The following is a 69,948-nucleotide window of genomic DNA, read 5'->3' on the forward strand; positions in this document are numbered from 1 at the left end:
CATGTTTTTCATATTGCAGTCAGCTGAAAACCAGTTGTGCAGTAATACCACCTTTATTCAAGCCTCGCGACGAATAGTTCTCCGGCGCGCGTTCCCCACTTTTGGTATGACCCCCTGACTGTGCCAGCAACACGTAACAGCTCTACCACTGAGGAAGCTGCAGTGGGCCTGCCCCCTTTAGCAATCGGATGTTTACTTGCTTTGTCAGCTGTGTCCTCGCAGCCTAGCCTACTATAGTCTACCTCCGAATTGATCACAACCTCGGACTTGAACCCAGAACACCAATATATCAGACCGCCAAGGTTCCTTGTCACTCATTTCCCCTTCTCTGCTACAATAGGACCTTGAACAAGGGCGCATTACGTTCACTTTTGTTTTTTTTGCTAACCAGTAAAGATGACATTAAAATCCAATAAAAACGAACCCGCTGTCATACTTGAGCGGGTCAACAGTGCTCGAACAGCCCTCTCCGACCTGTACCTGGAGCAGCTGCTTCAAAACAAACCAAAGCCAGAAAAGGTAAGCGGTTTACAATACATTCATACGATTGCCATAACATTAAAATGATAGAAAATATGTCTTAATCAGATACGCAGTAGGCCTATATGTCTGTCCGGTAGGCACATTCCTTGGTGATGTCGTAAAAGCTATACAGATGTGTCAGTTAACTTCATTGCAGGAGTTCAAGACGCAGGGGATATTAATGCGCTGGTCAGCGCTGGTAAAATCCGGTTTAAGACGATCATCTTGGTGTTCATGTGCTTTTTGTGTTTTTCATATATAGCCTACATTATTAAACATATTATTATTAGTATATAGATATATATATTATTCATATATACTTGATTAAATATAGGGTTTTCCTATTTGTAAATAGTTTAACATGATGACCACACAGCCTATTATGTCATATAGGCTATCATGTTCAGAGCTTCAGTCTAGGTCACTCCAAGACGTTACTGCATGCGGTGAGTTCAGTGCTTGTCAAATCCTATCTTAGTTTGTTCCAGACAGGTAATAAGCAAGATTCAGTTCTGCAATTTCTCTCACAAGGAACAGAAACCACACACCAGGCACAAGGGCTGCGTTTAGACAGGCAGCCCAATTCTGATATTTCTTTCACTAATGGGTCTTTTGACGAACCAGATCCGCTCTCAGAAAGACCAGATGCGAAAAGATGTGCTGTGAATGGTCAAAATACCAAGGAGTGGAAAAAAATATCAGAATTGGGATACCTGCTAAATATGTGTATGTGACCAACAAAATTTGATTTGATTAGTTTAAACACAGCTTAGCAGAATCAGGCCATTTCTCAGCAATAGGGGGAAGTAGGCCAACATGTAATGTCTACATAACGGATTAATGTATTTTTCAGAAGAGGTGACTGACATTGGTACTAATGGCCAGCATAGGCCTACTATGCCTACTGTAGTTTTTAACACTACTTTTACCTCATGACTTTTGTTTAGACATGTCCATATGGTGATCATGTACAGCATCGGGATTCAACAATGTGTTATGCTCCAGTTATAAGCTTCAACTATGTCGTTTCTAGGCATAAGTGACATAACGTGACATAACAGACACTAGCGGGCTCCAGGAAGTCTCAACTTACTATTAGTTAGGATAGTAGAATACACAACTGGCACATTTCCATTGAGGATTTACCCCAGTGTTTTACCCAAAATACTTTTCTGTTTCCATCTATGCGGGCCGGCACCCGTGTCTCACTTGGCCAGGGCTCTGGCGGACCTGCTCTAACTTGGAGCCAAGGCAATGCCGTGGCTCATTTACATAACAATGGATAACTGTCAACTTTAAAGTAACTGTCCAGTATTTCCAGATTTCTTTGAAATATGACCTATAATTAATTACAGTAAGAGTGAAATAGTTTTCCTTCCAACAAAATAGTAATAAGTATGTAGGATCTGCCCCTTTTTTTAAATTCTCGCCTAAAATGACATACCCAAATCTAACTGCCTGTAGCTCAGGCCCTGAAGAAAGGTACCATTTGAAAGGAAACACTTTGAAGTTTGTGGAAATGTGAAAGGAATGTAGGAGAATATAACACAATAGATCTGGTAAAAGATAATACAAAGAAAAAACTTGGACATTATAAAGGCCATATTTTAATAAAACAATGGGAAGTTTGGGTCGCAGTTGCACGTTTTTTTTTGTTAAAACAAGTAGTCTATGTGTAACTAGCTAACATATTGTTTTTTTCAGTGGCTACAGCTAGAGATGCAAGTGTAATTTTGTTAGCTAGCAAGAAATGTGAATCTCTTTGCCAGCTAGCTATGCTGAACTTGAAGAACTGTTATCCACAGTTAGCATATCTCTTATTTGTCAATCAAATGTATTTGGCATGTGTGGGCAGGCAGGCAAGTTCCCATTGAGTTGTCAAAATGTGGGTTGGGACCAGCATGCATTCGCAGGCAAGCTGCTAGTGATGGGTTGTTCGCGAACGAGTCGGCTCTAAGAGCCGGCTCTTGTAGGGGAACGTTGGGAGCCGGCTCGCATATCAGAAGAGCCGAATCTATTTATAAAAATATTAAAAAATTAAGATATGAATAATCAAAAGATTTAAATGAATAGAATGAACTAATTCAAAGAACGAAAAAATAAATCAAATAATATAATATAGGTATAAATGCTCAAGCTCACACACATTCGTTCTGACTGTCTGATCAGACTAACAGCCTCACCTGTTGTTCCTGTCAATCAGACACGCAGTGTCAACCAATGAACCAAAGATGTGTGAGGAAGGGCCGAGCCAACTCACTCACAGTCACACACTTAGCCACCGAGGAAAATAGAGGAAGGACAGCTGTGAAAACAATATCTGGAAATTGAGTCGGAAGCACAGTAGCATTTGGATGCATTTTAATAATGTAGACAATGTTAGAGCACGGTGTAGAATTTACCAAAACAAAATCTCATATAAAGCCGGTTCTACGCACAACCTACACTGGCATATGCAAACTTTGCACCCAACTGTGAAGCTAGCTGTAGCGGAGCTTCGAGAAACTAGCGGGCCTGCTAGTGATAGTGGTGGAGCCAGCACCTCCACACGTGGAGATGCATCCACTCAGTCAAGTAGGCCTACTCCGCGACCCACAGCAATGCAGTCTTCTATGGACCAGTTTATGCCAAAGTCTATGTCTGTAGAAAAACAAGGCCAAATTGATATTGCATTGGCTAAAATGATTGCCACCGATTTACAGCCATTTTCAATCGTGGAGGACAGAGGTTTTAGAAATTATAGCAATAGTCTAAATCCAATGTACACAATTCCAAGCAGGAAAACCCTTTCAAAATCACTAATTCCACAACTGTATGAGAGCACACAGGCGTCAGTGCGGGAAAGAGTCCAAAAAGCACTGCAGTTTGTCTTACCACTGACTGCTAGACATCAAGGGTAGCCACTTCTTACATGTCGGTTACATGTCACTTCATTGAAGATTTTTTGATGTCTAGCTGTCTTCTGGACTGCTTTGAGTTCAGCGACAGACACACCTCAGAGAACTTGGCAGAGGAACTGTTGAGAGTGGCCAGAGAATAGCAAGTAGATGGAAAAGTGGTCTGTTGTGTAAGCGACAATGCAGCTAACATAACCAAAGCCATGAACATTTTAAAATGGACCCATCATCCATGTCTTGCCCACAAAATCAACCTGATTGTAAGAGATGCTCTGAAGGTGATGAAGCCCACTGTGGACAAAGTGAAAGCAGCTGTGGAATACTTCCACAGGAGCACAGTAGGTGCTGAAAAACTAAAGTCTACACAATGCCAGATGGGGATGCCTGAGCTGAGACCTAAACAAGACTGCACTACAAGGTAGAATTCAACATTTTATATGTTGAAGCGGTTTCTTGAGTCAAAGGATGCAGCGAATCACAGCTAGCCGCCAGAGAGAAGCAAATGTAACCAAAGGACATGTGACAGAGTTGATGGACACCCTATGTTCATCAATGGACAGAAAGTTCCACAGAATGGAATATAATCACGCGCTATCAGAAACCACTGCACTTGACCCTAGGTTTAAGAAGTTAGCCTTCAGTGATGCCAGAGCGATTGATGAGGCTCATCAAAGAATAACCTCAGCAGCAGGGAGGGACAGCCCCAGCATTCAGCTGGCTCAGGCACCAGGGCAACAGGAAGAAGAGGGATCAGATGGAGCAGAAGCACCAGCAGTAGTGCCACAAAAGTCTGCTGTTTGGATGCTGTTTGATGAGAGAGCAACTGGGGATGCAGCACGAAGGAATCCCTCAGCAGATGCCATAATGGAGGTCCGATCCTATTTGGAGGAGCCCCACCTCCAAAGATCTGCAGATCCTCTGAGCTGGTGGAAGAACAAGGCGTCTGTCTTCCCACGGCTTACTAAAGTCATAACAGGGAGACTCTGCATAGTGGCCACATCCGTTCCCTCTGAGAGGGTCTTCTCGAAAACAGGACAAATTATTACTGAGAGAAGAAACTGCATCAGCCCCTCGAAAGTGAGGCAGCTTGTATTTCTGAATGCAAATCTCTCATAAAAGCAAAATATGGTCAGCATTGCTGTGTGCTGCTGGTTATAACATGGCAATAAAGAAGAGAGAGAAAAGAGGGACCAGTTTAATGTTTTAAGTGGGATGCTGCAGTTTTGCTAATTGTTATTTATTTTTCTTTGATATGGTGCAATATTCTATAATGCTGTTCAGATTGTATTTGTTTTGAATTGTTACATTTATATGCACTTTGTTTATATACATTAAAAAGTTATACTTTAAATGCAAATGTTTAATAGCATTCTTTTTCATAACAAACCAATGCATTTTTAAATACATTGTGGTTAAGGTAGAGTATGATTTCATTTAATAATTTAATTATAATTGTTTTAACACCAATCATAGTCAAACTATCGCAAACTGTTTGACTTGAAAAAATACAAAACACATTTTTTTAAAGAGCCGTTTGGGAGCCAAAAGAGCCGGCTCTTTTTGGTGAGCTGAGCCGAACGAGTCGGCTCACTGAAAAGAGCCAGAATGCCCATCACTACAAGCTGCAGAAGGACGAGCAGGCTACAATTCCCCATCGTTTATCAGTGCAATTTTGATGGTCAACCAGCTGAAAAAGTTTGAGAGACTTTATCTAATGTTCCCTCATTAGATTTTTGCTCATCTTGCTCTGGCTAGCATTACTTGTTGATCTTGTTGTTGTTGATGTGCATAGGCAACTTAGGGAGAGAGAGCCTACCTTTTCATGGTTGTTTGATCACTAGGACTGTGAAGTCCCCAAATTTAAGAGGACTCCCATGGTATTTACTGTACATATTTGCATTTTAATGCGTTCTAATGATCTAAAGTCGCATTGTTGCTACTGCCTGTAAACACACAGTCCAGTTCAAAGTGAATGATACCAGGCCGTATAGTCCTGCTGTAGCTCTGATTGGCTATGGTGCAACAGTCTGCATAGACTCCGGTGCTGGACAAGACAGATGTTTTTATTAGGTTTTATTTACTGCAGTGCCTATTAAATGCACGGCCGCTTTCCCACATTTTATTGCTATAGAATTTCCACAAATATCTTACTTTATGTCCTTCCCAAACATTCTATGAATTTATGAAAATGTGAAAATGGCCATATCTAAGTGCTCGAATGTCTGAAAATTAACAAAAAAGGTGTCATATTCTTCCTGGGGGTGTAGAGGAACAGATTTGAATAAGATTCCATGTTGATAACATGCTGTCAGTTCCACTTCAAGTGTCACACTACTGATGGAAACGCAACAAGTCTAGAGCTTAACACACGTTAACTTAAAACATTGGCCTTCCACTGGTCTGGGGGTAAATCTCAATGGAAAAGCACCAAATGTGTATGTTTTCCTCTTGTTATGTCAGTCACCGACAGTCACTCAATCAGCCCATGTCAGCTAACATTTTATAGATTGCTAGGTAAGTTAGTCTAGCTAGCTATCTTAACCTTGTAGTAATTATGGCCAAATTACTGACCAGGCACCTTGTGTGCCTAAGGGCTTTGACCTCCAGGGGGCCCCCATTGGTTTTTCTCACTCAGATATCATATGAACATGGCATGAGTCATGGAAAAATGTGTAGAATTGCAGGACATTTCCTTTAAAACGGCAAAATGTTTCTCTCAACCCCATGGGAAAATGAATAGAATCTCATGAAATGTATTTAAAAACTGCTAAATTTTCTCTCCTCCGCCCCCAACCAAATCTTTCTTAGGGTCCCCAAAATGCTAGAAACGTCCCTGAGCGTCAATAACATCAAGGGATGCAGGCAGCTGCTCTGGATGTTTTAATATGGATTTTCGTCTGTCTTCTTAATTATTTGTGAAAGACTTCCGTATGTCAAGTAAGGGTCTTACAGTAGTAGTATGCTCCCATTCCAACCACACATTTCACCATGGACCTTTGACCCCACAGGTGAGGAGGGCTTAATGCTATCAACGTCTTGATGAGGCATAGCTATAGTAGACCGTTAATCCTCTCAGTCCCATTGGTCCCCTAGATCAGGATGACATTCCCATGTCCTTGTCTTTGTTTGCTTGCTTGGGAAAAATGCCGAGCCAGGTGTACCTATTAGATGCAAGCAGGAGATTGTCCTTTGTCTGTCTCAAGGGGGGATTTTTTGGTATGTGATGATTGTACAATAGGCCTCGCCAGTTTCAGGGGATTAAGGCTAAAGTGCACAGCAGGGCCTTTACTGCCTGGAGTTTGAGGGGATTTACTTGATGAATGGGTCACCCATAGAATTATGAATTAGAATACTAGAATGGACATGAACCTTCTTATGATGGTCTAAAAGGTCAGCCATTTTGGTCAGGGAGTTAGACAACCATGATTTGCTTTTGCTGTGATAAGATATTGTGCAAAACAATGAATTTGAAGATAATCTGCTCTGAATGTTTGTTAGCTAGCTATAGCCAAACGGTTTTAGAGGAATGATTCAAATTAACTGCCAAAATGCAAACATTCCATTTTAAAAAAATGGAGTCAATCGCAGCCCTACATGGCTGAAATCGGTTGATGATAGGATTTAGACAACTTGTAAATACATCAAGTACTGACATTGTAACATTCACAGCATTCCAAGAAAACAAACATTTTGACGTTTATGGTCTGTTTGCATATATATTTTAGAGGCTATTTATACAGATAATTTGTATAAAGCCCGTATGAACTTTATTTCTAATTATACAACAATATTTTGGGGTGACACTATTTTCTATGACACAATTTCTGTTATAGCACATGCCTCTAGTAATTGAGTAGGATCTCTGTGGTGTCACCCCTCTATTGAAGTGGAAGGACGGGTTAAAATACTCTGCTTGATCAGGGAAGAAGGAGCTAATGAGTGATACAGTAAGCCAGGCAATCAAGTTCGAAAGAAGCCATGACACTTCCAACAAGGACTTTGAAGTAGCAACTTTAACACGGAGAGGGGAAGCCTTGCATGGAGACTTTTCCCTGACATCAGCAACGGGTGTAATAACCTGGTGCAGCAGTACCTCAGGGAGAAACTGAAATGTGAAATCATCATCTATTGTGAGATCTGGACTGTCGCCAAGTCAGGATCACATCTGCTTTGAGGAGGCAAACGAATATCTTATCTTAAGAATATTGTAGAGATGAGTGCTGGTGTCTCATTCTTTGTGTGTGTGTGTTGCTTGTGTCTGAATCAGGCTTCCTGTATGTGCTAGCTGCCTGGAGTGTGCAGACTACATCAGCTGAGTCATGTTTCACTGGACACTAGCCTAATCTTCCAGGCTAAAGAACTGCAGCTTTCTATAAATAGACACACAGCAATGTCTGCCTAATGCACGGTGTCTCCCATCCTAAACCCTTGTCTCATCGGTGCAGTTAAAACAGGGACAGACAGACACTAGAACATTGCGGATGTGCTTGCGTTATGTTCCGTGCTCTCATCCTCTCATTGAACCAAAAAACATGTCCTCATGAATAACGTTGCTCAGCTTTTTATATCAAGCTTACTTGAAATGATGGTACCTGCTTGCGGGTTGTGTAATTACAAAATGATTATGCATTACATTTGTTAACTGTGTATTCTACATAATAAGTACCTTGTAACAATGAGTACCAACGACACTACTTTACACTGTACCTGTAGTTGTAATTACAATATAAATACATACTGTATGTTTTAGCAACACTTATTGTGAAGAAGGGACTCATCCAACATGAACTTGACTAAACAAAATGCCTACAGCAATATGTGAGTGTAGGCAGACGCTTGTCTGATATTTTCTTCTATATTTTGAATGCCATTTATTGTAGCATTTATGTTAAGATATAGGGAGGGGCTCACAGATATGTACTGCCTTGGTTTGCGTTTACACAGGCAGCCCAATTCTGATCCTTTGCCCAATTATTGGCCAAAGAGCTGATCTGATTGGTCAAAAGACCAATTAGTGGCAAAAGATCCGAATTGTGCTGCCTGTGTAAACGCAGCCTTATCGCTGTGGCCCTGCAAGGTCTTGTGGATTAATAGTTCTTAGTCTATTGGTTAGGAATCTACCCTAACCTAGCCCTGGTATGTTTGGGAGGGTTTGATTATAGAGACATTAGATCCAGTTTGTACCTTGAACTATTTGTCTAGCAATTTTGTGTTGTTGCTGTTTCACTGGAACACTTTGTCCTTCAAGTTGCATATTCACAGCACCCGGTGTAATTCCTCCTGTTCATTTCTTATCTAAATGAATACAAAAATATCCTACATTTCAACATAACAGATGAATGTTATCATCACTGGATTAGGTGATGGGAACCACAGATGAATGAAAGAGCACACAACATGTAGCCCTATAGCTGTGTTGTAATGTTGATTCAAAACATGGCCCTTACATTTATACATTTTAGTCATTTAGCAGACGCTCTTATCCAGAGCGACTTACAGTAGTGAATGCATACATTTTATTTCGTACATTTTTTTTTTTGTACTGGCCCCCCGTGGGAATCAAACCCACAACCCTGGTGTTGCACACACCATGCTGGCGTTGCAAACACCATGCTCTACCAACTGAGCCCTTAGTCTCTGTTGTTTTTGACACTACTCCCCTCCGCACTTCAATTGTATTTATTTATTTAACATTTATTTTATCAGGGAGTCATAAATAGTCATCAATAACCAAGCTTCCATCACTGGTGGATGACTACAACTCCCAGAGGCCTGGTGTTCACACATTCAGGTCAGGGGTCAAAACCAATGACAACTAGGAAATCACATGTACAAAAGACCCGAAGGCTTCAAGACCAGATTGTTTTTCTTTGACTTTGAGACCCTCCCCCAGCCCACCTCGTAATCTGACACTGCTCAGTGCAGTGGAACTAGGAAGCCACAGAAGAACATAATGTTTTTCTTCTGGGAGACTGGGAGGACCTCCACAGTTGAATCCACCCTGGCACTTTGGAGCCTGAAGTTGTTTTTTTACATAGGGTATAATTCGGTATTTCTGAGTCCTGTTGACTAGTTCAGCATTATGAGATACAGAAGATTATTGAGAATGCTTACTCTGCTAAAACGACATTGGGAGGGATTATACCATGAGCGGCTGTAAACTTTGAATAATGCTATAGTTAAACTGTGTTACCTGTTGAAGAGGATTACCCTCTTTGTTTACTGTCAAACTGATAATATCTACAGTGGGTGCTTGCCTAATTTGACTCTTAACAGCATAAGGAGTTTTGTATTTCACATGACATAGTAACAGGACTCTTTTGGAATTGTATTTACTTAACCTTTATTTAACTAGGCAAGTCAGTTAAGAAGAAATTCTTATTTTACAATGACGGCCTACCAAACCCTCCCCCTAACCCGGACGACCCTGGGCCAATTAGCTCTAACTGGACTGTTGTTAACTCACTTGGTAAACTAACTTTCAAACTGTATTGGGTATTAAAAGGCTGTCAGCTCTACCTTTTCTGTCTCACTTTAGACCAGGGGTGTCAAACTCATTTTACCCTGGGGGCCGCATTCGGTCTTCAACGAGGTCCGGAGGGCCGCACTGAAAATCAGCAAGATAGACATTTTAAAGTATACTGAGTTATATATAACATATATATACTTTTTTAAAACTCAAACCACCTGCGGGTTGTATGTTTGACAGCCAAACTTTAGACCCACACCTTTTTCATTCTTGGCTGTAACTATAGAAAAGGGATCTTGTTAAAAACCCTTGGTTCCCCCTTTTGGAGAAGTTCCAAAAAAAGCTTCAGGAAAACTAGTGCTCATCAATTATACAAAGCTGACCTTGAAATCATGGCCCAGTAGGCAGACAGTTCATCAAGGTCGGCTTGTAATAGTGGGAACCAAGTATGCCCGAGTCATCATTAAAACAAAAATGGAACGTTTTCTAACTTTGTAGTAAGCTTGCATGTGCATGTGCTGTGTGTTCTTCAGCTGACCTCGGCTGTTTTCTGCTATTAAAGATATTCATTATCCAGATGACACCAGTTACCCTTTAGACCAAAGTCTGGCAGTTTCCTTTGGACATGTGACTTCCTTCTCATTCCAACCAGGGTCAGCACTTTGTAGGGATTTATTGAAGACTGGGTGAGCCAGTCTTTTTATGACTTAGTCCTGTGTGCTGAACAATATGATTAACTAACTTCAACCTTTTTGCCTGTATGATGATGAAACTATTGTGATATGTCCCTTACCAGTTTCTTTCAAAACAGGCCAGGACAGGTCCGTCTCGGTAAACATGCAGCATACTGCACACTATGGCCCTATGGGGATGTCATTTCATCAGTGTTTACCTTGGATCCAGTCTGAAGAGTGTTCCACTACAATGATGTGTTGATGTGTTATGACAGACACTATTTCTACACTCCTGGTACTGGTCTCCTGTAATATCAGTATTATGTTGCAGAGTAAACAACTTGTTTACTCACATTGACCACAAGACCCCTCTAGGCTTTTACTGGAACACTGCAGACTAGTCCACATGGTGTTGAAGCCTAGTGTGTGTGTGTGTGTGTGTGTGTGTGACCTTGCTGCGTTTCCGGGAATGTATCCCCCCGTAGACAGAGGCTACTGCAGCTGCACCAAACAGGGCACAGAATCTTAACATCTGTCATTTCTGTTTTCATTGCTGTTTTAACGTTCAAGTCTATTCAAATGTCGGAAAGAATCCACAGCCTACTGGGGTTTGTGTTGAAAGAAAAATGGGCCTCTGTCAAGCTTTGACAGTATTCTTTTGTCATTCTGTCAGGGAAGGTATGGTCAGGATCAGGGTTAATATTCCCTACCTCAGCATTTTTCTCAAGGCTCCCCACGACCAGTTTGGTTGAGCCTGGGCGTGTCCATAGTGAGATAGTGTACAGAGTGTACACAGCTCCTCCTTAAATGGGGAAAACAGACAAAACTCAAACTGGTTGTTCTTTGGCTAATGGCCTGACTACAATGCATTTTTAGACCCAGTCAAAGTGGTTGGGTGAAGGTTCAGGCTATAAGTAACAGCGGTAACAAGTTTGACAGTTTGCTTTCCCTTTGTTCAAAATCCATCTGTCCTCGTGGTTCCTCCGAGGCAGACAACTTTAGGAGTTTTTTTTAGGGGTTGGTGAGCATAGAAATAGACATAATAGACCTTGTCCTAAAACCTCCACATGATTTTTCAATAATATAATATGCCATTGTTGCACATAAAACACACACTCTAGTGATAACCCACTCGGTTACAAGGGACAAGGAGAGGCTAAAACCGATAAGATAAAGGAAAATTGCTTTGGGAAAATATGATGCCATTGGAGTTGTTAGTCATTTTTTATGGCCTTGTTGTTTTCCCTCAAAGACATCACTGCCATCATCCGTTCTTTAGTCAGTGGATCTGACTACACTAGACAAGACTACTGGCGTATTGATTCCTATTCGTATACAGAACTATGACAGATTACCCCCTTCTTATAGGCCTAATTCTTTTTGGGTGAGCGGATAATTGTGGAAAGACAAAGCTATCAGAGTCATTGCGAATTAACTTGTGTCAGTGTGATGTGGTCAAGCACATTGAACAAATGATTAGCTAATCTAAAAAGAGAAGTTGTTTACGTGGTTAACAAAGGCACCATTCTCTGAACTAGTATTATTACGTTCCATGTCCCCCATAGAGCTTAAGATTGTTAACATTGAAGGGACACTTGCCGTTATCTGTTAAAAGATACTTAAACGTATCTACGTTAGATAACGTCTCTCAAGCCACAGAGCTGGCACCGCTGGGGCTGGCAGCATGTTCCATCAGGGAGTGTAGGAGGCTTCATTCCATTACTGCACCTTACAGGTGGTAAGTAACCTTTGTCACCCAGGGGTCCATGTACAGAACAGTCAGGGGCTAGATTAGTCTGATGGCTGTCGACCTGAGTGGTTTTACTCATCCCTGGCAGGGCTAGCAATGTGATAATGCCCATGGGGCTGGGGGTGAGAGCAGGAAAAGTGAATTAGGTAGTGTGATAAAAGCTTGTGCCGCACTGTGTGTAATGGAGGGACATCCACACAACAGAGCAGGCCAAATCCCACGGGAGGTCCCACCTGGACCGGTCTTCCATTATCCTCTCCATGTGTGGAGTTAAGGAAAGGAAAGGCTCCACAATCTGCTTTAAATAATTTCACGGTCTACTTTTGGATCCCTGTTTTGAATTAGCTGCTGCGGTATTTCAAGGTCATAGAAAGGTCATTCACATAGAGCACTTTGGTGTACTTAAGCATTTGGCATTTGTACTTGTATTCAATCAAACCTGGTTTGCACATTGCTGAAATGGAACGGGTGGAGTGGAGGTGAGGGATCATCAGCAAAGGCCACATTCCTTTGAGTTACATTACACACAGCTCAGTGTTCTCGCAGCCAGACAGTGGTCAAGTGGCCAGGGTTGCTATGTGTCGCTGTAATGGATGTCATAATCTTTACGAGGGATTTGTTTGTTCATATCAATACTTTTCTTCGAAACACGATCTCACTCAGGCGTAGCCATGGCAATCTTTTAGCAGGTGAACCAGAGCAGCGGATATGGGTTGTCCCTGCCTAATGAGCTGGTGAAAATGTGGAGTTAATTTTCAACCCTGAACAGATGCTGAAACTGCGAATTAAACATGGCTCTTGGGACACAGCCGAAAAAGGCTTTTAATAATGCCACTAGAAATGCCAATGTTCAAATAATCTGACATCAGATGATCAGAATGCTAAACTCGTTGTATTTACAATGTATTTATGTATTCCTAGTAAACAAAAATGTAACTAATTGTAGCTGTATTGCTGCAATGCTTTCAAGTTGTTTGGGTGCTTTGCATGAGATTGTCAAAAGGCTTTTCCATGATTGCATTGTTCCACAATTTCTAAAACAAATAGGGCCAACCATTGACACCTAGTAACCCTGCAAACGTGGATGTTTTGGACGGATTATGACATTTTGTCAAGATGATAATCCAAAATTGCATGTCGTATAGGAGCACACTGAGGTTGTGTTCACAGTGAGTTTTTCACCCCAGTATCCTATTGCCTGTGCCTGTTGATGTTGAGTCTTGATATGTTTTCCCATAGGGGGTTATGCCAGCCTATGAGACAAAAGGAGCAGAAGTATACACTAACGGCAGCGCTGGTCACATGAACGGAACTGAGCCAACTAGGATGCGTGAGGTGGCGTTTGAAAAAAATCCCTCAGAGCCCATGGTAAATCATTCAGATGCCAATTCCTCTCTTTTTATGTCTCGCTTACTCCCTTTCTGTCTTTCTCTCCCCTTTCGCTTCCCCGTCTCTCCTCTATCTCTCTGACTCACTCTGTCATTTTGAGGACAGGTTGATGTGTGCTGTTTTCATGTTTTTTTTGCCTTTAGGGGGTGACTCTGAAATTTAATGGAAAACAGAAGTGCACTGTGGCCAGAATATTACATGGGGGAATGATACATAGACAAGGTACAGAACTCAACCACATCGACGAACATACTGAAGTGATTGGAATGAATTTGTATTAGAACAGCAACATTATCCCCATACTTGTATGGAAAATAGAGATTGGTTATTTGCCTGATAACTCTCTCTGGCCATACTGGTTATTCTGTGCTGATGCTGATTATTTCCTGTCCTTCTCCAGGTTCCCTTCATGAAGGGGATGAAATAGCAGAGATCAATGGAACGAGTGTGGCCAACCAATCTGTTGACCAGCTACAAAAGATTCTGGCGAGTCCCTACTGTCTCTATTTTAACAAAGAAAAATATGCTGAAGCGCATTCTGCCCCTGAGAGAATGGGTGACATGTTGCAAACTCACAATCCTAGTTTTGATAGTGTGGAGTGTAAGTAAAATGGTTGCCATCCTCCATTACAGAAAGATACCAACGGAGTAGTCACAATGAAAATCATCCCCAACCAGCCAAGGTGCTCTCTTGTGTGTGAGGTAAACCAATAAATGACCCAATGAATGTGCACACTTCCCCTTTCTGAATGGACTTGGCTATAATCACTATCTGGACTGAATTATTATAATTTTTTTGCACCCTTAAGTCAAATTTCAGTTGCATGCATAATCAAAGAAATGGTTACTATTCAAGCAGTGTTATGCTCATTGTTAGACTTGTTCTGCCATGATATCCCAAATGATTTCATCAGAGAATTACTGCAGGTACAGTTGAAGTCGGAAGTTTACATACACTTAGGTTGGAGTCATTAAAACTCATTTTTCAAACACCACAAATTTCTTGTTAACAAACTATAGTTTTGGCAAGTCGGTTAGGACATCTACTTTGTGCATGACACAAGTAATTTTTCCAACAATTGTTTACAGACAGATTATTTCACTTATAATTCACTGTATCACAATTCCAATGGGTCAGAAGTTTACATACACTAAGTTGACTGTGCCTTTAAACAGCTTGGAAAATTCCAGAAAATGATGTCATGGCTTTAGAAACTTCTGATAGGCTAATTGACATCATTTGAGTCAATTGGATGTGTGTCTGTGGATGTATTTCAAGGCCTACCTTCAAACTCAATGCCTCTTTGCTTGACATCATGGTAAAATCAAAGGACATCAGCCAAGACCTCAGAAATAAAATCGTAGACCTCCACAAGTCTGGTTCATCCTTGGGAGCAATTTCCAAATGCCTGAAGGTACTACGTTCATCTGTACAAACAATAGTACGCAAGTATAAACACCATGGGACCACGCAGCCGTCATACCGCTCAGGAAGGAGACGCGTTCTGTCTCCTAGAGATGAACGTACATTGGTGCAAAAAGTGCAAATTAATCCCAGAACAACAGCAAAGGACCTTGTGAAGATTCTGGAGGAAACAGGTACAAAAGTATCTATATCCATAGTAAAACGAGTCCTATATGGACATAACCTGAAAGGCCGCTCAGCAAGGAAGAAGCCACTGCTCCAAAACCGCCATAAAAAAGCCAGTTTGCAACTGCACATGGGGACAAAGATCGTACTTTTTAGAGAAATGTCCTCTGGTCTGATGAAACAAAAATAGAACTGTTTGGCCATAATGACCATCGTTGTGTTTGGAGGAAAAATGGGGAGGCTTGCAAGCCGAAGAACATCATCCCAACCGTGAAGCACGGGGGTGGCAGCATCATGTTGTGGGGGTGCTTTGGTGCAGGAGGGACTGGTGCACTTCACAAAATAGATGGCATCATGAGGAAGGAAAATGATGTGGATAGATTGAAGCAACATCTCAGGACATCAGTCAGGAAGTTAAAGCTTGGTAACAAATGGGTCTTCCAAATGGACAATGACCCCAAGCATACTTCCAAAGTTGTGGCAAAATGGCTCAAGGACAAGAAAGTCAAGGTATTGGAGTGGCCATCACAAAGCCCTGACCTCAATCCCATAGAAAATTTGTGAGCAGAACTGAAAAAGCGTGTGCGAGCAAGGAGGCCTGACTCAGTTCCACCAGCTCTGTCAGGAGGAATGCGCCAAAATTCACCCAACTTATTGTGGGAAGCTTGTGGAAGGCTACCCAAAAGGTTTGACCCAAGTTAAACAATTTAAAGGCAATGCTACCAAATACTAATTGAGTGTATGTAAACTTCTAACCCACTGGGAATGTGATGAAAGAAATAAAAGCTGAAATAAATCATTCTCTCTACTATTATTCTGACATTTCACATTCTTAAAATAAAGTGGTGATCCTAACTGACAGGGAATTTTTACTAGGATTAAATGCCAGGAATTGTGAAAAACTGAGTTTAAATGTATTTGGCTAAGGTGTATGTAAATGTCCGACTTCAACTGTATATTTTATATATATATAGTACATCCTTTAGTTTGCAAGAGTTTGACAGTCATTACAGAGGGCCTCAGTCACCTATTGGTGCCATTGACTCATAACCTACTCTACTCACGTGCTATAACGTAATCTAAATACTGTTCCTATTATCTTTTGACCTTATCAGCAAATTGGTGAATTATTATTCACTACCACCATTGTAATAAGACAAACTGGGTTCCACAGTGTTAATGTTCTTTTTCTATGATACCATGCTTGAAACGTGACCACATCTTTGATAAGGTACCTTCTGTACCTCCAATGATATCTTCTCCCAAATCTTCTTTATTAAATAGAGTTTGTTCTTTGTCAGGCGAATCCTCCCCTTAAGCCAATGAAAGACACAGGTGACTATACAATCATTAGATTCCACTAGTGGCCCGATATTCAGATCATCAGTCATGTTAGACTGGCGAACTGAACTGAAACACGTTGGTAGTGTTCAACTTGACATTCACTCTGCCATCTGCTGGTCACATTATGCCATCACATCTCCCCCAACTTATGGCAGTGGATAATGATTGTTCTGCCTTACAACCTAAAATTATGAAACATTTCGAGATATGAGATTCATTTTAAATGTGAACTAATTGAAAAACAGTTTTATACAACATAATGACAAACCCTTCAACCAAAGTCGTGTTTGTCAATTCCAGAATAAAAGAAGCATGTCCAGGCATTATGATAACTGCTCGAGTAGTGTGGTCAGTGATGGCAGTCTAATGTAAAGCTTTTTGCCCATTGATAGATACTAATCCAGCAAATCGTTTTCTATATAATTAGGATAGGCTACTAAGCCTATCCTAAACTATATGGTAATTATATAGAAAACGATTTTGGAGCCCAAATCCCTCCTGTGGATGGTACTATGACCTCTGTGTGTTGCGTCAGAGAGCATAATACCATGGGAAGCGTTTGTGAACCATTAACTGATAGATTACTAGCTAACTCTAACATCTAGGATGCTGTTGAAACAGGTAAGTTTCATCGAAGCCACAGCACTATCTCTTTATTTTAGAGTAATATACGATTCTACCATATGCTGGAAACTGCAGTGCTATAAAAGACGATATTAACCGCAATACACATATTCCAAAATGTTTTGCCCAATTCCCAGAAAGGAGATCATGTCCTGTCAGCCATCTCTGTGTGTGCAGCTGTTCTGTGTTACTCAACAGACGTACATGAGGGCTCAGTTTGACTACGACCCTGCCAAGGATGACCTCATCCCATGCAAAGAAGCAGGGCTGAAGTTCAAAACGGGCGACATCATTCAGATCATCAACAAGCATGATCCGAACTGGTGGCAAGGCAAGGTGGACATCTCTACCGCCGACTTTGCTGGAATCATCCCCTCCCCAGAACTTCAAGAATGGTATGATCCGCAAAGTAGAGTAGTCGATCCACTTCTGATTACTCATAAAAAAGCTTTTGCCTCAAAGTTGCTCTAAAGTCCTGGGATCCAAAGTACTGGAATCCCTAGGATCAGCTGGCATGATCTTAATCCGAACAAAAACATCAGACGCTGAAAAACACACTTTGCTCTAAACCAAAAAAGAAAGATAACTTTGCTCAAAAAATATAGCGGTAATGTGTTACAGTTAAAAACGTTGTATGGATTGTAGGTGAGAGTAGGTTTTCAGTGTGTGAGTAACCCCAAGTCTCTCCTCTGCTCCAGGCGGGTGGCAAGTAAAAGTAAGGCCACAGAGGGCACCCAATCCTGCAGCCCCTTTGGAAAGAAGAAGAAGTGCAAAGACAAGTATCTGGCCAAGCACAGCTCTAGTAAGACTTATTTGTTTATATCCAATACAGTCTGGAGAACTACCTATACTAACTACATGTATAATGTATTGTTTTAGATCCCTAAACCACCCATGTATTATTTTCTCCCTTTTGTTAGTCTTTGACCAGTTGGACGTGATTTCTTATGAAGAGGTTGTCCGGCTCCCTGCCTTCAGCAGAAAAACCTTGGTGCTTATTGGTAAGCTCCCTATGTGATCGTCATAATCAAGACCTGCCTGCCATAAAACGAATTGAAATCACAATAAAAGTGAGTATATTAACCTCCCTTGGCCTTCTGTAATCTCTCTTTGCAGGTGCACCAGGTGTAGGAAGGAGCCATATCAAAAGCTCGTTGCTGACCAAATACCCAGAGAAGTTTGCCTACCCAGCACCACGTGAGTATGACCTTTACTTCTAATGATCTTCTGTCTGGTTTTGCCAAATCCACCAACCTGCATTAACTGGGGCTCGATCCAAACAACAGACACCACCAGACCCCCACGTAAGGACGAGGAGAACGGGCAGGAGTACTACTTCATCTCCAACGACACCATGACCAAGTGCATCACTGGGAATGAGCTGCTGGAGTACGGCAGCTTCCAGGGGTTCATGTTTGGAACCAAAATGGAGACTATCCAGAAGATCCATGAGCAAGGAAAAATTGCCCTGCTGGATGTGGAGCCACAGGTAGGCATAAAACTTAATATACACTACACATGACCAAAAGTATGTGGACACCTACTCATTGAATATTTCATTCCAAAATCATGGGCATTAATATGGAGTTGGTCCCCCTTTGCTGCTATAACAGCCTCCACTCTTCTGGGAAGGCTTTCCACTAGATGTTGGAACATTGCTGTGGGGACTTGCTTCCATTCAGCCACAAAAGCATTTGAGATGTCGGGCACTGATGTTGGGCGATTAGGCCTGGCTCGCAGTCAGCATTCCAATTCATCCCAAAGGTGTTCGATGGGGTTGAGGTCAGGGCTCTGTGAAGGCCAGTCAAGTTCTTCCACACCGATCTCAACAAACCATTTCTGTATGGACCTCGCTTTGTGTTTGGGGGCATTGTCATGGTCAAACAGGAAAGGGCCTTCCCCAAACTGTTGCCACAAAGTTGGAAGCACAGAATCGTCTAGAATGTCATTGTATGCTGTAGCGTTAAGATTTCCCTTCACTGGAACTAAGGGGCCTAGCCCGAACCACGAAAAACAGCCCCAGACCATTATTCCTCCTTCACCAAACTTTACAGTTGACACTATGCATTGGGGCAGGTAGCTTTCTCCTGGCATCAGCCAAACCCAGATTAGTCCGTCGGACTGCCAGATGGTGAAGTGTGATTCATCACTCCAGAGAACACGTTTCCACTGCTCCAGAGTCCAATTGCAGCGAGTTTTACACCACTCCAGCCGACGCTTGGCATTGCGCATGGTGATCTTAGGCTTGTGTGCGGCTGATCGGCCATAGAAACCCATTTCATGAAGCTCCCGATGAATAGTTATTGTGCTGACATTGCTTCCAGAGGAAATGTGGAACTCGGTATTGAGTGTTGCTACCGAGAACAGACGACTTTTACGCGCTTCAACACTCGGTGGTCCCGTTCTGTGAGCTTGTGTGGCCTACCACTTCACGGCTGAGCTGTTGTTACTCCTAGACATTTCCACTTCACAATAACAGCACTTACAGTTGACCGGGGCAGCTCTAGCAGGACAGAAATGTGATAAACTGACTTGTTGGCATCCTATCTGACGGTGCCATGTTGAAAGTCACTGAGCTGTTCAGTAAGGCCATTCTACTGCCAATGTTTGTCTATGGAGAGTGCATGGCTGTGTGCTCGATTTTATACACCTGTCAGCAAAAGGTGTGGCTGAAATACTTGAATCCACTAATTTGAAGGGGTGTCCACACACTTTTGTATGTATAGTGTATTTAAAAACAAAAAAACTGTTGGTTAACATTGCAATTAATGTGTCAGATGAATAACATGGTGCTTATTTTTTCTTGTTATCAAGACATTGAAACTCTTGCGGACGGCAGACTTTGCGCCTCTAGTGGTTTTCATTGCACCTACCAACTCAGCTACCCAGGTACACTACTGCTCATTCGTTACATCCAGGAAGTTTTGCTATTTGTCAAGGACCTTTCAAAATGCACCTCTCCAACCATTTATACCATATCAACCTTTCTAATAAGTAATGAAGTCCTGAAACTCTCAGGAGTCTGACACATCTCTGTCTCTTGTCTTGTAGTCAGACGCTGTCCAGTCGATCCAGAAGGAGTCAGATGCCATCCACTCCACCTACAGACACTTCTTTGACGTGCTGCTGGTTAACAACGACGTTGATGAGAGTGTGAAAGGAGTGGAGGCAGCCATAGAGCAAGCCACTTCCACCCCACAATGGGTTCCGGTTTCCTGGGTCTACTGACCTGTGTACCCCTGAAGAACAGTCTAACAAAACTGTTTTAATATCACAAGACCTGACCACGCATTACTGATACGCCACAAGGTTTGGGTAGCAGCTAATCGCTATGGTTACGGTCATTAAGTTTTGCACAAGTGCATAAAAAAAAAAAAGCAATACAGAAGATACCATTTTATTTCATAACGTAGAATGAAACTCACCACAAAGGGATATTTTACATGTTTGTAAGATCTTAGTGCTTCTGGCTTTTCAGGTGCTGAATGATGGGTGCCATACGACTGCAGCTGATTATTAGCATGTTAATGCATAGAGGACCACTACTGTGAACGTAACACCGCTTTACCTGACAGGGTTTCATCATCAGTATCCTTATCTCGGGTTGAATTGTAAACAGGGTGTCATGAAATTTTACATAACTATATTGTCAATATGGTCATGTATTAAAATACAGGGAGAACGTGTGTTCTACATGAAATTGTCAAGGTTCCTCATTATATGGTCTCAGCTCAGAAAGGTATACCGCATGTAAGGCACTTTCAAACTGAATTCAATTTCCCTCCTACACCATATTACTTACTGGTCGTGTTTCAACGGCAGTTGGTGTGAAAAGTACTTCTGAATACGAAATTCAATTAATTATTCTACCTCTCCCCCTTGAAGTCATTATACTGCAGAAAATGGCCTCAGATCCTAGAAACTGGGTAGAAAGGACAAAGGCAGCATAACAAAAACCATTTCATTTCAAATGACAATTTATGATAACAGCTCATTTGTATTTACAGTACAATATAAAAGAAAAAACGCCAATGGCATTTCACACTGTTGAGGGTACGCCCAGAGAAAACTAATGTCCACATAGGGACAGTAGTTAAAACGTGTAAAAACTAAATTTGAGTACAAAAACAAGGTCATACAGGGATGGTTGAAATTAGGGCTCTGCTACCACGACATTATACGTCAGGTTAGGGCCTGTGTTTCCCCCCCATAAATTAACTAGGGTACGGTTATCACTAAATTGATCACTAACATTTAAGCTGGGCCACTTGCTCGTGCTCTGCTGCGCATTAGTCATATCAGACTAAAGTCATAACACGGTGTCAGTACTTCAACCGCAAATAAAGACCGAAGAGATTTATTTCACAGAAAATAAATGTTCCTCGAGTTGGAGTTTAGAGTGACAGAAGTACTTAACATGTCTCGGTCATTGAGCAGAGAAGCCTTCGTGGAGCTGCTGTTGTGGACATTCAGAGTGCAGGTAGAGACAGCTGCCTGTGCCCAGGGACTGAGTGACAGATAGAAGTAGCTAACGGATTTATTAACAGAGGAAGTTACTTCTGATTTCAGGTAGGGCCAGGTTTTACATTTGGAAGCAGCAATCAGGCCTGGGTAGGGTAAAGGCCTGAAAGTCCCAGGTATGTCGCAGGCATGGGTAGGGCCTGAATGGCTCTAGCTTAAAATTCATACCTGTGCAGGGCTCTAGTTGAGATGTCACAACCGTACGATCATAAGACTAGTCCCTTATGATTATCCATGTGTGGCCATTCTGGACAGATTAACAAAACAAAAAACATTATACTCGGTTCTTGCCCAGCCTGCTGCCTCTTCAGCACCTGTTGCATCTGTAGGATAAATATCTGCAGGCACTCATTCTGACCCTCATGTTCTATGGTCCTTTCATTGTCCATAAGCTCTTCACTCCGCTTCTGCATCCACTTCCTTCTTCTTCTTCTTCTTCTTTTTCTTCTTGGCACTCTCGCCCACCTGCGCATAAGGAGATTTGTTATTCTTTGGGTAAATGTTTAAAGCAATTCAAAGTTCTAAGTGAAAATGCTCTCTGCAGTTTAAGTGCATGTTGGCTGTAGCGACTTGCTAACAAAGTAGATGTGGAAGATGTAAGGAACCAACATGATCGGATGTTCACATGCTCGAAAGACTCACACCCCCAATAATGTAGCAGACTGACTCCCTCTGAAGCCACAGGCAGGTTGGAAAGGGATAACTGTCTGCACTGGTTGTGCACTAGCAGGCATGGCACATTAACTCACTGTACATTACCAATATAGTTACTGAGAAACTACTGCCGAAAAACACGAGGTCAGTATGTCCCTTGCTACGACCAGAATTGATCTATAGCCACAAGGTTATACAGCTGTCCAGTCTGGCCAGCAGCAGAAACCCACCTCTCCTTCTGTCTCTGCTGCTGGCTCCTCCTCTGCTGCTGGCTCCTCCTCTGCTGCTGGCTCCTCCTCTGCTGCTGGCTCCTCCTCTGCTGCTGGCTCCTCCTCTGCTGCTGGCTCCTCTAGTTTTTGCTTTTTCCCTTTCTTTTTCTTCTCCTTCTTCTTCTTGGGGTCGTCTGCCGATGGAGTGGAAGGTGCAGAGGCTGCCGCAGCATCACTATCGCTGTCTTCCCTCTTCCTCTGAAAGATTGAGAAATTGTCATTTGGTCCATCTCATGAGCTTAATTTTTGTGGAATAAACTGCTTATTTGGCATGTGCCAATACCACAGGAGGTTGGTGGCACCTTAATTGGCGAGAACGGGGTCGTGGTAATGACTGGAGCGGAATTAGTGGAAGGTATCAAACACATGGTTTCCATGTGTTTGATGCCATTCCATTGCTCCGTTCCAGACATTATTATGAGCCATTCTCCCCTCAGCAGCCTCCTGTGGCCATAAAAAAAAGATCTATCAATACCCGAGTAGAAACTTATGTTAGCATACCTTTGCGTCCCCATTGCCGGTTTCTTCAGCCTTGGGCTTGGACGCACTGAAAATGAGAAGGCAACATGTCACTCTGTATCAGACGCATTCCTTATTTAATTTACAAATGCACCTACATCCACAAACTAGTCATCAAGTTCCTCACAAGTTCACCCACATGGGTGGGAAATAATAGCTATGCATGTTCACACAGCTCAGCTGCCAGACATGCAGAATGGATGACCAGACGTCTGCTGAGCTATGAGAGTTGATGTTGCAGACTGACTCCCTCAGAGACCATGGGGAAGACCAGAAAGGGATAACTGTCTGCTGGCTAGAATCACAACATGCATGTAGGTTTCAACGTCACACTGCTCCATCAAGCTCCTATTAGACTGGCTTCACACCTGTAATCTACGTAGCCATCCTTCCAGTCTGATGGAGTGCTGTCGTTGGCTTTGCCGCGTTTGTCCAGCAGACCCTTCTGGATCATCATCTTCTTCTGGCTGGCCTGTTCATTACAAATCAGAATCTTACTAGTACGAAGAAGAACAACAATGTGCACTAAAAGCGTAAAGTTGTAAAACGGGAAGACTTCCAATAGCTTGCACAAGAGGCGTTACCTTGGGCCCCAAGCCCCACTTGCGGGGGTAGGTGTCGCGTTCCATGATGACCCTCTTGATCTTGGCCACGACACCGTGGTCACACGTGGAGATCACTGCAGTAGTCATGAGGGCAGTAGCTGAAAAATCAAAGGGGGAGACGTGAGACGCGAACATAAAACATGTATATGGAGAATATGTGGTTTTTCAAAGCCATCAGTCAAGGGTGATAGATAATAGGTCATCTTTGCACAAAGCGCTAATGCCGCCTATGAGATCATCATGTGGCCTTTTGGGAAAACCTTCCGATTGCTTTGCAGAACAGCATATTTCTATTGCTCACCTATACAAATGGCCTCTCCTTTGGTCGTTATCACCACAATATCTTGGTTCATCTCGATGCCATCCTCATATCGTAGGACACCAGGCAACATTATCTTCGCTCCATAGCAGATCGCATTGACCTGGGGAGAAAATAAACCACACAGTTTATTTAAAGACATGTTCAGTCCTCTAAACAAGGTCAGTTTGAAAATGACACCCAGACTATCAATTAAAAGGCCGAAATCAATAACTCACTGCACTGTCTTTCATGACCAAACGTTTGTGCGACACCAGAAGCTTCTCTAGCGGGTAGATGACTCTGCGCAGGTACGTCTCGTCCTTGTTGTGGTCATACTGCCACTGAGCATCCAGCACATCGTGCATGGTCACCAGGTTGTCCTGCAGAGAACAAGTTCCAACATTGAATGTTTCTAAAATACATGACACAGGCCTAAATATCATTTCCATAACATGTTGGCTAGAGTGGAATCAAGTGGCTGGGCATGTCTACTTCCTACTCAGAGCCACTATGCCATTTCTGTGCCAATGAATAATTACCGGGACTGGGGAGAGGCCCAGAGCCGAACTCAACACTTTGGACTTCAATTTAACCACTGACAAAACGCAGCCAAAGGATTGAGAAAGATGTGAGACTCACCCTCTCTCCCAGAACACCAGAGCGAACTCTCCTCAGCTCCTGCATCTGACCACCAACACCCAGGAGGAGCCCCAGGTGGACACACAGAGTCCTGATGTAGGTCCCAGCCTCGCAGCTCACCCAGAAAATACCTGTAACAAGCACGGTTAGGTTATTATCTCTATGCTAACAGCTTCTACTTTAATGATATTGAATTGTAATTTAATGTATTAAAGTACTGCATTCCCCCCCCCCGAGTATGAGAAAATAATGCATTCGATTCCTTACCCAATCTCCTCTCTGGGTCGTACTCGATGAGTTTGCTTTCATAAACGGTCCTAACTCTCAACTGGCGCTTAACGGCTGCGATGAGAGGTGGTCGCTGGAACAAAGCACCTGTGAGGGTTTCAATTCCCTAAATAAAAAATAAAAAAAGAAGTGTTGGATTAACCATGACCGCCCACAACACAGGTATATCACCCATTTCCTTTCTAATGTGTGATCAGGTGTGTCAACTCGTCTTTGTTATGGCAGGGCCCTCCAGTCCTGCCTCCGTCTCCACAACAAGCTGCCCCAGTAGAACACCGAGGTGGCAGAGTGGAGACGGGCACAGCAGACACTCATGGCTAAAACAGACATGAGCACCACAGAGACAGCAGGACCCTAGCAAGCACTCAGAGAATGGATAAACACATTCATCATCTCACATCCACGTCAAAAACCTTCATATGAAAAAGTACAATTTTACAGTTAAATTATAATGCTACGCCATGTTAGTTTGTCTTATCTTAGCAAGTTAACTTACCCTAGCAAGTGTGTGCTCATTCTCAATAGCATTGTGCAGCCGAACAATTCCCACATACTCTTTGCCTGAAACAGACGGCAGAAGAGTAGTAAGGAGTGGCCAATCTTAATGTGTTTACATAACCAGCAGGAGGTAAACAGTCAGAGCAGGAAGGGGTTGAGTTTACAAGGTGACTCACCTGCACTCTGCTGGGACTTGACCAGTCGTGTGGCTCGGTCCACACACACAATGAGGCAGCCTGTCACCTTGGGGTCCAGGGTGCCACTGTGGCCAGTCTTCTCCACTCGCAGGATACGTCGGATCCAGGCCACCACCTCATGAGAGGAGGGATTTGCAGGCTTGTCCAAGTTGATGAAGCCTGTCCTGCACATCACATGGATCGACATGGCGTTAGAGAAGAGGAGCAAAATGAAATCACAGACAAGACATCAATACTTTCAAATGCATCCACGTAGAGCCATCAGACAAGGGTGATAGATAAGAAGTCATCTTTGCACATAGTGCTAGTGCAATCTATTTACATTCATCATGTGGCCTCATAAAAAATTTTGACACAGAAGGAAATTATTAAGGACCGAGGGTTACCGGACATAATCCTGAATGTTCCTCTTCAAAGGGTTCGAGCCATTTGGCAAGGGTGTGTAGTGAGCTGTCCTGATGTTGAGTTTGTCAAAATTCTGCAAAACAATGACTTAGAATTAAACAAACTAGTTATAGCTACAAATAACTAAATGTAACCGCAAAGGGACGTGCATGTGATCAGGAGTTTATGCTCGTCTTAGTTGTGGCCGGGCCCTTGACACATGCACCAGCACACCTGCCCCCAACAGTTACCCCAGTAGAACACTGGGGACAAAAGCATAGAGTCAGGCCGCTGAACCCCCTGAGTCAAGAACAGACACAGGAGGCTGCAATGCTAGGGCCCAGCAGCACTCAGCGAATGGATAAACAAGTTCATCACTTCAGTTACAGCATCCTGCTTCTACAGATAGATGACAAGCGCAAAGAAAAGCCAAACTCACTTTCAACAGCAATGGCCACTGAGATGTGTCCAGACTGGCAACTTTGGACTCTGGTTTGATGAGGAAATCACCACTCTCCTGAATATCCTGTAAAAAAAATATACATTTAGGAAAATGTACACTACCATTTTCATACCATTTGAATCTCTAACAGTGAGAAGCTTTCAGCCAACTGGATCATAACAATTATAATACGGACTTACCCCAACTTCATCATCAGCAACTGTCTTTTCCTTCTTCTTCTTCTGTTTTTTGGCAGAGTTCACTTGAAAGCAAAAACAAAGGGATACACACGTTACTATCCACTACAATTTTCGTTCCATTGGCATGACATTTATCTACAGGGGGATCCCCCGTTTTCAGAGGTGGTGGTTTATAACAGATGTCGTCTCCATACGCATACCAATATTGTGAGCTATTTTAGACCACAAAGAAATCTTTATATAACGAGTAAGAATTATCGGTAGTTCCAAGTCATCCATCTTTGGAAGCCCACACTGGATTTGGTAAGGCGCACCCACGTGGCCGACATGGCCTGCACATGGTAAAAAAAAAAATCGGCCTTTACGGCCAATTTTACCAAACGAGGTACTATGCCAGCGGTCACAGCAATTTGTACAGCCACATAACTCGGATATGCAAAATTAACCAGCTAGTTAACTGAAAGTAGTTTATATTCATCTACTTGCAGCTTACTACGGTTAGTTACTTATGACGACTTGCTAAGCTAACTAAAGTTAGCTGGCCATTTTTCTGAAAAAAAATCGGCAAGATTGCAAAACCACCTGGGAGCATACGCAGGTAAATAAATATGCCATAGACCTAGCTAGTTGGATAGTCACACTGTTTACACTAGGTCAGCAAAGGCTATTGCGAACGTGGCCGCCTATTTGATCATGCCTCCATGTTGAGGTTGCAGCAGTGCTGCTAAAAACATGAAACGATTTCCAAGTAAATAAACCTCGTAACTAGCTACATATAGTTCAAACACCTCACACTGCATAGCACTTGTAGCTAGCTAGATAAATAGTACTATTAGGCTGTGCAAAGACGGGCTGCAGGCCACTTACTTTCAACGTCCGCCATCTTCGGTGTGCAATGAGACTGAGGGGGACACGTGTGTTCAATGCGCATGACTTTTTAGGAAAAAGCGCTACCTCCCAAACAAGTCACGCGATAGTTCATTCTAGAATCACCAGAACGGAAAAAAGGACATTGTACTAACTAGAGTTTAACATTTTGTGATAACATGACACCATTAAACTATAAAAGAATGCATGACACTCATACAAAATAACTCACCTGTATTTTCCTTTGATGCTGGATACGTTTTAATGCATGTCAGTCTGTCTGGGCATGACAAAATAAGATAGCCACCCAATAGAAATCAGGAAAGAAATGTATTGAAAAATCACATTTATTTCAGCATGTATACAAGGCAAAAGTTCCTAAATACATGAATCAAAAATTAAATGTCTGGTAAAAGTGCTATGTAGTGTTTGAGACATACTAAAATAATTTAAGATTAGAAACTAATCCCTAAAACAAAGCCAATATGTTAAAACACCTCAATATGTTAAGTTCCAGTTCAAAAGATGATTGTTGTTGTGACAAGAGCATATGCATGCATAATGCAGATCACAGTCCATGTTCTTGACTTAAACACTTAAAAATTGTCAAAGACTCTTGTCACCCAAGTCATAGACTGTTCTCTATGCTACCGCACGGCAAACGGTACTGGGACGCCAAGTCTAGGATCATAAGGCTCCTTAACAGCTTCTACCGCCCAAGCCATAGACTGCTGAACAATTAATCAAATGGCAACCCGGACTATTTACATTGACTTTTTGATTGCATTTTTTTAACTTTATTTTATTTAGTAAATATTTTCTTAACTCTATTTCTTGAACTTCATTGTTGGTTAAGGGCTTGTTGTATTCGGCACCTGTGATTTTTTTGTTGTTGATTTGATTTAATAATATGGTATTCTGAAGAAGCAGGGCTGCAGGTTTTATCTCCAAAATACTGCAGCTTTTGGCTGGAAGGGTTGGAGACTCTTCTTCACTCAGGCCTGCAGACCCAGGGAGCGGGCAATGTTCAAGACGTCATCTCTAGTCAGGTAGCAGCCACACAGTTGCCGCAGGCCTGTGAAGGACTCCCGACCATGCATGACACGCCAGTTATCAATGAAGAGAACCTACCGGAAAAAGAGGGAACATACTGTATTGTTTGTGTACGATTTTGTAGGACTTTACCCATCCCCTGAAACCCAATCCTGGTTTCAGAATGTCCCCACCCCCCTCTTATATCAACATGTAGTGATGAATCCTTTCTGGCTAGATCAATGAAAAGGCACCTCTTTTTCCTTACCTTTCCAGGCTTCAGTTTGACCCACAACTCATTCTCTGGCTTCCTCAGCTCTGTGGTCAACTCTCTGTGAGCCACATACCATCGCTTGACAACATCATGGGGGATAGTGTTTATGACTGCCCGGTCGTAGTTATTGTATCTGTGAGAGAGGCAACCAAGCAGGAGGTGACACCATATTAATCCTCAATATCAGATTAAATATTCATAACATTGATCTCAAAGGATCTAGCTCTGGATTAACAAGTGTTACGCTGTATGCACTATTATTTTTATTATGAGCAACAGATCCTGAGCTTTCCACAAAGAACCTTCCCAAAGGACTTAATTCATATTGATGGGGTGTAGCATTTCTCAAATGTGTACAACGTTGTGAATTAATAGCTAACAAATATTGGTTAGAGGTTGTATGGCCTAGAATGACGTTGGAAGATATGTTTAAAGCATGACATTCAGGGAGACATTCACATCTCAAATGAAAACAGACCGGATCATGTACACCTCGTTGTTCCAGGGATACACGTTGAGCACAGGGCCAATGCCGATCATGTGGTTGCGGTGGTCGCTGACATTTTCAATGTACTCGTGCTTGATAGGCACCCGTGCTAACAGCTCAAAGTTGTCAGGCGTCTTCTGGAGCACTTGGTCTGCAGAATAGAATCCATCCACGAGTAGTGTTCTTCCTCCCGTTCCCTCGTGTTTAAGGCAATGGAACACTTGGATCCTGTAAATCAAAGTCAATGGCATCAAAGTAAGTCACATGATGTCATGCAATGCCCAGTAGATGGCGTATTGCCCTGTCATGTCATGGGACACCAAGGTGGAGCCTATCACAGTGTACTATAGCTTGTTTTATCAAGATTCAAGAAATCTGTGGCATAGCAATGTGCATCTGGCTTGCATCTTATCAGTTAATGAAAGTGTCAAACTGCAGCTTCCAAAAGGAATGGCCTGTTTCACAATGCTGAACCTGTTGTTACAACTGTCCATTTTACTAACAATATATATTCCATTTAGCAGACGCTTTTATCCTAAGTGACTTACAGTCATGCGTGCATACATTTAAAGTATGGGTGGTCCCGGGAATCGAACCCACTATCCTGGCATAGCAAGCGCCATGCTCTCCCAACTCAGCTACAGAGGACCACATCATTGTAATCACCTAACACAATAACCTACATAGATGTCTAACGTGTCTGCATCTGAAGAGGAATCTCAACCTAACCAAGATACAGATCAGCATGTGTGTTGCCATGCTAAATTGACCTGCCATGATAACTCAAACAATTAACACCCATCCGTGTGTGAACATCTTCTGAATACATACCCACAAGGCTCCTGGAAGTATGAGGTGTCTGTGTGACGGTCCAGGGCCAGTTTGGTGTAGGCAGTGTCTCCTCGGGAGAAATCTGAAGTGAAGTTCCACATCTTGCCATACATAGTCTCCCTAATAGGAAACAGGAATGAAAACACAAAGTACAGTCTGCCGTCTCAAAAATAATATCGACAACATTATACAAGAACAATTCAAACAGGTTTATAATGGCAACTTTACTCCAAATAGTTATCTTTTGTTTCTTTGGGGTGTCAGAAGGAGGGCGATTACTTCTGATGACCAAATATTGTTACTGGACTAGAAGAAGAACATGGCCTCATCTGGCAACCATGTGCAATGCATTTCTTCTAACACACTGCTTCCTCCCTCCCTTCCCTCCTCGTCACCCCAAATTAGAGTCTAGTATAAAGAGGGATTAGTGTGCTGGTTCAGGCATTGGAAACTTCAAAACCACACCACCTATGGAGTCCTTAATGAACATGGTGGATTAATGAGAAGGCAGTACCACTACTCTCTCTTCTCCTGTTTGACAAATCCACACTCCATTCTAAGTGCTGAGAAAAGTTTGTTGTGCATGTTCACTTGGCAAAAGTATCAAGGGCTTGTTGTTTAGGAAACCAACATCTTCCCTGTAGCAGGTAGCCTAGTGGTTAGAGTGTTGGGCTAGTAACCGAAAGGTTGGTAGATTGAATCCCCGAGCTGACAAATTAAAAATCTGTCATTCTGCCCCTGAACAATGCAGTTAACCCACTGTTCCTAGGCCATCATTGTTAATAAGAATTTGTTCTTAACTGACTTGCCTAGTTAAACAAAGGTCAAATAAAACAATTCAAAAAAGCACTGTTGCTTTGTAACACAAGCATTGTAACAAGCTAACCCTTATTAAATAATCTCCCATTCTAAAACCATTTCTGTCTGCATGTATTGTGGTGGGTGGTATGCAGCTACTTTTAAGACCCCTGAACACCCCCTTCTCATTCCCTAAGAGGCCAGTACCTGATGAGGCTGACTCTCTGGGTAACCGTCTCTGTGGCCTCAACAGTTGGTGGGACACCCTCCACAAAAGCAATGCCATACAGCAGAAAGTTCCTAAGGAACTTCTTCAGTTCATCATCACAGGTCATAAACTTGTCCCAATTGGCAGAGGACACCTTGGCATTGGCATAGATGTCTGAGTTCCAGATGATGCGTGGCTGCATGGCACTCTGCTTCTGTCCCTCATAGCTGTTCTGAGCCAGCCAACTCAGGTTGTACTTTGTCACATGACCATCGGGCCCTGGGGTACACAAATCAAAGTCAATTCCTTCTATTATACATTCAATAACTGTTCAAATGAATGATGAGTAGCAATAGGTGCATATATCACAGTGCTGCCAAAAAGAAAATGGGCCGAAATAAAAAACATCAAATGACTGGCAATGGATTTAGAGTTTGTGACGACATCAAACAGACCTAGATATACGACCTCAAATGAAATTACTGATTGCACCCAGAGTAAGGGATATAATGGTTACAGTGTAAAATAAATCATATGGTAGCAATTTCTGCACTGTCTACAGTATGTTATTATAGCCTTTTACAAGAGACAAAGGTCTCCCTGAACAATGAAGTAACTATCTCAGGTTTGGCAGTGGTCAAGTTCCAGGCTACTTCACAATGTGGGCTTCTCTTAGTTGAGAAAAGCAATCTTCAAACCAAGACTTACATGTGAGGAAGAGATTCTCATCATCCACCCTGGTGTTGGTGGGACATATGTTCAGCTCCACATGTGATGTATCTAGGTTCCTCTGGTTGGTCTTGCTGTTGTAGCAGGAGGCAGAGCGGCAATGATCCCGTAGCCACACATAGTCAAAGTGCATCACAAGTCCTCCATAGCTGAGCTCTGAAGATTCAAATGTTAGATTTACAAGTAAATATTAGCGTATAATATGGAAACTGGCCTAGTCAAGTGTCAGGTCCAGACACTGTTCTAACCAATGTACCAGATTAAAGTCCAACATTGGACCGAGTACATCCTCATTCTCATCGACGGGGCTGTAGTGGAGCAGGTTGAGAGCTTCAAGTTCCTTGGTGTCCACATCACCAACAAACTAGAATGGTCCAAACACACCAAGACAGTCGTGAAGAGGGCACGACAAAGCCTATTCCCCCTCAGGAAACTAAAACGTTTTGGCATGGGTCCTGAGATCCTCAAAAGGTTCTACATCTGCAACAGCCTGACTGGTTGCATCACTGCCTGGTACGGCAATTGCTCGGCCTCCGACCGCAAGGCACTACAGAGGGTAGTGCGTACGGCCCAGTACATCACTGGGGCTAAGCTGCCTGCCATCCAGGACCTCTACACCAGGCGGTGTCAGAGGAAGGCCATAAAAATTGTCAAAGATCCCAGCCACCCCAGTCATAGACTGTTCTCTCTACTACCGCATGGCAAGCGGTACCGGAGTGCCAAGTCTAGGACAAAAAGGCTTCTCAACAGTTTTTACCCCCAAGCCATAAGACTCCTGAACAGGTAATCAAATGACTACCCGGACTATTTGCATTGTGTGCCACCCCCCCCAACCCCTCTTTTACGATGCTGCTACTCTCTGTTTATCATATATGCACAGTCACTTGAACTATACATTCATGTACATACTACCTCAATTGGCCCGACCAACCAGTGCTCCCGCACATTGGCTAGCCGGGCTATCTGCATTGTGTCCCGCCACCCACCAACCCCTCTTTACGCTACTGCTATTCTCTGTTCATCATATATGCATAGTCACTTTAACCATATCTACATGTACATACTACCTCAATCAGCCTGACTAACCGGTGCCTGTATGTAGCCTCACTACTTTTACAGCCTGCTACTGTACGCACCTCGCTACTGTTTTTCACTGTCTTTTTACTGTTGTTTTTATTTCTTTACTTACCTATTGTTCACCTAATACCTTTTTTGCACTATTGGTTAGAGCCTGTAAGTAAGCATTTCACTGTAAGGTCTACACCGGTTGTATTCGGCGCACGTGACAAATAAACTTTGATTTGAAAGTCCAACATTGGTTCTCAAGTAACACGAGGCTGAAAAGACTTGGCATGGGCTCTCAGATCCTCAAAAGGTTCTGCAGCTGCACCGTTGAGAGCATTTTGACTGGCCGCATCAGCACTTGGTATGACAACTTGGCAAGGCGCTACAGAGGGTAGGTGCTACCCAGTACATCACTGTAGCTGAGCTCCATGCCATCCAGACCCACTGGTATAGAGGTCATCATAGGCTGTTCTCTTTGCGATCGCACGACAAGCGGTAGAGATGCACCAAGTCTGGAACCAAAAGGACCCTAAACAGCATCTACCCTCAAGCCATACGACTGCATTGACCCCTTTTCGAACAACCTTTTTTGACTCATCACATATAGTGCTGCTACTGTTTACTATCTGTCACTTTATTCCTAGTTATACTGAACACAAATATAAACGCAACATGTAAAGTGTTGGTCACATGTTTTATGAGCTAAAATAAAAGATCCCAGAAATGTTCCATACTCAAAAAAGCCTTATTTCTCTGAAATGTAGTGCATACATTTGTTTACATCCCTGTTAGTGAAAATTTCTCTTTTGCCAAGATAATCCATCTACCTGCCAGGTGTGGCATATTAAGAAGCTGATTAAACAGAATGATCATTACACAGGTGCACCTTGTGCTGGGGACAATTAAAGGCCACTCTAAAATGTGCCATTGTGTTGTGTGACAAAACTGCACAGATGTCTCAAGTTTTGAGGGAGCGTGCAATCAGCCTGGTGACTGCAGGAATGTCCACCAGAACTTTTGCCAGATCATTTAATGTTAATTTCTCTACCATAAGCCGCCTTCAACATAATTTTTGCGAATTTGCAGCACGTCCAACCGGCCTCACAGCCGTACACCATGTGTAACCGCGCCAGCCCAGGACCTCCACATCTGGCTTCTTCACCTGCAGGATCGTCTGAGACCAGCCACCCGGACAGCTGGTGAAACTGAGGAGTATTTCTGTATGAAATAAAGCCCTTTTGTGGGGAAAAGACTCAACCTGATTGGCTGGGCCTGGTTCCCCTGTGGGTGGGCCTGGCTCCCCTGTAAATGGGCCTGGCTCCCAAGTGGGTGGCCTATGCCCTCCTAGGCCCACCCATTGCTGCATCCCTGCCCAATCATGTGAAATCCATAGATTAGGGCCTCATTTATTTATTTCAATGGACTGATTTTCTTATATAAACTGTAACTCCGTAAAATCGTTGCGTTTATATTTTTGTTCAGTATATATGTACATATCTACCTCTACCTCGTACCCCTGGTATATAGCCAAGTTATTGGTACTCATTGTGTATCTATTATTACGTGATTTACTTTTTTATTATTTCTCTATTTTCTTTCTCTCTGCATTGTAACATGCTGACCAGACCGGACACGTCGCGTGCGTCGCAAAATAAATTTAGAAATCCATGTTATTCAATTATTGCACCCACACTGCTCGCGCACACCAACGAGCTTCTGTGATGCCAAGGGCTAAAATATAACTAATTTATATTTCTGACGTAGATTGCACTGAAAGTCCTGCCTCTCCCATCTCCTCATTGGTTTATAGAAGCAGGTACCCACGGGCCATCTCCACATTGTTATACCCACGTGGGTGATTGAAAGACAAACTGTTTTGCAGGTCGTAGTGGTAATACTATGAAAGTTTAGATGGATCACCATATAAGTTCAAAGATGAAAAAGCCTGGAAGGAGGAGAGATGACTACAAACGATTCGGTTGGCCGTTTTATGTGTGGATTAATTGTCGGAGTAGAGGACCTTGTGCATTTCAGGTAAAATAACAACTCAATGTTTATATCCCAGGACAAATTAGCTAGCAACAACAAGCTAGCTAAATAGGACAAATTAGCTAGCCATACATGTTTAATGCTTTTCGACCTGTCCGCAAAATATTGTCATTGGTTCAGAGTTTGTTTTCATATTTTAACCTGCGTGTCGTGATCGCGTTTGGTGTAGGGGGACAAAATAAATGTATGCACGATAGCGCACGCGCGCAGACGGTTTGGGTTCCGTGTTAGGAAGTGCCCATAAGCAGTTTCACTGATCGTAAACAACAGGTGTGGACTAAGTACGTGACGAATAAAATGGTATTTGATATGAACAACTTGAACTTCAATAACAAACACATAGGAAGCTAGTGCGAATTAAATCCCAAATAATCATCGCCTTTGGTAAAGGGAAGCGCAGATTTAAAAAAAACTAATGTCAAGACACTCACCAAGGCATTCTTCCTGAAGTTGCCAGTGACAACTCGTCGACTGTGGAGCAGCAGTATACTGCCAATACTTCACTTCATTCTGGGTCCGTATGAGTCGGGAGACCAAAGGAGCCTGTGTTTTCGATATGGGTTGCAAATAGCCATGTAAACGGAAAAACGCCCGAGCCAAAGGCATTATCTGTTAATGTAAAATTGGTTAGGTGCAACACTGGACAGATGCACAATTATATACAGTCGTTGATGTGGATTATTCGCGTCAGACTGTCACCTGCACAAATAATAATTTCCCTGAATTACTTAATTGCTTTGATTGAGAACAAATCAACTAGTATGATTTGATAATCTGAGTATGCAATGCTCACAGAACAGATCTCGTGTGGATTCCAGTCAACTGTCGATAGCAGCACAGTGACTTGGCTGTAATTCAGATTTCATGGACTTTCATCGGCTTCGATGAACACCTACAATGACAATCGCGGAGATTAATTATTATACAAGTTTGCTAAATTTTTTCCTAGTAGTTTATAGTTTTTGCTGGCTAGCGTTGCAGTATTGTAAACTTTGGCCTCATACCGTGCTAACATTGACGCTGAGAACTGCTAGTATAGCAGTTATACAACAGGGACAAAACAGTTTGAGGTCGCGTTCCTCTGTCTAGGCGTTGCTGTCGCATGACAGATTTTACACCTTGATCACACCGACAGTGTCTTTGTGCAAAATGGTATGCAGCATCATCTAGATGTACAACATACACCTTCTGCTACCATTTCTGTTAAGCCATCTGCGCATACAGCTTTTGCATACTTTCGATAAATCTAACGTATGCACCACACAGAACGCACTGCCAATGCAATGCAAAGCAAACACAGCGTTCCATTGGAAATGAAAGTACTTTTGGTGTACCAAAATTAATTAACACTGTCGGTGTGATTGAGGCGTTACAACACCTGGATGGGTATTTTACATATCAACTAACCACATATGTTATATCAAACTGTCACTCGCTGACTCAGTCAATGACGTGCCACGCAACAATTGGTTGATGCATGCTACGTCTGAGCGGGGGTACGCGACCTAACGCCTCAATCACATTGACAGGGGATTTGCTTAAAATGGTATGCAGTATCATCTGAATATGTGCAACAAAAGTTCAATATTCACTTTCCGATACCATTTCTGTGAGGCCATCAACGCATACAGTTTGACGCATACGTTCAGTAGATTAATCCAACGTATGCACCACACCAGTGGAGGCTCTTCAGATGAGGAAGGGGAGGACCATCCTCCTCACTGAATTTCAGAAAAATGAAAATAGTTAAACATTTCAAAAGTTATCCTTTTTAGATAAAACTATACAAAATATAATCATGTCACCAAATAATTGATTAAAACACTATTTTGCAATGAAGGTCTACAGTAGTCTCAACAGCACTCTGTATGGTAGCACCATGGTGTAGCCGGAGGACAGGTCGTTTCCGTCCTCCTCTGGGTACATTGACTTCAATACAAAACCTAGGAACTTCATGGTTCTCACCCCCTTCCATAGACTTACAAAGTAATTATGACAAATTCCGGAGGATGTCCTCCAACCTATCAGATCTCTTGCAGCATGAACTGACATGTTGTCCACCCAATCAAAGGATCAGAGAATGAATCTAGTACTGAAAGCATAAGCAACAGCTAGCTAGCACTGCAGTACATCAAATGTGGTGAGTAGTTGACTCAAAGAGAGAGAAAGACAATAGTTAAACAGTTTTAAACAAGTTAATTTATTCAAATTAGAGGAGGAAGAGAGAGCTAGCTATATTTCATGTTTTTCTCTTTCACTTACTTAGCTAGCTACCAAATGCAGCTAGCTAGTTTAGCCTACTCAAAAACCTGGCTCAAACAGAGGGATGCTATGTTAGCTAGCTGACTATGACTATTCAACACTGAAACTGCATGATTGTAGCGGGTTTACTAATGCATTAGTTCTATTAGCTATGTTGACTATGACATTACTTTAGCTAATACGGTGAGCTAGCTGCCATTATGATATGAAGGTTTGGCTTGAAAAGGTTTTTTCGCCTGGTGACAGACAGCGGATGTGTTGTGCATTGAAGTCCACAAGGGAAGAGGTGAGAGGAGAAGAGCGCGTTGATGTGAGAAGGAATATAGCGAGCTGTTTGTGGCTATGAAAGTGAACCGCTTTCGTGTGATCAGGGGTGTATTCATTCTGTCGATTCTCATGAAAAACGTTTCTTAAACGGAAGCAAACAGAACGGGGATAAACACACCTGAATTTGTCCAATAGAAACTCTTGTTTGCAGCTGTTGGACTAATGATTACACCCTAGGTCAGCTAGATGCAGGCAAGAGTGTGCAAGGCAATATTGAATGTGTCACCGTCTGTCCATGTGTGCACCTACGTTGAATTCATAGGCTAGGTTGAAGCAACCTCATGATTGGGATAGGGACATTTTGAGTAAGGTTTAGGCTACTACATCAATCTATGTTAAACTGGGTGAATGGAATATGAATGACAGTCATCCAATATGCTGTAATAGAAATGAGGCAAAAAAAAAATCGTCCTCCCTCATCTTTAATGGCACCGACCGCCACTGCACCACACAGAATGCACTGCAACTGCCTCTGCAACGCAATGGTGGAAGGCAAATACAACATTCCATTGGAAATGAAAGTACTTCTTAACACTGTCGGTGTGATTGAGGCATTACAACACCTGGATGGGTATTTTACATATCAAACTGTCACTCGATGACTAAGTCAATGATGTGCCACGCAACAATTGGTTGAGGCATGCTACGTCTGAGCAAGGGTACGCGACCTCACGCCTTGATCACGCGTATCATCTGGATATGTGTGCAATAAAAGTTCAACATTCACCTTTTGCTACCATTTCTGTCAAGCCTTCTACACATACAGTTTGATGCATACTTTCGATAAATACAACGTATGCCCCACATAGAATGCACTGCAACTGCCTCTGCAACGCAATGCTGCAAGGCAAACGCAGCGTTCCATTGGAAATGAATGTACTACTGGTGTACCAGAATGCAAAAACTCAGTCTGTGTGATCGAGGCGTAAGTCTCCCAGTTCTCGTGCTTGCTTCTGCCTCCCTCTGGTAGACTGGCATAATGCAGTTTGTGTCCGAGTTCTGAAATGTTGAAACAAAAATGTATTCGAGGCCCTGGGCTGATATTACAAAGGCTAATTTTGTGAGGGATAAATGTTTACCCAAGATTATCAAATACTGTAGCTAGGTAAAGTAAAATCAAAGTCTCGTACCACTGAGTTTCTAAACATATTGACTCCATGCGTCACAGGCTCCATCCATCCGGTTTGCACGGACAGGGATGACCGTTGAGGACTCGCGGCTTGCCTCGCCCTGTTTTGCAACATCGAAGCAGCATTTTGAAGACATTCGTTAAAAAAAAAAAAATGTATCCTTTCGTTGATATAGGATGGAAGTTTCACTAGCGCAACTACTTTTTTCATGTCTGAAAAGCCAGTAAATGAGAAATGGAGTGCCGGTACTATTTGATGAGCGGAGGAAAATTGATTTCGTTTAAGAGATATGGCTGTGAAGCCATGTGCTTCTTTGTTTACAAAAACAGAGGCTGTTGGTGGAGTGGTGAAATTGCGTGAATAGTTCTTTAAAGAATTTGGACTTGTAAGAAGTGAGCCGCACAACCGGTAAGGAAGTCTGCGTTTTAGTCTAGTTGAAGACTAATATAATGCATTGGTTGTCCTTTTTTGTTGTCGCGTGAGACATAAAACGCGTGGATGTACTTTGTCGATGGCCTTTGACATGCGCGCGCCTATTTCGGATTATTTTGGCCTCAATGTTGCTTTGACCATCAAACCAGAAATTGTTTGAGTAAATTAGTTAAATCTTTCGCCAATTACCGCTATGGAACTTGTCATAATCATGATTCATGCGTGGAAACGCCGGATTGTGTGTAGCCACTAGCCAGCTTGCTAACGTTAGCTAGCTAGCTAGTTACGCAACAAAGAGATTTCGGAAGGAGGGTAAAGACCCCTGAAGAAAGTGGCACAAATTTTACCTTTCATTAGCTGCATTTGTAAGGAGGAAAATCTCAAAGAGCCCAAAGTTTGAAGCTCTGAACTAAATCACCAGATCGATTGTCTATCTAGTTAGATTTACCTAACTATACTGTTTGATTTGTCATAATAGCTAAATGTGTCATGACTCGTGCATTTGCTCATTTTGGAAGTGCACTTTCACATTCGATATTTTGGAGAATAATTGACTGCGCACTGAAACCTATTTACTCGAAGCCAGTCTATTCTGCAGTAGATTGGCGCTCTAATAACTTTGCATAGCGCGTACATTTACTATTACAGGGACGTCCTCATGTGGATTTTATGTGGGGGAGGGAAGGTCACGTGGGTAAAACGTTTGTTTACAATCAACCTCTGCAACCCCCACACACACCAGTTCCTCCATTAGTTTGGTTGAGGCTATGGTCATTCCTACGCGAATGTTTTACAATGTTACGTTATTTATGGATTTTTGTTATTGTGGATTCATGATTTGTTATTCAGATATTAACATGCAATATTATTTTCCCAGTACCTGCAACTTGCCTGGAGCAGTCTTCAGACAGTGGGACAAACTGTATCTGCCAACTCAATGCCTAGTTTCAATTCCCTAGGATTGGGTCAAACTGACCATTCGTAAGGGTGAGTGTTGTGGACTGTGGGAACATGGAAGAGTCTATGTATAAACATTTTGCTTGCATCTTTTTAACACTTCACCCCCTAATTACATACCATTAAATTAATGTTTTGAGACCCCTGATGTCTTGCAATGTTTACTGAGAATGTGCTTTGTGGGGAGCTTGTCTGCTATGTAATAAAGTGCTTACAGTGCAGGTAATGGTTATGTCCTACCTACCGCAATGTGAGCACTTCTGTCACAAGGCAGATGTCCTATCTACTCAAATCTGACGTGGTCATCCAACATTTTGGTGAAAGAAAGAAGTCATTGTATTTTCCCTATTACATAGTTTCTGTAATTTTTTAAAAACTAGGCAAGTCAGTTGAGAATAAAGTCTTATTTTACAATGACGGCCTACCGGGGATTAGTGGGTTAACTGCCTTGTTCAGGGGCAGAACGACAGATTATTTTCTTTGTCAGCTCGGGGATTCGATCCAGCAACCTTTCAGTTATTGGCCCAACGCTCTAACCATTAGGCTACCTGCCACCCCATAAATGGTGGGAACCACTGAACTTGCTGTTTTTGCCCATTGGTGTCAAAAGTGCTGTTTGTGCAGGTAGATAAACTCATCAGACCTACTGCAAAACCAGCACTTCCTGACTCACAGGGTGCACCACTCATCCTGTTCCACCAGAGGGTAGGAATTCCTTGGTCGCAGTTGCTGCAAATAACGAAAGCACTGCCCAGATGCTGTGTCTCTGATGTGAATTCACAAAGGTTTATATCCCTTGAAAACATCCAACTACGTTGCTGCTGGTTCTGGTCAGCTTTGCTGGGTGATCAGCCTGTGCACCTCAGTCGCTGTGCAAACCCATGCAAAACTGACTATAACTGGAACTGATCACCCTTCCTGACCCCTTGTCAACACAAATAAACCTAATATCGACTTGCACCTTTGCTGTCTCATCTTTGACCCAAATAGGGCCCTTTAGCTACTAGGATAGCTGTCTGAGTCACACAGCTTGTCTCTTTCCCTGAACAGCCCAGGAGTCATTTTGTTTCACAATTTTCTCTAATTTATTGTAATTTAGTAGAACATGCTATGCTTCCTTGTGGTTTTACATTCTAAGTGGGGCCACTAAGACTGGCTTGTGTTGAGAGGCGGAGTCTTGGGCAATTGCCGGCAATCTTAAGAGGCATTGCACTTGTCTCGGTCTGACAGCACTGGCAGAGCGCGACCACTGGAGTAGATCACATGGGAGGTGACATACAGAAAACAGGCAGGGCAAGAATGTCACCCATATTTCTGTAAAGGATTGTACAGTGGAGGATAGTAAGATCACATGGCAAACAGTACATGAGAGGTATTTGAAATGTGACATGAAGTGAATGTTTAGATGAACAAGTCAGAAATAAAGTCTTTGTTTGGACCCTATCTATCTTGCATTGAGACTCTGTTTTGTTGTAGAATAGGAAAGAATGAAGTGAACTCTACTGTAGCTTGAAGGTATTTTGTAATCATGCAATAGTAATAATACAGCTTTGTGTTAAGTAGTAAATCAAAATGGTACTTGTTATTAGGTTGACGACAAATCAAATATTCGCAATGACAATCTATCCCCTCGGTCTTGAGGAGGACAGCAGTCTTTCTTACCTACAACATCCCAACTTGTGGCAAAGGCCAGTGACGAATAACATTTTGAACATCATGCCATATATATTTTTATACTGCATCAATCAAATGTATTTTATAAAGCCCTTTTTACATCAGCAGTTGTCACAAAGTTCTTTATAGATACCCAGCCTAAAACCCCGAAATACTATTGAACATTGTTTTATCCCTAATGTGGAGCATTGGAGAGGTGTCATGCATGGCTGGGAAAGAATACCTTTAGCAGTATTATGAGTGCTCCTAAAGGATATAATATGACATTTCCACTCTCTGCCATATAATGGTAGTGATATAATGGTGGTATGTTGTCATAATGTGTGCCCCAAAACACAACTTCTAATTTTCCTTGGAATGTATGTCTTTGAAGGGGGTGAGGATAGACTGGTCAGAACAGGCTGGCAATGAAAGTGGTTTATAATCCTCTGCTATATCATTACACGATATTCTTTGATTATTATGGTGAGTGTGTTTCTCTCAGGGTCTCCCCACTGTTATTGCGCATTTCTCAGATTCCTGCCCTGTCCCCCTCACACCTGTTTAAACGCCCCTCTGCCTCCTTAAAAGTGCGGCTCTAGCCCGTTCAGGGGGCCTCTGATTCTGCCTATGCCACGACTACAGCCCAGATGAAGGCCCCTACAGCCATATTGCCACTCCTCAGTTCCCCTTTTCCATTGATGTTAAAACATTTTTTTACAAATAATTTCTGTAGGTGTACAAATAGGCCTAATGTTCCTCCTTAGGTGTTTTTAGATAGTAGTGACTGTTCTCAAAGTGAAGAATTAAAGGATGTGGCCCCTTGCCACATCTGTCTGATTCATGGAGGGTAGTGATTATCTGTGGGCTTTCTCAATGCCCGGCGGCGAACACGAAGACAAGGTACTGTTATTTGCCTTAAAGATCGCAGAGGTACAATGTATTTGTCTCTCTAAGGGTGATGGTAAAGTAATGCAATATGAGTTCTGACAGCAATTTGGCAGAAGCTTGCTGTGTGTATGTAGCATTCTATACTAATCCATGTCATACAGACTATTTGAGTTGGCAGTGTTCTAGAGCCCTAGAATTTGAATGTGCAAACTGCTAATGATGACCTGTGGTTATGCTCGGTGTACTTTTAGTGATGTAGACCTGCCTCAAAGAAACAAAAGTGTTGTCATTTGTTAGTAACCTGTTACAAGGCAGTAAAGACTACTTTTGATATCCTTTTCCAGCGTTATTTACTTGAAACAGAAGTCAACCCTACACCCCCAACCTAATTATTGTCTTGCCAAGTAACAGAAGTTAAAATGGAAAACCCCCGCTGTTTTGAGAGAAGGGGTTAATTTTGCTGTTCAAGCAGGTTTCGTCAAGAAAATGGCTCTTTTGCTAATATTACACCCTTGGAGTCCAACACATGTCTGAACAGAGGTGAACTTGAAAAGGGGTTGAAAGTTTCAAGTATTCTGTACTGGGACATTTTAGAACTCATTTGGCGTACGTGTGTCAGTTGATGATGATCATCATGCAATACCATATTGGTATACACATGACATGAAGAGAGAGCCTACAATGTATCTCTTCTGAAGAGTATTTCTAACAGGACCAAATGCAGCTGAGTGAGGCCAAAACATCAAGGGACCCTACCGCCCCATGCACACTTTCTGGACTCAGCGGGTGCCTGGCTGTCACGATTTTACGAGTTGTAAGCCTATTTCATTTGAAGTTTCCCTTTTATCGTTAATTCCCTCGGGTGCACACTTATTATAGTGCTTAATGAGCGCTTTAACCATGTCCACGTCTCAAGAAGAAAAGGATGGTGGAGGTGCAAGGGGGTGGAGTTACTTGGGGTCAATAGCCAATGGAAAGCATCCAAATTATGAGTGGCATTGAGTTCAGTATTTATGAACTGCGAAGTTGTCTCAAACTGACACTGGACTGGGAAGAGAGATACACGTACAGGCGAGTAAGAAAATGATCTGCTTCATATAATATGTGCTTTGATCATTAGGCTGGTCAAGAGGCCTGACTAGGTTCATTCAATTAATATATTTATCATTATTGTATAAGGGGAAGTTTGAATGCATGCATCAATGATTGATTGTGGATCTAAAACAGGATTTCTTTAAATGAGTTAATTGATGCTGTGGACATAAGCTGGAGCACCAGAGCCTTTGCTGGAGTGAAGTGGGAAGATCTTTATATTCTATATAAAATGTCACTGCTGCTCAGTCAAGGTGTAACTTGTCAGTTTAGGGTCATGTATGATGTAATTCATCTATTATAAGGTGGACTGGCGATTTGAATTGATTCATGTGGTAAATTGAAAGCTTTCTGTGTAGTCTGATAAAAGTGAAAGGATATTTTGATGTAGGTAGTTTCAATGTGAAAGAAACTAGTCAGTTTATCATCCAATGTGCCAATACAGCTACTAAGTGAACAGTAAGTGTTAGTGTTCTATGATCAAAACAGAAGAAAATATAATTCATACTGTATTTTACACCAGTCAAGTGTCTGTTTGTGTGTTCTATGATCAAAGCAGAAGAAAATAGAATTCATACTGTATTTTACACCAGTCAAGTGTCTGTGTGTTTTCCAGGTGGCAAGGATGATTTCTCAGGTTCTCCTGACGGGGACACTATGTTGCCTACTCCCAGGTCTGTTTCCACTCTAAACCAACATGTATGCCAAGATGGCAACTAAATATAGCATATAGAACAGGGGCATAGCTTTCTATTGCAAACGTGATAACGCAAACAGATCTTATGAACTAGAAAGTTATAAAGTTTTCCGAAACTTCTGCGTCTGTGGATATTTCTGCAGCAAGACCCCTCTCAACACCTCTGACCCTGTTGTATTCTCTATCCCTTATCCCTCTCTGCAGGTTTGCTGGATGCTACACCTCTGAAGGCTAGAGGTAAAAGAAAATACAACAATGGCATGTGCTTGTTTTACTGTGTAGCCTAATCTTTGATTTATGTTTGACTTGCGTATGTGTGTGCGAGTGTTCGCACATGCAAGAAAAAAAGGTGTCATTATATTTCCTGAATGTTTTTTTTCTCCATCCCCCTCTCTTCCACCATGATACCTGTCATTAAATGCAGCTGTGAGGGAGGTCAGCATCGACTCTGCCCAGGCTCATGGCTTCCAGTCTCAGTCACGCCCCAAACGGAACGTCGATCCCAAGTGGCACCGCGGCACGCCTGATTTCCAGTCCTACTACAAATTCTACAACAGCATCGGCCATATTGAAGGAGTGAGTAAAGGGATCATATCATGAGACACTTAAAGCAGATTTTTCATCACTGTAATGAATGTTAAACAGAATTTAATACAGGTTCTTGTCATCTGCCCATTCCTCAACCCACCTGATCACTTATTTTGTCTTTCCCTCCCTCTCTCATTCTCAAACCCTGTGTGGATCTCTCTCTATTCCTCCCAGCTGTATGAGATTGACAGGCTCAGGATACTGTATCAGCAGATGCGTCACCTGGAGCAGGTCTATGGGCCTGACGCCTCACGCTACCAGAATGCCCTGGGTGTGATAACCCCACCACCCACCACCGCAGCTCCTACTACCACCACACTGCCTGCTACCACTCCTACTACCCCAGCACCACTTTCTTTTACTAAGACTGACGTCCTGTATCTGTGTAACCCCAAAGACCCCCTCTGTAAAGCTCACATCGTCTACCTGCCTGCAGGGGCCATCCCGGTCCTCTGTGACCCACGCTACAACCCTGCCTGCAAACCCCAAACTGGCAAGGTGGTCATTCCTGCTGTACCTATGGAGCCAGCTCCTGCAGCACCTCTGGTGCCAGCTGTTGAAGCACCACCTCCACCTCCACGATCTCTTAAGAAGTCTCTCAAACCTCCTCGTCCTCCTCCCATTGTCATTAAAGGGATGGAGTATGACTGTGACCCTTACTGGGACCCTGACTGCCTGATCGATCACCCACCTCGCCCTGTCAAGGCGACTGAGCCACTACCACCACCCCATACTCTCCCCGTTGTTGTGGAGGAGAAGGAGGGGAAGGAAGAAGTTGCTCCTGAGGAGACCAAAACACCTTTTGACCTGCGTGATTTCCGGCGTGACCTCTTTGACCCTTACCGCTATTCTGACCAAGCCCCTGACCCCCAGTAGATGATTAAAACAACAGAAAATGGACATACAAATAAAACAGTAGTGTTAGTTTATAACAGAAGGTCAGTAAACAAATACAGGTAGGACTGTGAACAAAACCATATAACTTTTATTTTACATAATTCCCCCCCAAGTATGACACTTTTTCACTTCCATCAGAGAATATGGTTTCAGTTTTAGAGACAAGCCTTATAAAATCTTGTATTCAATGTGTGTATGTGTGCTTGTTATTTTCCTTAACATTAGGACATTTGTCGGGGCGTGGACTCTACGAGGTGTTGAAAGCGTTCCACAGACACAGTTGTGTTGGCTGGATGTCCTTTTGATACCATTTTTGATACACACAGGAAACTGTTGAGCGTGAAACCCAGCAGCGTTGCAGTTCTTGAAACACTCAAACCGTTGTTCCTGGCGTCTACTACCATACCCCGTTCAAAGTCACTCAAATCTTTTGTCTTGTCAATTCACCCTCTGAATGGAACACATACACAATCCATGTCTCAAGGCTTAAAAATCCTTCTTTAACCTGTCTCCTCCCCTTCATCCACACTGATTGAAGTGGATTTATCAAGTGACATCAATAAAGGATCATAGCTTTCACCTGGATTCACCTGGTCAGTCTATGTCATGGAAAGAGCGGGTGTTCCTGATGTTTTGTACACTCAGTGTATACAGTGCATTCGGAAAGTATTCAGACCCCTTCACTTTTTCCACATTTTGTAAAAATTGTTTGTCGTTTTTTTTCCTCCATCAATCTACACACAATACCCCATAATGACAAAGCAAAAACAGGTTTTTATTCACAGCAAATATATAAAACTGAAATTTGACATTTACATAAGTATTCAGACCCTTTACTCAGTACTTTGTTGAAGCACCGCTTGCAGCGATTACAGCCTCGAGTCTTCTTGGGTATGATGCTACACCTGTATTTGGGGAGTTTCTCCCGTTCTTCTCTGCAGATCCTCTCAAGCTCTGTCAGGTTGGATGGGGAGGGTTGCTGCACAGATATTTTCAGGTCTCTCCAGAGATGTTAGATCGGGTTCGGGCTCTGGCTGGGCCACTCAAGGACATGAGACTTGTCTCGAAGGCACTCCTGCATTGTCTTGGCTGTGTGCTTAGGGTCGTTGTCCTGTTGGAAGGTGAACCTTCACCCCAGTCTGAGCGCTCTGGAGCAGGTTTTCATCAAGGACCTCTCTGTACTTTGCTCCATTCATCTTTCCCTCGATCCTGACTAGTCTCCCAGTCCCTGCCGCGGAAAAACATCCAGACAGCATTATGCTGCCACCACCATGCTTCTCCGTAGGGATGTTATTGGCCAGGTGATGAGCGGTGCCGGCTTTCCTCCAGACGTGACGCTTGGCATTCAGACCAAGGAGTTCAATCTTGGTTTTATCAGACCAGAGAATCTTGTTTCTCATGGTCTGAGATTCCTATAGATGCCTTTAGGATAACTCCAAGCAGGCTGTCATGTGCCTTTACTGAGGCTTCCTTCTGGTTTGGTGGAGTGCTGCAGAGATGGTTGTCCTTCTGGAAGGTTCTCCCATCTCCACAGACGAACTCTGGAGCTCTGTCAGAGTGACCATCGGGTTCTTGGTCACTTCCCTGACCAAGGCCCTTCTCACCGATTGCTTAGTTTGACCGGGCGGCCAGCTCTAGGAAGAGTGTTGGTTCCAAACTTCTTCCGTTTTAATATTTTTTATTTTTTATTTAACCAGGTAGGGCTCATTGAGATTTGAAAACTCTTTTTCAAGAGCGTCCTGGCCAAGATAGGCAGCACCAAGTCATTACACGATTACAGACAACATGAAAAACTACAAGTAATCTAGTAAAAACCATAGAATTCACAAGAGTATACAAAATCATAAAACAGCACATTAATAACCTTGACATGTGTGGGAATCAGCCTCAATCCTTCATCAGTGATTTAAAAACACCAATCGGGACAAGTTCTTCCAGTTTACAAGTACACTGCTCAAAAAAATAAAGGGAACACTTAAACAACACAATGTAACTCCAAGTCAATCACATTTCTGTGAAATCAAACTGTCCACTTAGGAAGCAACACTGATTGACAATAAATTTCACATGCTGTTGTGCAAATGGAATAGACAACAGGTGGAAATTAGCAAGACACCCCCAATAAAGGAGTGCTTCTGCAGGTGGGGACCACAGACCACTTCTCAGTTCCTATGCTTCTTGGCTGATGTTTTGGTCACTTTTGAATGCTGGCGGTGCTTTCACTCTAGTGGTAGCATGAGACGGAGTCTACAACCCACATAAGTGGCTTAGGTAGTGCAGCTCATCTAGGATGGCACATCAATGCGAGCTGTGGCAAGAAGGTTTGCTGTGTCTGTCAGCGTTGTGTCCAGAGCATGGAGGCGCTACCAGGAGACAGGCCAGTACATCAGGAGACGTGGAGGAGGCCGTAGGAGGGCAACAACCCAGCAGCAGGACCGCTACCTCCGCCTTTGTGCAAGGAGGAGCAGGAGAAGCACTGCCAGAGCCCTGCAAAATGACCTCCAGCAGGCCACAAATGTGCATGTGCCTGCTCAAATGGTCAGAAACAGACTCCATGAGGGTGGTATGAGGGCCCGACGTCCACAGGTGGGGGTTGTGCTTACAGCCCAACACCGTGCAGGACGTTTGGCATTTGCCAGAGAACACCAAGATTGGCAAATTCGCCACTGGCGCCCTGTGCTCTTCACAGATGAAAGCAGGTTCACACTGAGCACGTGACAGACGTGACAGAGTCTGGAGACGCCGTGGAGAACGTTCTGTTGCCTGCAACATCCTCCAGCATGACCGGTTTGGCGATGGGTCAGTCATGGTGTGGGGTGGCATTTCTTTGGGGTGCCGCACAGCCCTCCATGTGCTCGCCAGAGGTAGCCTGACTGCCATTAGGTACCGAGATGAGATCCTCAGACCCCTTGTGAGACCATATGCTGGTGCGGTTGGCCCTGGGTTCCTCCTAATGCAAGACAATGCTAGACCTCATGTGGCTGGAGTGTGTCAGCAATGCCTGCAAGAGGAAGGCATTGATGCTATGGACTGGCCCGCCCGTTCCCCAGACCTGAATCCAATTGAGCACATCTGGGACATCATGTCTCGCTCCATCCACCAACGCCACGTTGCACCACAGACTGTCCAGGAGTTGGCGGATGCTTTAGTCCAGGTCTGGGAGGAGATCCCTCAGGAGACCATCCGCCACCTCATCAGGAGCATGCCCAGGCGTTGTAGGGAGGTCATACAGGCACGTGGAGGCCACACACACTACTGAGCCTCATTTTGACTTGTTTAAAGGACATTACATCAAAGTTGGATCAGCCTGTAGTGTGGTTTTCCACTTTAATTTTGAGTGTGACTCTAAATCCAGACCTCCATGGGTTGATAAATTAGATTCCCATTGATTATTTTTATGTGATTTTGTTGTCAACACATTCAACTATGTAAAGAAAAAAGTATTTAATAAGATTATTTCTTTCATTCAGATCTAGGATGTGTTGTTTAAGTGTTCCCTTTATTTTTTTGAGCAGTATATTTTGTAAGGCGTTCCAAGCCGATGGCGCAGAGTACATAAAAGCCCTTTTACCAAATTCAGTTCGGGCATTTGGAACAGTTAGCAGGATAAAGTTCTGCGAATGAAAGGAGTATGTAGGCCACTGTGTTCTTGGAGACCTTCAATGCTGCAAAAATGTTTCGGTACCCTTCCCCAGATCTGTGCCTCAGCACAATCCTGTCTCGGCGCTCTACGGACAATTCCTTCAACCTCTGCTCTGACATGTACTGTTGGACCTTATATAGACAGGTGTGTGCCTTTCCAAATCATGTCCAATCAATTGAATTTACCACAGGTGGACTCATATCAAGTTGTAGAAACATCTCAAGGATGATCAATGGAAACAGGATGCATCTGAGCTCAATTTTGAGTCTCATAGCAAAGGGTCTGAATACTTATGTAAATAGGGTATGTTTTTTTATTTTGAATAAATTTGCTAACATTTAAAAAAAAAACTGTTTTTGCTTTGTCATTATTGGGTATTGTGTGATGATTTCAAAAATAAATACGTTACAGCCTTATTCTAAAATGTAACAACATGTGACGTGGAAAAAAATGAAGGGTTCTGAATACTTTCTGAATTCACTGTATTGATTGTGGTCAAAGGGCGCTCTCCAGTGGTGAGAAACAGAAAATGAATCCAGTTCTCTGGACAGTGTTATGAAAATAGACTGGAATATTTTATAAATGTGTAGTGTTCGCATTTTCTAAGGTTTGGATGCTGTAACACACTATGCTAGAGTATTAATGACTGGGAAATTGGCAGGACCAATTTGTGTGTGAGTATGTCGACATATGTGAGTATGTATAATTATGTTCTTATTAAGTCGCTACCTGTGCATAGTTTTTATTTATTGTTTTTACTTTTCACCTTTGAGCAGTCTATGGCGCTGGATTTAGGCTCCAGTCTCTGGAGGCGTGTTTTCGAATTCCGCCGCTGCCATATGAGTTTTTATAGCCTTTCTCGCGGTGATCCTATGGTCATATGCTCACTTAATCAATCGCTGTAGTATCATGTAAATATGTCGCCTGACGACTCCAATTAGTCGGCCGGTCTATATTCGCTACATACATCCAATCTAAAACTGCAATCATTGAAATTGTTAGGAGAAATAACGTAGCAGGTTTAGGAAAAAAGGGTTAGGGTTAGCGAAAATGCACACCTAACCACTCCTAACCAGCATTGGGCAACCTGTCATCAGCATCTGGCTCTGAGGACCATTCCTCGGAGACGAGGCCTACCACAAACTATTCAATAGAATTCCATATTGTATTCTGTCTCCGTTGTCATTCAGTTAAAGATGCACTATCCCTAATTTCAGTTTGTGCGACAAAACAAGCAAGTGTGGTGTAACGAGTCATTGTACTATTTAAACCGCTGTGAAGTATATTTTCCATAACCCAAAATATTGCATTTTCAGCTCTTTAAAGAGAGTGTACAAAATAGAACGTAAAATGCCAAAACAAACTTAAGAACGGAAAGTTTAGAAATAGCCCACATAGATCAGATCTTCTTCGATTTGCTTTCATTGAGAATGACAGATCTATAACCCACATTTCTATGTGAATTTGGCCAGATCGACCAAAAAGTTACATATTGCAGCTTTAAGCCTGTACTTGATTGAACTTCATCCTGCAGCCATCGCCTGCATTGTGGGACGTTATATTGTCAACCAATCATTTGTAGTTTTGTAGATGCGAAGACCACTCAAACGAGCCCCCAATCGTCTATCGCCGTGCCGTAGTGTTTGTACGAAGCAATATGTTTTGGTAGCCAGGCAAGTGAACATGATAAAATAACATATTATATATAACATATAGTAACATATAATAACATATAGTATATATAACATATATAAAACATATATTGACAGTAATATAGCTGACAGCAAAAAATGAAGAAATATAGATTGTTGAACTGCAAAGCACCAAGTACTCTACCGGACATTTGCATTTCTGTGAAATGAATTAGTGACTGATACTTCATACACCCTTTATAACTCAATGAAGTGGACAAAGGTAAAAGGCACCGCTGAGATTCGAACTCAGGATCTCCTGTTTACTAGACAGGCGCTTTAACCATCTAAGCCACGGCACCGCCTGCAACTTTAAGAGCGGAGTGTTTTTTTGTACGTTGAATTAAGTGCGAAACTGATTCCGACTGTAGGTATTAATAGCATGCTATTTTAATGGTGACTAAATCATTTAGCCTGTAAATTAGTCAAATATAGAACATTTAACTCATGTATACAGGATTTGTAAATGTTTGTGATTAGGCCTACATGAAATTACATTTCACTATACAGCTCCGCATCCAAATATTATTTTCAAACATATGAAATACAGTTTCTTAAATACTCGAATAGAATTCTAGCTGTACGTAACATAACCAATTACAAATCTTCCATCAATGACAAAATCACTTGTAACGACGAGGATGGGATTCGAACCCACGCGTGCAGAGCACAATGGATTAGCAGTCCATCGCCTTAACCACTCGGCCACCTCGTCGCATATATGAACGTTGTTCCAGTACCATATTATGGAAAATACTATATTATAGAAAATAACTCTGAGCAACAAATTTGAGTTGTCAACTATATCTACCAATTCCCATTAGAGGTCAAATCTCCTGGTAGTTGTTGTGAATTTGTTAGATTACTTCTTAGATATTACTGCACTGTCGGAACTAGAAGCACAAGCATTTCGCTACACTCGCATAACATCTGCTAACCATGTGTTTGTGACCAATAACATTTTACTTGATTTATACAGTACCACATTGGAAGCAGTATTTTGAAGGGAGCGGAAGACTTGTTCAACATTCATTCGAAGACGGTAGCATACGCACAGAATCACAGGTTTACTTTCACATTATGTATTTCATCGTCAGCTGATCAGAACGGGATCCTCGGAGTGTTGTCGTTCTCCGAAGATCAGGTGAGAATAATCATTTCTCATCAAATTCCATTCATCATGTTCTGATACTTCATTACTGAAGTAACAGGTAAGGATATACCTCACTGACGATACTGTAACACAATGGCAGCAATGGTCAAGAATGTGTGGCAACTAATTTTAGGTCATGGTTACAATATTACATTTTAGCCAATGCTGATACATTTCAAACCGTAATTCCATGTCAGCCCTACACAAATGTGTATTTTGTATCCCTATCGTTACATTTACGTACATGTCATGGAAAGTCAGTGTCTTTTACTTATTAGAGAATGCTTTGCGGCAAATATTAGCATAACCTCAGCATCACCAGCCTTCCCATTGGTGCATACTCTGGTTGGTTTATTTGCTTTTAAAGTGGCACGTTTATACTATCATCTTGATGACACAACCTATTTTTACAAGCAAACGTTTTGTGGTGAACTTTGTCCAAATGTTCTGTGTTATTTCGCTGAATAAATAAAAAAGAGAGCGGTCGGAAATAAAGTAGCGTGACTGCTACTCCATTGCTTACACCGCACTCGTGACAGCAAAGGTTTTCCGCTTTAGCAGCGAGTGGTTGCTGCTCCACGCGGCAGAGAAGTACAACGACATCACCACACCAAACAATTTACAAGACTGTGTTGCTCCAAAGAACATTGCACTTGCTCATTATTGAGACAGTGACAGAAAGAAACACACTCAGAAAACCATTTCAGCAGCAGGACTGTAGTACGTAGGCTAACCCATGTTGACCCAGTTGATTTCAATATGAATTTACCATCTCCCATCTGGTCCTAGACTATTATCACTTTCTATCCAATGTAATGGAACACCATGCCAGTTTGAAAGACATGACGCCCCATCACTGTTTTATTTTTATCTAGCCAGAGTTAAGTCATTGCAAAACTATTTTCAACAGAATTGATCTCGAGTTAACCCTCATACTACTGACTGGGGTCATTTTGACTACATTACTTTAGTTGGCTGCTTTGAGCAAAACTTTAATATAATAAAATCTATTCTAGGAACATATTGTTTGTGAATGATCTTTATTCAGAGTTCACTTGAATTTCAACAATGTCAGGTACAGGCAGGGATGACTGGGCCTTCAGCAAGTAAGACACGGGGTAAGATTCACAGATATAAATTCCCGCTGTGCCCATGACAAAGTTAACTACATTACTTTTGTTGGCTGCTTTAAGCAAACTTGTATGTAATATAACCTATTCTGGGAGCCTAGTGTGTGTATGATCTATGTGGAATATTGTTGGACCATTGGCTTCCCTGAAAACAGGTACTGACAGGAGGAGCAATATGAGTCTGTCAGAGGTTGTCACGCTGATGGGGATGGTGGAGGCTTTGGTGGTCCAGCTGATCTTGGAACTAGTCTTGGACCACAGAGGTGGTAAGACCTTCCCTCCTTGATATAGAAATTCTTTGACTTCACTGCCTCTTCAATGGTAAAGGCCCTTGCACCATAGGGACACTTGACCTCCACCACTGCTGTGGTGCCCACCAGACCATCTGGTGAGGGACCCAGGTTCCCAGGTTCCCAGACCCAAAGCCCTGACTTCTACACAGCCATCCCTGTAGCCATTTGCCTTGATGCCTCACCGGATGGTTTGGTGCCCTCCTCTCCATTATCTGTGCCCCACTTTACAGACGACACCCTATCCAGCGACTGTGATCTGAGAACCCTTTTTAGCAGCAACGGAGTAACGTGCTTGGTCCTAACCACTGCTCCATAATTACTGTCCGTCAACCTCCCTCTCCTCATGGTGTGCCAGTTGGGGTTGGTGCGCTGGCCAACTGTTTCCTGTCGTATAGCCTCCTGCTGCTCCATCGACAGCGCCATGCCAGCCAGGATGCCTGCATGCCCCTTGTTTTTTTGTTTTTAACAATGTCTAGTACAGAAAGGGATGACAGGAAGGGTAGCGGTTGTTCTGGCTCAGTTTCAAGGAGAGATGCCATTCTCAGTGGCTGACGTGAGTAAGACATTTAAGTGTGTTAACCCTCGCAAGGCTGCCGGTCCAGATGGCATCCCTAGCCGTGTCCTCATAGCATGCACAGACCAGCTGGCTGGTGTGTTTATGGACATATTCAATCTCTCCCTATCCCAGTCTGCTGTCCCCACATGCTTCAAGATGGCCACCATTGTTCCTGTACCCAAGAAAGCAGAGGTAATGGGACTAAATGACTATTGCCCCATAGCACTCACTTCTGTCATCATGAAGTGCTTTGAGAGACCAGTCAAGGATCATATCACCTCTCCCTTACCTGACACCCTAGACCCACTTCAATTTGCTTATGTAACCGATGTGAAATGGCTAGTTAGTTAACGGTGGTGCGCGCTAATAGCATTTCAATCAGTGAAGTCACTCGCTCTGAGACTTGAAGTAGGGTTTCAAGCGTTGCAAGGGTCGCGGCTTTTGTGGCGCGATGGGTAACGATGCTTCGTGGGGTGTCAGTTGTTGATGTGTGCAAGGGTCCCTGGTTCGAGCCCGGGTTGGGGCGAAGAGAGGGACGGAACCTACACTGTTACACTTACCGCCCCAATAGATCCACAGACGAAGCAATCGCCATCACACTGCACACTGCCCTATCCCATCTGTAGCTCAGCATTCAACACCATAGTACCCTCCTGGACAAGAGGATAACCTATGTAAAAATGTTGTTCATTGACTGTAGCTCAGCATTCAACACCATAGTACCCTCCAAGCTCATCATTAAGCTTGAGGCCCTGGGTCTGAACCCCGCCCTGTGCAATTGGGTCCTGGACTTCCTGACGGGCTGCCCTCAGGTGGTAAAGGTAGGAAACAACACCTCAACTTCGCTAATCCTCAACACTGGGGCCCCACAAAGACTTCAGGAAAAAGCAGAGGGAGCACCCCCTTATCCACATCGACGGGACAGCAGTGGAGAAGGTTGAAAGCTTCATGTTCCTCGGCATACACATCACTGACAATCTGATATGGTCCACTCACACAGACAGTGTGGTGAAGAAGGCACAACAGCGCCTCTTCAACCTCAGGAGGCTGATGAAATTTGACTTGGCACCTAAAACCCTCACAAACATTTACAGAGCAAACAGCTTCTATCTCAAGGCCATCAGACTGTTAAATAGCCATCACTAGCACATTAGAGGCTGCTGCCTATATATATATATATATAGGCTTGAAATCACTGGCCACTTTAATAAATGGAACACTATTCACTTTAATAATGTTTACATATTACTCATCTCTTTTGTACAGTTGAAGTCGGAAGTTTACATACACCTTAGCAAAATACATTTAAACTCAGTTTTCACAATTCCTGACGTTTAATCAGAGTAACAATTCCCTGTCTTAGGTCAGTTAGGATCACCACTTTAATTTCAGAATGTGAAATGTCAGAATAATAGTAGAATGAATGATTTATTTCAGCTTTTATTTCCTCTCATCACATTCCCAGTGGGTCAGAAGTTTACATACACCCAATTTGTATTTGGTAGCATTGCCTTTAAATTGTTTAAATTGGGCAAAACATTTCGGGTAGCCTTCCACAAGCTACCCACAATAAGTTGGGTGCATTTTGGCCCATTCCTCCTGACAGAGCTGGTGTATCTGAGTCAGGTTTGTAGGCCTCCTTGCTCGCACACTCTTTTTCAGTTCTGCCCACAAATGTTCTATAAGATTGAGGTCAGGGCTTTGTGATGGCCACTCCAATACCTTGACTTTGTTGTCCTTTTTGCCACAACTTTGGAAGTATGCTTGGTGTCATTGTCCATTTGGAAGACCCATTTGCGACCAAGCTACACTTCCTGACTGACGTCTTGAGATGTTGCTTCAATATATCCACATAATTTCCCTGCCTCATGATGCCATCTATTTTGTGAAGTGCACCAGTCCCTCCTGCAGTAAAGCACCCCCACAACATGATGCCGCCACCCCCGTGCTTCAAGGTTGGGATGGTGTTCTTCGGCTTGCAAGCATCCCCCTTTACTCCAAACATAACGATGGACATTATGGCCAAACAGTTCTATTTTTGTTTCCTCAGACCAGAGGACATTTCTCCAAAAAGTACGATCTTTGTCCCCATGTGCAGTTGCAAACCGTAGTCTGGCTTTTTTATGGCAGTTTTGGAGCAGTGGCTTCTTCCTTGCTGAGCGGCCTTTCAGGCTATGTTGATATAGGACTTGTTTTACTGTGGATATAGATACTTTTGTACCCTTTTCCTCCAGCATCTTCACAAGGTCATTTGCTGTTGTTCTGGGATTGATTTGCACTTTTCGCACCAAAGTACGTTCATCTCTCGGAGACAGAACGAGTCTCCTTCCTGAGTGGTATGACGGCTGCATGGTCCCATGGTGTTTATACTGGCATACTATTGTTTGTACAGATGAACATGGTACCTTCAGGCATTTGGAAATTGCTACCAAGGATGAACCAGACTTGTGGAGGTCTCCAATTTTTTGTAGGTCTTGGCTGATTTCTTTTGATTTTTCCATGATGTCAAGCAAAGAGGCACCGAGTTTGAAGGTAGGCCTTGAAATACATCCACAGGTGCACCTCCAATTGACTCGAATGATGTCAATTAGCCTATCAGAAGCTTCTGAAGCCATGACATCATTTTCTGGAATTTTCCAAGCTGTTTACTTAGTCAACTTAGTGTATGTAAACTTCTGACCCAATGGAATTGTGATACAGTGAGTTATAAGTGAAATAATCTGTCTGTAAACAATTGTTGGTAAAATTACTTGTGTCATGCACAAAGTAGATGTCCTAACCGACTTGCCAAAACTATAGTTTGTTAACAAGAAATTTGTGGAGTGGTTGAAAAACAACTTTTAATGACTCCCACCTAAGTGTATGTAAACTTCTGACTTCAACTGTATATACTGTATTTTATTCTACTGTATCTTAGTCTATGCTGCTCTGACACTGCTCATCCATATATTTATATATTCTTAATTACATTCATTTACTTAGATTTGTGTGTATTGTTGTGAAATTGTTAGATATTACTTGTTAGATATTACTGCACTGTTGGAGCTAGAAACACAAGCATTTCGCTACACCCGCAATAACATCTGCTAAACATGTGCATGTGACCAATAAAATTGGATTTGATTTGCCTAACCTAAGTACATGGGGTCTCTATTGTAAACTGTATCTCATTCCTCCATTGGAAAAGCTTATAAGACTGTCCCACTTTAGCTACTCAACGCTGTCCTAATTTAGCTAGCTATGGTTGGTAAAGCGGGACAAAAAAAAGATTTACTAAATTGAAACATAATATTGGCAACTTTTTTAATGTGTTTTGATGCACCAGTATAGTATGCACATTCACATCAGAATTGGGCAATGTTAATTATTTATGACAGTTTTCTAGCCTTAACATCAAAACAGAAAAAAAGCTATGTCACTGATTTTTAGAAATCCTCTTTTAAATGCACTTCAATACCAAAGTGACTTTTTGTAGCAGGTTAGGTGAATTTAAGCAGCATGTTAGAAGAATTAACTTAGCAGATTAGGAGAAGAGTTAGGAAAAGAGTTACTCCTAATCTGCTACTAAAATCACTTTGTATGGAAGTGCTGTGAAGAGTGTGGGTGCGTTCGAGCAGATCACTTTTGTCAAGTCCGCCTTTCAATGTGTGTTGCATTATGGGGATAAAAATTGTCCGACTTGCGCCTACATGTCGACTGCATGAACTTTACAAAAACCATGTGCTCAAAAGTCATGAGGTTTTGACTGCAGTTACTCTTCACCAACAGCCATCGCCTGCATTGTGGGAGACTCTATTGTCAACCAATCATTGGGGTGTTTTTGTTTGACCCACGCCAACGTGACCAAAGAGATGACTGAAACAGGAACCAATTTTGCAGCGATTCATTCAGTGGAATGAACCTAATATTTAATGCTCTCTCTCACTAATTGATCGTACAATGTACACACCACAGGAAGCTGGCGGAAGGAGCTATAGGAGGGCGTGCTTGTTGTAATGGCTGGAATGGTCTAAAGTTGGTTGTATTAGCCGCGTTCATGTGTTAGTCGGAACTAGGAAACTCTGAAATGTCCGACTGATTGAATGCAGCACGGTACGTGTATGACTACAACCAGTTAGCATGTCGGAAATGTCAAAGTTTCTATTTCCGACTAGAATGTGAATGCGACATTAGGCCTACCATTCAAACACCCTGTGTCCCCCATGATTTTACAATGTGATTCCTGACGGGTTTACGCCGAGTTCACGTGCTAGTTGGAACTATGAAACTCGGCGATTTCCAATTTGCCAAATGATTGAACGTGGCACGTGTATAACTACAACCATTTTCTAGCTGTAATTTCGGAGTTTTCTATTTCCGACTAGCACGTGAACGCGGCATTAGAACAGTAGTTTTAATTTTCTCTTGTCAGAACAAGAAATAAACGCATCAGGATTAAGATGTGCCAGTTTATATGATGTCCCACTCTTTCCGAATTCACTCTGCGTTTTCTTTACCATTATTTTTTCTTTCACAACCAATCAGTAGTGTTACCATGTTGGGTTGGTAGGCTTCAAGTGTTGCCATTTGGAATGTTCATATCCTACCGGTAGATGATAAATCGAAATTCTCGGGATTAACCTGCGAGTTTCAATGTGAGGCTGGAGTTTCACCCCACCCCCTTCCAAGGAACGCCATTTTGTTGATGTTCCGTCCACCTTCAATGAGTCTTCCACCATAAAAAATGACAGTAGGCTACTGTGCCCTTTCAACCAATCACATAGGTTTTCAATTACATCGTTTAATCCCCGTTATAATTTATATGGATTTCAAAACTGATCAACCCCTGCTAACGCTTGACAGTAGATGGACACACTGCCATGTCATAGACGTGCAATCCGGGATCCTTGGGACGTCCATACCCCGCCATTAAAGTTGCAATGTAAAATGGTTAACCTAAGGGTTAAGGTTAGGTAAGGGTTGTAGGTAGTGTAAGGGTAGAGGTTAAGGTTAGGGTTTCCCACCCTTTTCAATAGGTCATATCTAGATGGGACACAGTTTTTCTCAAATTGAAGTCGAACGTATATTTTGTATTTTATTTTAGCTAACTAGCTAACCCTAACCCTTTTCTTAAATGTAACCAAATTTTCCTAACCGGTAACGTTAATTCGCCTAACCTGCTGCGTAAATTATCCTAAACCTGCTACGAAAAGACAAAACCCTTTCAACCTGCGGCTCCCTGGATGGCGAATGACGTCATCAAGCCATCTTTGTTCTCCTTACCCAAGCGTCTGTTTATTACCTGTTCATTACAGTGGTGACACAGAGGAGACCAGCGGTAGCTGAGTTGTTATACAAATACATTGGCGAGGTGCGGCATACAATAAGCGCACGAACTGAGAAAAAGGGAACATTTACAACGGGGGAATAAAAGCAACTTGGTGGTAAACATTATCACTCCCTCCATTTGAAAACGCCAGAAGAGTGAATCGACTGAGAGGGAGCGAGAGAGAAAAAGAGCGCTGAAGGCAACCCACTCAACAGACACTTATTAGGCAAATACATTCCAGTCGGACTTGCGTAGCCTGCATTAATAAACCACCATAAGAAATGTGAGTATCACACTGTTGCCTCCGTGTGACGTTTATTTTCTGTGTGTGCCTGTTGTTATGGCCTATATGTATTTATTTATCCGTGGTCGGTGGGTAGCAGAATGCAAGCCTATTTGTTGTTCAGAAATGGTTTTAGAAAGGAAATTAAATGAGCCATTGTATCCAAGGCATGTAGGCCTATTGTATTTTAATCGTGCGTCAGGGTTAAAGAACTCTATAATTACAGGATAATTGTGTTGATTTACTGTTGGATGTTTATTTATGAACATTTACTGACAATACACATAGGCTAAATAGCATCCAACATTCGCCTATAGTCTATTCCATAGGCGTCGAATAACGGTTAGGCGACTCTTTGGTGATTGGCCCCTGTTGTCAGCCACATTTCTTTACGAAATATTCAGTCAAGTTGGCTAGTTATGATGAGTTAGTTATATTTATTCAAATGTAAAATATATATGTTCTTATGACTGGAATTGGACACGCACGCCTTTTCTCCGGATTGGACTGGTTTGATTCGAATGGGTTGACGTCCGTGTATTCGCTTGAATATCCATTTGAAAATTGAAATTGGAATTGAAAGTAGAAACCTACAAATATCTAATTTGCTTATTTGGACGTATGCATTGGTTTCTGCCACAGATGAATGTATAGGCCTACGGCTAAATATACACGTATCCTAGGCTAAGCAACTTGCACCTAATAACACATTTTCTTCCATTCAACATGTTGAACATCTTATTAGAGAAGCAACACATCCATATTATCTTGGATGTAATGGATGTAGTAGGGTAGACTATTATTAGCCATATTGTGGGCTTAGCCTACGTGATATTGCTGACCAACCGTGGGGGTGGGGGTAACTGACGCTCATATCTGTCGATTGTCAAGCAAGGACGGGCAATTAAATGTAGCCTATTTCATTTGATGATTCAAGGGTACACCGGGGATGTGGCCGTTTCCGCTCCTTTCCTTGAAAAGCTAAACCATGTTCAGTCGTCTGAGGTTTTTGTTTAGCGACTGCTAGGCTACAGGAGGCAGGTGTTTCATTGCCAGGGAAGATGGCCGTGGCATTCTTTTCTCTGTCGATTCGTGCATACAAACAAGCTGCTGGAACAGACAACATCTCATTGAGGCCAGGCAACAAATGTTAGCGTTCCATCGTCAACATGCTGTTGATAAACACATGTAGCCATATACATTTGTATCCTATTTTCTCACTGTAATGCCCGCGATAAACTGGTGGTGACATTGATTTTAGACGAAATTGAGGACCACCCTCACCCTTTCAACAAATATGGAACCCCCCTTAATAAAAAAAATGAATAAAGCTAACTGCATTAGGGACATTTTGGGAACCACGCAAAGCCGGTGCCAGCACTGGACAGCGCTGCCTATCGCTGTCTTCCCCAACAGTGCTGAAACAGACTTGCAGACTAGAGTCCACTGTTTTTGTGGCTATGGTGTGTATGCGCGCTGTCTCGTGCGTGAGAGACGATTTGTAAACGCTTCATCAGAATGTTTATGGCAATCCTCCATATACAGCCCAATAAAGCAGGGAAGAAAGACGTGATTAATGTTGTCGCCTATTAATAACAAATTGGCCGATCGTCGTGTCTGTATAATAATTAAGAAGAGCATGCGAGCTGTTTTCAAAGGGAATAAGATCATTTTACTGGCCAATGTCTTGACAAGGGACATTTTTTTTCATCCTGTTGGTGGAGGACGTTGCGAATGTGAGGTAGGCCTGGGTTCCCCCAGACTGCTGTCGACACTCCATTACTCTTATTTGAAAGCCCACACAATCCATTTCGTCGTGCCCTTTGAATGTGTTCCCCGTCACTGTGCACACACACAACCCGCCCTCTTCTTTTATCTGAGGCCCCGAGAAAACAATGGTTGTTGTAGCAATGTGGGGAATGATGTACAAAACACACTAAGGGAGTTGCCAATAACGTCCTCGTCCATCGTTCATCTCGCATTTGCTCGCTGCACAATGACGATGGCCTCTTCCGCAGAGAAGGTGAAAGAGTCTGTGTAGGATTTGGCCTCTAAAAATTGAATTCTTGTAATCGACATGAGAAAAAACACAACCGTCCTAAACATCAACATAATGGAGGCTCCCAGTAGAACACATACGATTTGGGTAGCATAATGATTAATGTGGCAAGATGACTCAACCCATCAAATTAGTGTTTCCAGATAGCGCTTGGTTTGGACTGACAAATGCAAATGAAAACATGAGTGTACAGAAGGATTTGTAGCCACATGGGGATTAGCTCTGTGTGTCACGGCCTTAAAGGTGACCTTTATACAGAGTTTTGTCTTCCTCTGGTGGAGGAAGAGGATCACTACAGGCAGGAAGCAACCTCAAGATGTAGTTGAGGAACAAGATTGAAAGCGGTTCATGGTCGATGCTGTGCATTATTTACAACCCACTTATTCTTAAGTTGTGAACCTATGATAGTACTATAATGAAAAGGCTACAGACACTTAAAATTAAATACCAAGTTAAGCTTGATACTCACTCTCACATACAGTATGTAGGCTAAAGATATTATGAACACTAGTACTTCACTAAAGCCTGAATCCATTTATAGTACATGAACTATAGATGGGGGTGCAGTTTCAGTTACATGACTATTGCTCTACATGGGTGCTGGAAATACTGGAGGGACACAATACACTCCATTACCACACTAAGACACAAAAGGATGCCTCCTCTTTGATATACGTATGTTACTCAGCTCCATGGTCCACACAGTGAGTTACTAACACAGCTCAGCTCCATGGTCCACACAGTGAGTTACTAACACAGCTCAGCTCCATGGTCCACACAGTGAGTTACTAACACAGCGCAGCTCCATGGTCCACACAGTGAGTTGCTAACACAGCTCAGCTCCATGGTCCACACAGTGAGTTACTAACACAGCTCAGCTCCATGGTCCACACAGTGAGTTACTAACACAGCTCAGCTCCATGGTCCACACAGTGAGTTGCTAACACAGCTCAGCTCCATGGTCCACACAGTGAGTTGCTAACACAGCGCAGCTCCATGGTCCACACAGTGAGTTACTAACACAGCTCAGCTCCATGGTCCACACAGTGAGTTACTAACACAGCGCAGCTCCATGGTCCACACAGTGAGTTGCTAACACAGCTCAGCTCCATGGTCCACACAGTGAGTTACTAACACAGCGCAGCTCCGTGGCCCACACAGTGAGTGACTAAGACAGCTCAGCTCCATGGTCCACGCAGTGAGTTGCTAACACAGCTCAGCTCCATGGTCCACACAGTGAGCTGCTAACACAGCTCAGCTCCATGGTCCACACAGTGAGCCGCTAACACAGCTCAGCTCCATGGTCCACACAGTGAGCCGCAAACACAGCGCAGCTCCATGGTCCACACAGTGAGTTACTAACACAGCTCAGCTACATGGTCCATACAGTGAGTTGCTAACACAGCTCAGCTCCGTGGACCACACAGTGAGTTACTAACACAGCTCAGCTCCATGGTCCACACAGTGAGTTACTAACACAGCTCAGCTCCATGGTCCACACAGTGAGTCGCTAACACAGCTCAGCTCCATGGTCCACACAGTGAGTCGCTAACACAGCTCAGCTCCATGGTCCACACAGTGAGTCGCTAACACAGCTCAGATCCGTGGACCACACAGTGAGTTACTAACACAGCTCAGCGCCATGGTCCATACAGTGAGTTACTAACACAAATTCAGCAGGACAATCAGAGCAATGAGGGCATGCAAAGGAAGGACTACACGGCATACTCCTTTGAATCGTAGTGTTTTTGGCCTTGCCAGTAGGCTTTCCAGTGCCTTTACATCTTTTCAACAACTAGGCCTAAAGGTAGATGAATCTAGCCTATAGTCAAGGTTTAGAAAAAAAGAACAACTGCATTGAGATCATAATGAAAATAAAGATACCACATTCAGATAGTTTGGTGAGAAAGAATGAGTTATTGTACTCAGTTGTAGATGGTCAAAACAGATGGTCAGAATAGATTGATAGGACCAGACATGTAGTAATTGCTTCAGGACTTTTGATCGTCGTCCATTAGTTAGCACAACCCTAACAATGCCCAGCTGAGGGTTGTAGGATAGGATGGTGTCTGTCAGATATGATATGCAGAATATATGGGTTGTGGTCATCTTGATGTTTTCTTGAGGAGGATGCAGTTAGGACAGATAGCTTTCTTTTTATTTTTCTTGCCTTGTAAAACATTTGATTTCTGGCGTTATTTAGAGCATCATTATCAATTTATTCAGCTTTTTATTCAGCTTTCAAATGTAGATGCCTTCTTGGGACATATAATGTGATGGTTTGAATGAATTAATTCAGAACAGCTTTGAATGTGCTTTAGGAGTGTGTGTTATGGATACAGTTGAAAAGGGCCGTAAGCAAAGCGGATACGCATAATTGTATTTCATGCTTGGTGGATCCTTTTATCCAGGCCCTTTTAATTCAGTATTTGTAAACCATTCAGCCTGTTGTTGAGGCTCATTAAAGAGAGATATTCTGCCTCCTTTTCCCATCATCCCGTCATCATAAAGCTGTTGACTTGATCCAAACCTATAACGTTGAGATTCTACCTCAGTGAGTACTGTGACGGTGGATAATTCCAACCAGCCATGATTTGATAGTAACTTGTCTTTACTTCTAGGTACCAAAGGGACAGGTTGACCTATTTAGTAGATGCATGCATTACTACACGGTCATTCATGCGTCATTGAAGGTGAATAAACTGACGAGTTGTGTTTGATTGACAGGTCTGCCCCAGCTGCCGCCGGCGCCCCCGCAGATGGAGCGGCGCCCCCTCCAAACCTCACCAGCAACCGCCGCCTGCAACAGACACAGGCTCAGGTGGATGAGGTGAGGAACATGCAGACACACTCACCTTGCATTACACACATACTGATCCACAGAAATATCAGAACCTTCTTCACATGTTGTGAATAGTCACAGGCCGACATGGACTGGATGAATGCATGTCCAACACACTTAGGTTAACAATCAATACACTGTGTAAATATACTGTGGAGATAACACACAACCACTCAGTCTGAGTTGATTGAGTGATTTACCCTGTCCCTGTTTTTGGCCCGTGTGTCTGCCCTCCCCAGGTGGTAGATATCATGCGTGTAAACGTGGATAAGGTTCTGGAGCGTGATCAGAAACTGTCAGAGCTGGATGATCGGGCCGATGCCCTGCAGGCTGGAGCCTCACAGTTCGAGACCAGCGCTGCAAAACTCAAGAACAAGTACTGGTGGAAGAACGCCAAGGTAAGGGCTACATTGAGATAGATAAAGATGAACTTTGGTCCACATTTATTAATGATAATAGTAATTTCCTTTGAGGCTTTCAAGACAAATGTTAAAACATAATGAAATGGATTGTAGCACATAAATTATAGCTCATTATTTACGGCATGTCCCATCCCCCCTGTTTTACTACCTCTCCATGTCCAACTGAATTTTACTGGACCCCAGGAAGAGTAGCTGCTGCCTTGGCAGCAGCCAATGGGGCTCCATAATACATACAAAAATACAAAACTCTGCTTCCTCTAGATGATGATTATCCTGGGGCTGATATGTGCGATTGTCCTCATCGTCATCATCGGTAAGGGTCACACCCACACTCTCCCTGCCATGGCAGTTTGAATTAAGATATACTCTGTGCTTCAGTATTAGTCTTTTTTCTCACCCTCCCTCTCCCTTTCTCTTTCTCTCTGTTTTTCTCTCTCTCTAGTCTACTTCAGCACCTAAGATGAGTGGCTCCTACCCCAGTCTGCACTCGAGACTGCCCACTTCCTTGCAACAGAAAATCCTTCAAATCAACAACAAAAATTATCCACTGGTGATGAATTAATTAAATTGCTCCCCAAATAGTCTCAATATGACCCTGCCCAGAACCCCCTGAACCCTCTCAGCCCCTGCTTCCACCGCCTCACCTCTGGACCCCTGTCAATATTCGTCCTGTGAGTCTGTGGCCCTGCCTTCTTTGTAAATACTTCCTGCTTTTCTAATCCGTCATTCATACTCAGAACCCAATACTTGTTGTGATTGTTACCGATGACAACGACAGAAAAGAAAATGATGACCCTGGCGATAATTGTTATATACCAGATATAAAATATATATATAGTTCTTTGTAGAATTTTATTCTGATATAATGTTTTTGTAGGTTGTGTGTGGGTGTGCGTTTTGTATTTTTTAATTTTTGTATTAATTTTACTTATGCTTCAGATTTGAACTACTGCCTATTAATCAGAGTGTGTATATCTTGCACGTTCTCTCTCACTGTCTCTGCCTGTCTCTGGCTTTCTCTGTCTTGCTCTGTCTCCCACAGAGTATAGGTGCATCTTTGCACAGTGGAGTTAGTCTCCTTTAACCGAGGTACTTAATCAATATTCCCATCCTGTTCTCCATCTTTTGCTTCTCTCTCTCTTTTTCTCTTTCTCTCTCCTACACCCTTTAGCCATACTGTCTCTTTAGAATCCTTTCATCCTTCTCTTTCGTTCTGTCTCTCTTTTCCCAATCATGTACCTTCTCTTTATTAACTGCCAATGGAATTGGACCAATGTCTGTAGATGTTTTTTATTTGACTTATTTAGTGTCTTATTTCGAGAACATTCCTCCATTGCTGTCTCGTAAAAATGCTGTCAGTGTAGCACATGTATGTGTAAGTATCTTTAAAAAAATAAATATGAAGTGATCATAAATATTATCGCCGATATCAATCTAACAAGCCAGAGTTGGAAAAATAACAATGTTGATATAAAAAAAATTAGGACTTGCTAGTTTTTGTTTGGTGGATCAGGATTTTAACCTGCTTCCTTTTTTCATTTCAGCAACATAACATTGTATAACGTTGCTGTGACAATACACCAAATCCTACAGAGATGTCATTACTAACAAACACCTAAAAAGGATACTTACACTAAGGGATCAAAAATGCGGACACAGTAAAGCCTTAGTCTCTGATCAAAACTTATCACATTGATGATTTTTACGGTCAAAATATTCCCATACACTCTTTATTTTGTGTAGGGGGAGAAGCTGACTGAAAAGGGGGAGGCGGTGTGAAATGCACAAAGAACCTTGTTTTTGATGGCGCTGTCTGGCTGGTCAACAGCATGACCGGCCGAGAGAGAACCTCATGCAGCAACACCTCACCTATTGATGAGCACATACACAGACAACTCAGCCTTATTTGAAAGTAAAGGTACAAGTATAAAGATGGATGAAGCAACTGGCATGGACATACAGTAGTAGAAAATGATGATCTAGAGAAAGGGACTAACTTGGCCCATGGGGGCCAGCTTCGTTGACGGATTAAGAGTTGCTGTAAACCTTAAGTGAACTTTCCAAGAAACGTCATGAAAAGCAGTCATAGTATAAACACAAGCTAGAGTGAGCGTTTGCTAGTGCACTGGTTCTCTCTCTATCTTTCTTACATTTTCTCCCTAGTTACTGCCTTTTTCTTTTTTAACACAGTAATAGCGTATATTTGATATAGTATATTTGTGTGTTTGTTTGAAGCAGATAGGTAAAGAGGAGACTGAACTCAATCAGGACTTCACTAACTGCTATGAGCAGTGAGCTCCTCTCTACCTCTGTGTGTCGTGTGTGTATGTGTCTTTTTGCGGTTCAGCTCTGTAAGTTAAACACTGCCAAGCAACTAGGGAGAAGCTTTTATTTTCTGCCATTTTCTCATTGGTGCCCTTACTGATTTGTTCTTAGTGGATTGCTCTTGCATGGTCACCTCTTGTCCCATGCCCCTGTATAGGCCTACCTGTTTCTAGCATAGGAGGTTGGTGGCACCTTAATTGGGGAGGACGGGCTCGTGGTAATGCCTGGAGCGGAATGAGTGGAACAGTGTCAAGTACATCAAGCACATGGTTTGATGCCGTTCCATTCGCACCATTCCAGCTATTATTATGAGCCGTCCTCCCCTCAGCAGCCTCCACTGGTTTCTAGTGCTATCTATCTGCCAGCTCTGTTAGTCTACTTTATGAGTAGTATCAGTCAGACTACTGGACCTGTGGATAATACAGTTGTTCCCATAGGTTAGGCCACCTTAACATGACCTCTTGACCTCTGTCCCACCATTCCCATCTATTTCTCCTCATTGATTCATGATCCTACACTGGGAAAGTGTGTGTTGTTGAAGCTCTGCCCGTCCTGGGAATATCCCTAGTTTATCCTGACAGATTTGGCCTCTTAGACATCAGCGGTGAGGGCAAGCTGTTTCCATGACAACTAAATTAGATGAGCAGAGTGGGGAGGTAAAAGATCAGCCCACTGACTGTCTTTCAGACTGGTAAAATTTTCCATATTTGTGCTCAATGAATATTCCTATGCTACATGTACACTGCCAGAGCCCCCCCAACCACCCATAATATACTACAAATAACACACACATATATTTCCTTGCTCTCTCTCGCTCTCTCTTTCTCTTTCTATTGTTATCTCCCTTCACTATCTCTATCAGACACATGTAAAAGGAAATGGCCTTAGCACATTATCTCCCAGCAAAGCATATCTCCCACCCCCACCCTTCCTCTTTATTCTACCTAACTAGAGCAAAACTAATTCAGAGGAAAATTACCAAAGACCAGATGTTCTTGCTTATGCTGCCAACTGCCATCAAAAACAAGTAGAGGGACACAACATATTTTACCCGAGTCACTTTAACAGCAATCCTACCCCCCTGTTTTTCCTTACCCTTAACCCAAAATACCTAAAGTCACATGACCGTTTAACCCTTTCAGATCTTATTCAATAGCTCATGTTGGCAAATAGATGGTGACATAATGTGCTATTTGAAGATATGCAAGAGAAACAAAACCTACAAAAAAGACGTGCTTCAGCCCCCTTCCATAAGACTACTTTAATATGTACCAAGTCTTTAGACACATGCTCCTATAACTAATAATAGCACAACTCCTCTCTTTGTGTGTCTCTGTCGTGCTGACAACAATTTAAAAATTCAATAAAATATAAACTTTATCTATAGCTGTTAAACAAAACAAACAAAACATGCATAAAAAAAGTCTGTATTGTCTGGTGTTGTAGTGTGGGGGTGTATTTGGGGGAAGGGGGGGTCCTATTTCTTCAGGTCGGAGATTAGAACAGTTCATCAAAATCTACTGGGTGAGGTCAAGAAACTACATGAAAGCTGTATAAAAATTGGAATAGCAAATAATTAGAATTTATTTTGAAGGTGACAAAAAAAAAATGCCACCTTCGAGTTATTATCATCTCATGCCAGCACTGGTCGGGGTAGGACTCCTGTGCTGTTCACAAATCCAAGGGTTGTCCTTAAAGTGCTCAGCAAATTTAGATAAAAAAATAGACTAATTGATGTTACGTGAGTGCTCATTTTCTGTTGCTTTTTTTGTTCCGCAAGGATGGGTGTGCGCAACTTTTAATGTCCTGGCACTTTTTTATGTTGTATTCTGGGTGTATTTTGGGGGCTAGGATATGATGTGGTGGAGAATATTGTGTTATTGCTAACACTAAGAGGTGTTCAGTGACTTCAACATAGGAGGGAACCTTTTGAGGCACTGATCCTTCACAGGTCGGCTATACAATCACAATGCTCTCACCAATACACATTACATTTATTTGAATTTTTGGACCAATTGTTTCCTTTGTATTTTGCATAAAGTTAGTACTAACTTTGGTATGATGTCATTGGCTTAGGTTGTGTGTACATTGGAAGAGGAGGAAAGATTAAATAAAGACATGTTCTCTATGTTAATCGTATCAACCAAGTCAAGAAAAAGGGATGTTACTGGAAAAACAAATGGTATTTTTATCCAGTCTA

At 42.6% G+C, this 69,948-nt stretch overlaps 5 protein-coding genes and 7 non-coding genes across 20 annotated transcripts in view; 3 read left to right on the forward strand and 9 right to left on the reverse strand.

The window, feature by feature from the left end:
• Nucleotides 1-275: 275 nt before the first annotated feature.
• Nucleotides 276-20,963, forward strand: mpp1 (membrane protein, palmitoylated 1). Its single transcript, NM_001139627.1, has 12 exons — nucleotides 276-519; nucleotides 13,552-13,680; nucleotides 13,845-13,923; nucleotides 14,102-14,187; nucleotides 14,335-14,403; nucleotides 17,459-17,655; nucleotides 17,959-18,062; nucleotides 18,181-18,261; nucleotides 18,377-18,457; nucleotides 18,547-18,749; nucleotides 20,075-20,149; nucleotides 20,312-20,963. Exons 1-12 carry the CDS (start codon nucleotides 397-399, stop codon nucleotides 20,486-20,488), a joined length of 1,404 nt encoding a protein of 467 aa, NP_001133099.1. The 5' UTR covers nucleotides 276-396; the 3' UTR covers nucleotides 20,489-20,963.
• dkc1 (dyskeratosis congenita 1, dyskerin) lies at nucleotides 20,642-27,742 on the reverse strand. 3 transcript variants are annotated; one of them, XM_045716207.1, is made up of 16 exons: nucleotides 27,645-27,742; nucleotides 26,778-26,839; nucleotides 26,575-26,661; nucleotides 26,138-26,229; nucleotides 25,731-25,915; nucleotides 25,553-25,617; nucleotides 25,036-25,162; nucleotides 24,769-24,899; nucleotides 24,366-24,509; nucleotides 24,130-24,250; nucleotides 23,808-23,926; nucleotides 23,592-23,695; nucleotides 23,206-23,251; nucleotides 22,732-22,902; nucleotides 22,666-22,695; nucleotides 20,642-22,246 (listed from the first exon to the last, which is right to left on the reverse strand). In XM_045716207.1, exons 1-16 carry the CDS (start codon nucleotides 27,706-27,708, stop codon nucleotides 22,178-22,180), a joined length of 1,617 nt encoding a protein of 538 aa, XP_045572163.1. In that variant the 5' UTR covers nucleotides 27,709-27,742; the 3' UTR covers nucleotides 20,642-22,177.
• LOC123742643 (small nucleolar RNA SNORD83) lies at nucleotides 23,998-24,075 on the reverse strand. The gene has a single exon (XR_006769793.1). It is a non-coding gene; the product is annotated as a small nucleolar RNA SNORD83 (small nucleolar RNA).
• Nucleotides 25,246-25,454, reverse strand: LOC123742599 (small nucleolar RNA SNORD17). The gene has a single exon (XR_006769752.1). It is a non-coding gene; the product is annotated as a small nucleolar RNA SNORD17 (small nucleolar RNA).
• On the reverse strand, nucleotides 26,008-26,087 carry LOC123742645 (small nucleolar RNA SNORD83). Its single transcript, XR_006769795.1, has one exon. It is a non-coding gene; the product is annotated as a small nucleolar RNA SNORD83 (small nucleolar RNA).
• On the reverse strand, nucleotides 26,308-26,518 carry LOC123742598 (small nucleolar RNA SNORD17). Its single transcript, XR_006769751.1, has one exon. It is a non-coding gene; the product is annotated as a small nucleolar RNA SNORD17 (small nucleolar RNA).
• Nucleotides 27,743-27,975: 233 nt separating the features above from the next.
• On the reverse strand, nucleotides 27,976-35,979 carry LOC106603194 (trimethyllysine dioxygenase, mitochondrial). The gene is made up of 7 exons (XM_014196518.2): nucleotides 35,549-35,979; nucleotides 31,983-32,159; nucleotides 31,274-31,553; nucleotides 30,269-30,388; nucleotides 29,429-29,665; nucleotides 28,945-29,083; nucleotides 27,976-28,771 (listed from the first exon to the last, which is right to left on the reverse strand). Exons 1-7 carry the CDS (start codon nucleotides 35,721-35,723, stop codon nucleotides 28,640-28,642), a joined length of 1,260 nt encoding a protein of 419 aa, XP_014051993.1. The 5' UTR covers nucleotides 35,724-35,979; the 3' UTR covers nucleotides 27,976-28,639.
• A 2,981-nt stretch (nucleotides 35,980-38,960) lies between these two features.
• On the forward strand, nucleotides 38,961-46,231 carry LOC106603196 (calphotin). Of its 7 annotated transcripts, none has more exons than XM_014196522.2 (7): nucleotides 38,961-39,244; nucleotides 40,146-40,255; nucleotides 43,482-43,583; nucleotides 44,460-44,535; nucleotides 44,763-44,795; nucleotides 44,983-45,134; nucleotides 45,321-46,231. In XM_014196522.2, the coding sequence occupies exons 3-7, from the start codon at nucleotides 43,488-43,490 to the stop codon at nucleotides 46,020-46,022; spliced, it is 1,059 nt and encodes a 352-aa protein (XP_014051997.1). In that variant the 5' UTR covers nucleotides 38,961-39,244; nucleotides 40,146-40,255; nucleotides 43,482-43,487; the 3' UTR covers nucleotides 46,023-46,231. The 7 variants fall into 7 exon arrangements, with proteins under 7 accessions (XP_014051997.1, XP_014051999.1, XP_014052003.1 ...); XM_014196524.2 differs by having other exon boundaries at nucleotides 44,478-44,535; XM_014196528.2 differs by lacking the exon at nucleotides 43,482-43,583.
• Nucleotides 46,232-51,605: 5,374 nt separating this feature from the next.
• On the reverse strand, nucleotides 51,606-51,679 carry trnat-agu (transfer RNA threonine (anticodon AGU)). The gene has a single exon. It is a non-coding gene; the product is annotated as a tRNA-Thr (tRNA).
• A 331-nt stretch (nucleotides 51,680-52,010) lies between these two features.
• trnas-gcu (transfer RNA serine (anticodon GCU)) lies at nucleotides 52,011-52,092 on the reverse strand. Its single transcript has one exon. It is a non-coding gene; the product is annotated as a tRNA-Ser (tRNA).
• A 385-nt stretch (nucleotides 52,093-52,477) lies between these two features.
• LOC123742642 (U8 small nucleolar RNA) lies at nucleotides 52,478-52,611 on the reverse strand. The gene has a single exon (XR_006769792.1). It is a non-coding gene; the product is annotated as a U8 small nucleolar RNA (small nucleolar RNA).
• Nucleotides 52,612-59,775: 7,164 nt separating this feature from the next.
• Nucleotides 59,776-69,948, forward strand: part of LOC106603197 (vesicle-associated membrane protein 2) — a 10,684-nt gene continuing 511 nt past the window's right edge. Inside the window, exons 1-5 of the mRNA XM_014196529.2 lie at nucleotides 59,776-60,100; nucleotides 64,887-64,989; nucleotides 65,241-65,399; nucleotides 65,685-65,736; nucleotides 65,866-69,948. The exon at nucleotides 65,866-69,948 is cut by the window's right edge and continues 511 nt beyond it. Of these exons, the coding sequence (XP_014052004.1) occupies nucleotides 60,099-60,100; nucleotides 64,887-64,989; nucleotides 65,241-65,399; nucleotides 65,685-65,736; nucleotides 65,866-65,882 (333 nt within the window). The 5' untranslated portion in view covers nucleotides 59,776-60,098 and the 3' untranslated portion in view covers nucleotides 65,883-69,948. The remainder of the gene's footprint in view (nucleotides 60,101-64,886; nucleotides 64,990-65,240; nucleotides 65,400-65,684; nucleotides 65,737-65,865) is intronic.

The sequence above is a fragment of the Salmo salar genome, chromosome ssa04 (genome assembly GCF_905237065.1).
Source record: "Salmo salar chromosome ssa04, Ssal_v3.1, whole genome shotgun sequence".
Lineage (NCBI taxonomy): Eukaryota > Metazoa > Chordata > Actinopteri > Salmoniformes > Salmonidae > Salmo > Salmo salar.

Excerpts from the sequence above, each read along its gene's own strand:
- mpp1 (NM_001139627.1), top strand. The coding sequence starts at position 397 with ATGACATTAAAATCCAATAAAAACGAACCCGCTGTCATACTTGAGCGG. Across the intron at positions 13,681-13,844 it reads AAAATCCCTCAGAGCCCATG|GGGGTGACTCTGAAATTTAA; the intron begins GTAAATCATTCA and ends TTTTGCCTTTAG. Across the intron at positions 20,150-20,311 it reads CTACCAACTCAGCTACCCAG|TCAGACGCTGTCCAGTCGAT; the intron begins GTACACTACTGC and ends CTTGTCTTGTAG.
- dkc1 (XM_045716206.1), bottom strand. The coding sequence starts at position 27,708 with ATGCGCATTGAACACACGTGTCCCCCTCAGTCTCATTGCACACCGAAG. Across the intron at positions 24,510-24,768 it reads CTGGTGTTCTGGGAGAGAGG|GACAACCTGGTGACCATGCA; the intron begins GTGAGTCTCACA and ends TGTTCTCTGCAG. Across the intron at positions 24,251-24,365 it reads TGGTCATGAAAGACAGTGCA|GTCAATGCGATCTGCTATGG; the intron begins GTGAGTTATTGA and ends TTTTCTCCCCAG.
- LOC106603194 (XM_014196518.2), bottom strand. The coding sequence starts at position 35,723 with ATGCCTTTGGCTCGGGCGTTTTTCCGTTTACATGGCTATTTGCAACCC. Across the intron at positions 31,554-31,982 it reads TGAGAATCTCTTCCTCACAT|GGCCCGATGGTCATGTGACA; the intron begins GTAAGTCTTGGT and ends TGTGTACCCCAG. Across the intron at positions 29,084-29,428 it reads AACGAGGTGTACATGATCCG|ATACAATAACTACGACCGGG; the intron begins GTCTGTTTTCAT and ends CCTCTCTCACAG.
- LOC106603196 (XM_014196521.2), top strand. The coding sequence starts at position 43,740 with ATGGAAAGCATCCAAATTATGAGTGGCATTGAGTTCAGTATTTATGAA. Across the intron at positions 44,796-44,982 it reads TACACCTCTGAAGGCTAGAG|CTGTGAGGGAGGTCAGCATC; the intron begins GTAAAAGAAAAT and ends CATTAAATGCAG. Across the intron at positions 45,135-45,320 it reads GCATCGGCCATATTGAAGGA|CTGTATGAGATTGACAGGCT; the intron begins GTGAGTAAAGGG and ends TATTCCTCCCAG.